The 67,416-nt window shown below is 36.8% G+C and overlaps 3 protein-coding genes across 4 annotated transcripts; 2 read left to right on the forward strand and 1 right to left on the reverse strand.

Annotated features, from left to right (window-relative positions):
- The first annotated feature begins 25,782 nt into the window (after positions 1-25,782).
- Positions 25,783-26,662, forward strand: LOC110940323 (ethylene-responsive transcription factor ERF038). The gene has a single exon (XM_022181879.2). The coding sequence runs from the start codon at positions 25,856-25,858 to the stop codon at positions 26,561-26,563; it is 708 nt and encodes a 235-aa protein (XP_022037571.1). The 5' UTR covers positions 25,783-25,855; the 3' UTR covers positions 26,564-26,662.
- A 4,271-nt stretch (positions 26,663-30,933) lies between these two features.
- LOC110940322 (E3 ubiquitin-protein ligase BRE1-like 1) lies at positions 30,934-43,781 on the reverse strand. 2 transcript variants are annotated; one of them, XM_022181877.2, is made up of 19 exons: positions 43,111-43,781; positions 41,705-41,866; positions 41,529-41,616; positions 41,096-41,323; positions 40,848-41,009; positions 39,311-39,501; positions 39,139-39,222; positions 38,319-38,438; positions 38,052-38,238; positions 37,811-37,971; positions 37,652-37,723; positions 37,490-37,566; positions 37,114-37,308; positions 36,937-37,009; positions 36,761-36,847; positions 36,207-36,344; positions 35,922-36,124; positions 34,890-35,055; positions 30,934-31,313 (listed from the first exon to the last, which is right to left on the reverse strand). In XM_022181877.2, the coding sequence occupies exons 1-19, from the start codon at positions 43,225-43,227 to the stop codon at positions 31,182-31,184; spliced, it is 2,643 nt and encodes an 880-aa protein (XP_022037569.1). In that variant the 5' UTR covers positions 43,228-43,781; the 3' UTR covers positions 30,934-31,181. The 2 variants fall into 2 exon arrangements, with proteins under 2 accessions (XP_022037569.1, XP_022037570.1); XM_022181878.2 differs by having other exon boundaries at positions 41,096-41,320; positions 43,111-43,583.
- On the forward strand, positions 43,405-50,031 carry LOC110942921 (leucine-rich repeat extensin-like protein 5). The gene is made up of 3 exons (XM_022184683.1): positions 43,405-43,472; positions 48,819-49,349; positions 49,404-50,031. Exons 1-3 carry the CDS (start codon positions 43,405-43,407, stop codon positions 50,029-50,031), a joined length of 1,227 nt encoding a protein of 408 aa, XP_022040375.1.
- Positions 50,032-67,416: the final 17,385 nt, after the last annotated feature.

Below are 67,416 nucleotides of genomic sequence, written 5' to 3' on the forward strand. Positions count from 1 at the left end.
GACAAACTTGATGCACAAAGCACAATTAGCACACTAAACGGATGACCCAGAAAATATGCTGACAATGCCAACGCCTAGACATACAATGTTTTTTGAGGCCAGTGTGAGCCAGAGATAGAATACTACACTAGTAGGGAGTGTAGGGAGGTGAGGACCATAAAACTGCGTCACTAGGTGATAGTTATAGTGCCGGGAAGTGCCTAAAACATACATTAAATGTAGAATTCTGCACTTAATAAACAAAATTCAGCATTTAATAATGCTAGTAAAGTGCAAAAACTTGGCAAAATAGTCCTAGACACTTTCCAAAGTGTCGGAAATTAAATGTGTCACTAAAAGTAATATAAAAGACACTTTATGGATTAATTTAACACTTTAACGGACAACACCCAACCGAACAACCGGACTTTACCCGGAACACAAAAATATTGCCAAACACATTATTTTTATTTTTCTGAGCTAGTTAGGGTCCCCGAACACCCTAACATACTTTATAAATAACAACACACCTTAACACACTAACTTAACACTTGAAACTTAACTAGATTAGTAACCATACATTTGAAAACCAACCCCATACCCCCCCCCCCATTGGGCGACGGCCACAAAGGGGTGACCCACCCCTTTGATTTCTTGATTAAAATAATAGATCATGTTGGATGATTAGGAGCATGATACACAATGGTTAAAGAAGTAATGGAGCTTATAAGTAATAACCCTTAGTCCACCACCATCTCTCATCACAACACACTTTCAAACAACTCTCTCCTCCCTCTTCCTTCTCCTTATTCGGCCGCCACCATACCACCACCTTCAAGTCCATTCCAAGCAATCTCCATACTCTCAAAGGTGTAAATGATCCTACAAGTAAGCTTGGTGTATTCGGAAGCTCAAGGACCGCTCTCGTTTTCTTTTATCCATCACTTTTACACTCTAGAACTCCCCTAGCCTTGTGCTAGTAGTAAGTTCCTTAGATCTTCATCTTCTTCATATTTTTTATGGTTAATAGTTAAAATAATGGTGAAATCTTAAGAACTCTAAAGAACATAAACTAACTAGTGATGAAGTATGGTTAAAGTAATGATGAAATCATGTTATTCTTATGTTGTTATGTTTGTTGATTGTTGTTTACTAGTAAAAATGTTATGGTTCATCATATGGACTTGCTAGATCATGTTTAAAGACATGAATTAGCAAGATGTGAAAGTTAAAGATGTGTAGGATGATGAAATCATCCACACATGAACTATGAACTTGAATAAATACATGTTTTCTTGAAAAATAAACATCAAAATGAGTTATAATCTTATAGATCTAAAGATCTATGAGTGGTTTTTCGAAAGAACCAAGTGAAAGGTATAAGTTTCGTTAAAACTTGGATCTTACATAAATTAATCGTATTTTTAGTGGATAAACAAGTGTAGAAACACTTGTGTAACAAGAAAATTTCACAAAGAAATATTTTTAGAAATTATGACTAGAAGTTGTGAAAATACAAACTCTTTAAACATAAAGTTTTTAAAGAACCAATCACATTTTTAAAGGTAACAAGACTTACTAAGTATGCTAGTAAGTCACTACATGTTTTTATAAATTTTTCAAGTTCACAAGTTTAGAGTTCATGCTTATTTTTGTCAAGTTTGGTAATTAGAAATTGTATGATGATGATTAATAATTGTTTGAATGATTTTACAAAAGAAAATGATATGCTAGTAAGCATGGACGCCTCCATTTACAAAGGAAACTCTGGCGAAATTTTTCTAGAATTTCAACACTTAGAAATATTCTTCTAACAAGTGTTTACAAATATATTTTTAACTTGGTTTTTAAAATAAACTTCGCCATGATTTTTATTACAAAAATACTAAGTGCCGGAGGTTGATTTTTCGTAAATAAAATTTGTTAAATATATATTTAGAATATATATTTTATACTAAAACGCTTGTGCGATTGTTTGTTATTCTGTGCACTAGATATATTATTCTTAGGGTAAAAATAATATAACTTATAACGCCATGATATTATGACTCTGAAATTAATACCAAGATTCTCACGAAATAAATATTTAAGTTACGCAAGTATTATTGCGATACGAAACGCTAAAACGTAACTTATGTATATTTCAGAAAAATACTCTTATACGTATATTTTGGTAAAGTATTATTTTGGAAAAATCTATGGAATAAAATATAATATTTTTGGGAAAAAAATATATATCTTGGATTAAGATGTTTTAGACAAATAATTCAAATATATTTTTCTAAGTGGGACTTAAAATATATTTTTCAGAATTACAAATGGGCATGTAAAAATACCCCCATCCTTGGGAAGGAAATACACATACAAAATAATTAAGAAGTGTGAATACGAAATAGTTGCCTAACTATTTTTCCTAAAAAAAAAACACTAAATCCTAAGCCAAGGCACGGCCCATCCGTCTAACAGGCATTAGTACGTGTAGGTCGTCGCGTAGCAGACCGAGTTGGATTGACGACTATTTCAGGATACGCACTTCTGTGAGTTCATGTCCCCCTTTTCTCTTTACTGTTTTCAGTTTTATACTTCGGGGGTGAAATACATGTGACAACTATTACAAACTTTTACTTACATGGTATGGTTAGCGTAGGGAGGGTTTATACTACTAGATCATGTGAGGGGTGGGTACAACACTTAAGGCCATTAATCCTCGTTGTTAGGACCGAGGGACACAAGAGTGATAGATCTATTTGGGTGTAGCAAGCCCACACCCGTGAGGCCGGGGCGGCCCATAGAGGTGACTGTGTCTTACCGCCAAAGCCCGGTAACAAATCCGCTAGGTTTGAGTTTTCCTGCACTTTCTCACACATACCAGTGGCTTTATAACCCATTGGTGATCTCTTTTTCCTTATTGCTACATACCAGGGACTTTTATTCATACATGAAAGGTTTATACATACTCACTTTTACATGAACTCGCTCAACTTTTTGTTGATTTTTCAAACTGCATGTATTTCAGGAAATTAGTGGATCTGGCAAGGTATGCAATCACGTCAAGCTGCGTAGGGAATAATGATGTCATCCAGGTTTAGGAGGTGTGACCCTTGCCTGGACGGGTTACAAGTCTTAAACCGTATTTCTAGTCAAGTCTTTTGTCGTGTCGTATGAACATGTTTTTAATTATGTCATGGTTGTATGTTGTTTCATGTGTCAACTTTTAAAACAATGTTGTTGTGGTAACTTTTAAAACTTAATGAATGGATGACTATCATGTGTTTTATTTTCATATAGCATTGTTGTGATTGTGCTATGGTATTAAGAAGTCACACCAAATAAACCCACGCTTCTGCAAAAGCCAGGGTGTGACACGAGGTTATATCTTGTGGTCACTTTGTTTAAGTAGTTGTATGATAGGTAGTTTATATGCCTTAGGAAAATGACCAAAATGTCTTTTTTACGCATAAATTCATTTTAAGCATATGTAACCTAAATTTTCACATCTAAACTGATTAGGTAACATTATTAGACATGTTAAGGCATATAATACTTGTCATAGGACTAGTTAGGCGGTCCGAACGTGTTTTACGCGAACGACGCGTTAAAGTAGCGTAAGCTACCTAAACGGGTCCTAATGGGTCGTAAGACTTAGGTTAGGTTTCAATTTAGTATGTAGGCTTTGTTAAACCATATCATATGAGTTCCCACACTCATTTGGTTTACGAAACCTCATCCTATCCGATCTCCCGATTTAGGTCCGGTTTATTAATGTAGTTACCTATATTAGGTGCCGTTTGATTCCGTTATCCCTCTAGCTTTGCTTGGTTGTTATTCAAGACTTCTAAGCATCCTCAAGTGAGTACATAGTCCCCTCTTTTACTGTTTTCAATGTTTTGGGGTGAAGCATGTGTACCTAATTGTTATATTCTTGATTTCAAAAGTATAATTGATTATACATATTAGTACTTATCTTTTGATAAACTGAATGATTATTTATGGTTTAAAATCTAATTTTTCCAAAGATTATAAAATTAAATTGTTGGATAGTACTTATTTTATGTTCACCAGACCGGTTGGTAGTATGATATAGTGCTATAGGATTTGACACCCCATTCCTGTTGTCATGGAATGTCAGAAACCGATATTTTATCCAAATAGGGATTGCCTTCGTGGTATTTCTATAGTCTCCTAGGTGTATTTTGATGCACTAGGTTTGGTTGAATTCTTAAATCACATTTTTATTGTATATTTTGTTATACTCCCAAAAGTATAGTTTGATATGCTCTCATGTGTGATATTGTACAAAACCAACATATATTTTGTTAACTACTAAAACATAGTTAAATATGTTATTTATAAAACCAATTAATAGTTTAATATGTTATTTTATAAAACCAAAACATAGTTTAATATGTTATTTATAAAACCAAAGCATAGTTTAATATGTTATTTATAAGACCAAAGCATAGTTTAATATGTTATTAATAAAACCAAAGTATACTTTTGATATACTACTGAAAATTATTATTTTGACGACTAAAGTATATTTAATATACTACTTTAACGATTTTGGAATTGAAATATATTTTAATATATTACTTATTCGACTTTCTTAAAACCAAAGTATATATATATATATATATATATATATTACAAACCTTTTTATCAAAATATTGTTTTACAAACAATATATTTTACTTGGTTATTTATTTACCTATGTATTATTCTGTTATATCATCTGATTTCTTATAAATTTTAGTATGATTTATAAAAGAAAGTATTTTAAGGTTCATGACTATTTTGGATTAATTATTTTTTTTAAACTTATAAGTCATGAATCCTATTATAATAAAACCTATGTATCTCACAGGCATTTTTATACTGACGTGCCTATTTTTACACATGTTTCAGGTGCTGTTATGTGATGGTTGTTAATGTATGCTATACATAGGATGGACTCGTGCCTTAGCGACTTTAAAACTTGAAAGATAATATTTGTATTTATCTGATTTGTAATAAAACAATGAGTTCAATAATTCAATAAAACGAAATTATTTAATCCATTGTTGTGAAACAATGATTCTGTTACGACACTCCTTGATGTTTCCGCCACGATTTGTTGTTTTACGTGGTCGGGGTGTGACATTGATAGTGATTGGCACCTATGCTTTATGATTGTTGACCCGTTAATGAATTAATTCGAGTAACTCAAATTGAAACGTGTAGTAACTCTGAGTCTTGCATTTGTTGAAACCGGGTGTGAACCTTGTTACTCCTTATCGTCTTATTATTCAAAGTTTCTTGCAATCGTTAATTTTTCATCATTAAGTAATTTAATCAATTTCGTTATCTAGTTCACAAACTTCTCAATTAAATAAAACCATAAAAAACCATTTAGCAAGCTTCATAAATTGTGACCTTTTTTTGATTTTAATCAAGTCCATTTGCAAACCACATACTCTTCGTGGTTCGACCCATTGCTACCACTAGCTATTTGTTAAGGGTAATTAGGGCTTATAAATAATATCTTTGACCGGAGCGCGACACTCTAATCAGGCTTACGCCTTCAAGGTTTTCAAAATCTCGTCAAAGTTTGGGTCTTTATAATGTGAACACGTGCAATCTGGAAGGGTGGGTGCCTGTACCTCGAGTTTTCTGTCTAAAGCTAGAGTGTTCGTACAAATCCGTAGTATCAGACCAGTCACTCTTACCTGGGAACTCTTGGGGTGAGTGTCCACTTATAGGCTAAAGCATGTCTTCGCGTTACATTAATATGACCCATTTACTTTGATTAGTCACAATGTCTTTTGTTTGTTTTAGGTAACGAACAAATGATCACAATCTTCATGCTTTGTCGATATTCTTTCAAGCATTCAATTTTGACTATCCAATATCATCTCACTCGTTTCCTTTCATGTTTCTTTGCTCTTTTAGAATGCCTCCTCGACGTGATCAAGCTCAGGATGCCGCTATGGCAGCCTTAATTGCTCAGCAAATATCCCAAACCTGATAACCCAGTTAAATCAAGCAAACAATAACAATAATAACAATGCACCCGCTCTGTGAAACTATAAACAGTTCAACTCAGCTAAGCCACTTACATTTACTGGGTCTGAAGGAGCTACTGGGCTCCTACAATGGTTTGAGAGTCTTGAAAGCACGTTTCGTCATGTACAATGCCCAAATGAGCGAAAGGTTGAGTTTGCACCGAGTGTATTCCAGAAAAGAGCACTCACATGGTGGAACGGTGTGATGAGGGATAGGGGTGCCGATGTGGCAATGGCACAAACCTGGGAAGAGCTTCGAGCTCTAATGATGAAGGAATTCTGTCCTCGTCATGAACTCAAGGCACTGGAAAGGGAATTCGACGATCTTAAACAAGACAGCGGTGAACATCGAGCCTACACAGATCATTATGAGGAATTGAGTCTATTATGTCCTACTATGGTTACACCTTTAGATAAGGCGATTGAAAAATACATTGATGGCCTCGCTGAACCAGTTCAGGACATTGTTACAGGTAGTAACCCTACCACAGTTAGGCAGGCTATTGAATTATCTGCTACCCTGACTGAATCTCAGATCAGGAAGGGTAAACTTTTTCGAAAAGGCGACCAGAAACCATCAGACAAGTCTGCACAAGAAAAACCAAAGGATAAACAGACTGAGTCCTCCAAGAAGTCAAAGAAGCATAAGGCTTCACAGAACTTCGCTGTAGTTGCTCAGAATAATCAAGTTGCTCCCAACCAACAAGCACAGCCTCGTGCTAGGAAAACCTATGTTGGCACTGCACCTTTGTGCAACAAATGCAACCGTCATCATCTGGATCAAACACCGTGTCACAAATGTACTCACTGTGGGCGATTGAGACATTTGGTCAATACATGCCGTCTTGCTATCCAAAACCAAACTGTTGCAAATCATGTTGCTGCTCAAGCACCATATCCACCTGGATCGTGCTACAACTGTGGTGATCTTAATCACTATCGAAACAATTGCCCAAGACTTGTTAATGCAAATCCAGCACGTGGACGAGCATTTAACATAAACGAGGCAAATGCAAATGACAATGCAGCAGTGATCAATTAAACTTTCGTATTTTCTTTGTTATTATCTATGACACTTGAAACAAATCAGTTGGTATATAAATAAATTTGTTGTTTCAATTTTATTTACAAAACTAATGCGATTGCGTGTATGTGTGGCATACCTTTACGATACCGACACGAAGGAACTATATTCCTTGTAATCAAACTACCCTTGTAGTTTCATCCATAATCGCCCACGATCACCACACAAATCCTAAGTACTTGTTTCTTTTAAGAAACAAAGTACAAGGTACAAGTTACAAACTCTTAAACTGATACTCGAAGTACCATTTCGAATCCTTGATTGGATATCTAAAGGTACTTTCATAAGACCTTAATTGGTCTCGTGTTATATGTCTATGTGCATGACAATACCTTCTGACTTTTCATAACAATATACAAGAACATTTTTGCTTCGTGTGTTGACTTAACATGCCTAGCGCATTGATTTCAAGGATCCTTTTTGCTTCATATGTTGACTTAGCATATCCAGCACCTTGATTTCATGAACCCTTCACTTCGTATGTTGACCTAGCATACCTAGTACATGGATTTCAAAACATTTTCACCACACAAATTCAAAATCCTTATAGGATCTTCCTATCTTCATAGCTAGATCCTTCTGGATGTTTAAAGCGCAAAATCAAAGTTCTTAATTGGATTCTTTGTGTGCTTTAATACATATGTTACGATTCTATAAGACAAAACCAAATCCTTATAAGATCTTTCTATCTTCATAGTTAGATTCTTGAGGATGTTTAAAGTACTAATTGAAGTCCTTGATTGGATTCCTGGTGTACTTTAAATGCATATATACAAGTTAATGAACGAACTAATAACCAAGTTGACGATTATGTGATTATGTGTTTATGTGTGATTCTAATGCTCGCTATCCAAATCCTTGTAGAATCATTCGTATTTTCATATGTTAGATTCTCAGAGGGATACCCAAAGTACTATCTTAAATCCTTAAGGGGCTTTTCTATGCAAATAGTCAGACCCTTAGATTCCAAAGTGCTATTTCAAAATGATTATTTGATTCAAATCTAAAGAGACCCTTTAGTGGTCTATTTAAAGAGATCGTACGTTGATCTAGTTAAAAATATCCTTTAGTGGTCTAGTCAAGTCATTACATGTTTGTTCAATTGATTTTTTCCCCTACACATTATAAATGAACTGTGCGGACTGTGCAAGGAATTACGTAATTATGGATGCATACATAATTATGGAATTCAGTGCACAGAAACCACATCAAGTTTTTTTATGTGTTAAGACCTATAGTGATAAGTATAACGAAAGGGGAACAATGTAAAAAGGGCATGGTGGATACGCCACTGGTACTTCCTATATATAAGTGTTCCTTATTACATTGCGAGCGTAGAATTATTTAAGTTACTAGAAGTCCTGGACCTTGACCAATGTTGTTTTATATTACACTCTTCGACTCCCATTTCGAACGCACACACAAGTTTCCTATAATAGTCTTCATAGGAAACATTCCCCTATCCGTTGTTCGACACTCCGAAGTTCACACGCTCTTCATGGTTTGTTACAACAAGGACATCGCCTAGATACTAACATGGCGCTCTTGAGCATCGGTATAATCATACATCTATTATTTGGGGTGAAGTTTAAATCTTCAGATCTGAACTCATCCTTATAAATGACAGACGAGTACAATTAACAAATTCGCTGGAAATCCAAACGTGGCCTAGAGTTTTACTTAGGGAACGGAGGATTAGTCCGAAAGCGAAACAGTCACATCTGCTTTCACAAGTTTACTCTAAAATTAAATTTCGGGACGAAATTTCCTAAAGTAGGGGAGACTGTGACATTTGTGCCTTTACAACCGTCATACAAATACGAATCCAATGAAATCTTGTGTTTCACTCTCAGGATTTGTACAATTGCACATGGCATTACACATATCAAATCTCGTATGATTTCGAACTCTCAAGAAGCTTTTCTGGAAGTTTTACGCAAACTGTTACATAAACGTAATCAGTTTAACACGACAAACACTCCGGAACAGTGACACAAGCTTAACATACCTTAAATAACCCTTACATAACTTAGAAATAAGTTTTGAAGGGTTTGGTATGTCAAAAACAAGTTTATTCGATCACAAGGACTATTTGCGTCAAACTGCAAAAGTCTGCCGAATTGTATAGAAACGAACACTCCAGAATAAGAACATAAGCTAAAACTACCCTAAATGCTCCTAATATAGCTTAGAAATAAGTTTTGAGGGGATCGGTATGCGAAAATACGCTTGTTTGATCACAGGGACTAAAAGCGTCAAAACTACGAAAGTATGCATTTACGTGCATATCTTGCGTTCTGACCATATCCGGACATCCAAAAATTTTTGTAATCACTAAAATATTGTATTTTAGTGATTGGAATGCAAAAATACCTTTCGTTTCGCAATTTAAGTCGTTTTCGCGTCTGTTACGATTTCCGTCGTAATTAACCGAAAAACGCAACCGTACAGCCAAACGAACCGACATCCATGATAATTTTGAGCATAATACAAGTTAAATATACTTTAACTTCATCATGGATCTTGAAAATGGGTTTGACGGGTGTTAGAAGTGCCAAAATGCGACGAAACAAGTCCAGGGGCCAAATCTGCCATTTTTCAAAGTTTCCGCCCCTGCCAGGGCCTTACGGACCGAAAGAGGTGCCCCCATACGGTCCTTAAGGAGGTTCCAGACAGCAAAAAATCCATAATCTTCAAACCCAGTTGTTGCAACCTGTTTTAATCCTAGTTTCTTGATCTTGTGGGCTGGTTTGTGTGTTTATCAAGTCCCCCAATCAGTGGTTAACAAGTGTAGGGTCAAGATCATGCCTTGATCAACTCAATTACACATGTAATGATCTTAAAGGCACTTGATTTCCTATAAATAGCAAGAGTTTCAACACTTCAAACTTGCTCATTTGGTTCTTCTTCTTATACCTGCTCTCTTGAGGCTACCACACTTGGTTGGAGGCCTCAAATCTGAGTTTTCTTAGTCTTCTTTCCAAGCTTGGACTCTTGTAAGTGTTCTTTCATGCTTGGTTATTTATTTCAGTAAGAAAGTCAGCTTTGACCGTGATTTGGTCAAGACAAAGTTCGTTTGAACTTTGCAACGTGAGCGTAATCAGGATGGTTATAGTCCCTTGCGACTATACCTGCTGATTACCACGTTGATTAGTCGAAGTGACGAGTCAAAGTTTCGGTCAAAATGCACGATTATGTGCATTTTGCGACGAAACTATTTTCGGGTATCAAAACACTTTGTTTTGATATCAAATCAGTTTTCTAACTTAGTTAAACATGTTTAACTCGTCACTTTTAGTCTAGTGCTTATATAAGGTCGTAAGTCAAGTGGTCTTGACATCCGCTTAGACTTTCGAACCCGACCCGCTTGGTCGATCATTAGGATCCGACCAAGCATATTTTGTGACCATAGTTGTATAGGGAATAACCTTCCGAGGTTATACCTTATGGTCACTTAGTTTAATTAGCTGTATGATAGGTAGTTTATATGCCTTAGGAAAATGACCAAAATGCCCTTTTATGCATAATTTGAATTTAAGCATATGTAACTTAATTTTTGACACTTAAACTGATTATACAATGTTATTAAACATGTTAGGGCATATAATACTTGTCATAGGACTAGTTAGGCGATTCGAATGCGCTTTTGCGCAAATGACGTGTTAAAGTATCGTAGACTACCTTAACGGGCCATAGCAGGTCGTAAGCACTTAGTATAGGTTTCAAATCAGAATGTAGGCTTTGTTAAACCATATTATATGAGTTCCAACACTCATTTGGTTTACAAGACCTCATTCTACCCGATCTCCCGATTTAGGTCCCGATTATTAACATAGTGATCCGATACTAGGTGCCACTTGATTCCTTGATTTCCCGAGCTTTGTTAGGACACTTAATCAAGGATACTTGCAATCTCAAGTGAGTACATAGTCCCATCTTTTACCATTTTCAAATGTTTTGGGGTGATTCATATGTGCCTATACACTATTTTCATGATTTCAAGCTATATGTTTTCACATGCATAGTACATATTCTTTGACGAATTGAACTATTATCTATGGCTTAAATACTGATTTTCAAAGTTTGTGAGACTAATTGTTGGTTCATATATTTATTTATACATTCATTAACAATGATTAAGCCGATTGGTAGTACGATATAGCGCTATAGGACTAGACACACCATTCCTGTTGTATGGAATGTCAGAAACCAAAGTTTCAACCAAATAGATTTGCCTTTGTGGTATTTCTATAGTCTCCAAAGTGTAGTTTGATACACTAGGTTTGAATGTATTGTCGAATCACGATCTATGGTATACTTCGGTATACTACTAAGGCATATTTCGATATGTTGCCAACGTGATATTATGTTAACCAATGTATAGATTGCAAATGTTTTCCAATTAAGCCATAAAACTTATCTTATGTTGTTTCCAAAACCAAAGCATAGTTTGATATGTTATTTGTTTACCAAAGTATAGTTTGATATACTACTAAATCACGATTAAGGTATATTTCGATATACTACTAAAGCATATTTTGATATGCTACCAACGTGATACTGTTTTACTAAAGTATAGTTTGATACACTACTAAATCACAATTTAAGTATATTTTGATATACTTCCAAAGCATGGTTTGATATGCTCCCAATGTGATATTGTTTACCAAAACATAGTTTGATATGCTATTTACAAAACCAAAGTATAGTTTGATATACTACCGACTTTGTTATTTCACAAACTAAAGTATATTTTGATATACTACCAAAGCATAGTTGATATGCTATTTTCAAACCAAAGCATAGTTTGATATGCTACTTTCAAACCAAAGTATAATTTGATATACTACCGATGCTTCCATTCTTAAACCAAAGTATACTTGTGATATACTACCAAATCTATTATTTCAGTAACCAAAGTATATTTTGATATACTATTTATTTAACTATTTCAAAACTAAAGTATATTTTGATATACTACTTATCCGATTATTTCAAAACCAAAGTATATTTTTGCATATAATACAAACCTTTTTATCAAAGCAATGTGTTTAGAAACCAAACAATTTACAAGGATTCATGGCTATTTTTTTGTAAACATAAAACCTTTTCTTGTGTTATCCAAAACCATGAATCTAATTCACAAAACCTATGTTACTCACAGGCATTTTTATGCTAACGTTTTATTTTCACATATGTTTCAGGTGCTACTATGTGATGATTGTTGACGCATGCTACACATAGGATGGATTCGTGCCTTAGTGACTTTAAATCTTGAAAGACGATTATTTGTATTTATCTAGTTTGTATTAAAACAATGAGTCCATTAATGGAATAAAACAAAACTTCAATCACTATGTTTTGTGAAACAATGATTCTGTTACGACACTCTCCGACGTTTCCGCCGCGGTTTGTTTTTTACGCGATCGAGGTGTGACACTTTATTTCCGAGCACCCCAGACAAACTTGACCTACATGGCTTGTCCAAATTTTTCTTCTTTATTCGCCAGATGCCACCTGCTCCAAATATTATGCGGATGGTATAAGTTACAACTTTAAGTTACAAATAACATAAATAGTAAATATGTTTATTTGTTAATCAAAACCAACTTTGGTACATACAAAAAAAACTCAAAAAAAATGGTTCATATGCCTATTTGTTATCTTGTCAAAATTTAGTTGCACTATTAACTCAATTATCTTCATCATAACCATAACCATAACCATAACTGATGACGGGGGTAGCCCGAGACCAAATAAAATGACCAAGTATGAAAACACCTAGAAGGTTAAAAGGTTCAACGCTTGAAAAAGCTGAGGAGATGGAGTAAAGTAACACGGGAACAGTGAACAAGTCACATCCCCAAACAGTCTCACCAACCACAGCCGTAAAAGCAATGCAGGTCCACAGAACGCACGCTATTACCCGGGGGTCATAAGGCTTCAACCCCCGAAAGGGTAAGCCCCTCACTGCAAGCTAGTTCACTAGTCAAATGAATACTCCTTTGGGACATGTCTTTGCCTATAAAATGACACTTCATTCATTAACAAAGACATCTCAGATCAGATTTGTTCTCTCAAACTCTGGTCCTTCACATCGTACATTCACTTCACTTAAAGTGTCCCTCTTTCACGTTGACATTACTCTTATTCTTTCTGTTCCTCAATCCTTTTCTGAATAATATTTCAGAGTTGGATCTTCAAACAAGAAAAATAAACTAGTGAACCTCCTTCCACGTCTTGCAAACGTGGGGGGACCCCACGACCTGCGTTAGGTGAGGTTAAACCCTTTAACCTTTCTGCCTAACCACCCTTGCTACTATCCTCGGTCTATATTTTGTTGTCTCAACAAGTTGGCGCCCACCGTGGGGCTACGCCGCTATTTCTCCTCAAAAGACCTAGTAGTGTAGCTCTTCTCTCTCAAAGTTGTCATGTCTGAAAGTGGATCCCCAGGTGAAGTGAACCAGATACCAAACACTTCAACTCCGGGCAGTAGTCAAGCCCATGTGGCTATCCCAACTTCTTTTTCAACTCCGGGGAGCACACCCGAGTTTCTTACCTTTAACACTCCAACTCCTTCCAGATCTGGAGTTCCTTCCCCTAACGTCGGTATCACAGATACCCCCACACATATTGAACTCACCCCCGAGGGAGTTGCTAATAATTTTCTTGAATTGAGGACCCTCCTCAACCAGTATGTAAACAAGGAAAAAGACAAGGGAGTGAGGATTCGTCTAGACTACGACGAACCTAAACCAACACTGTCTCCTGGACCTCCCATTCCACCTTTTGCAACCAGGAATGAGGCTGGCCCCAGTAACCCTTCAAACCCCGTTCCGTATTTATCCACCATGACAAACCCTACAGCATATCCCCTCTTTTCATCCCAACCAGTTACAAGTGGTGCTCCTCTGGGCCATGAGCTGACTTTGGATCAGCTCCTCCATTCCCCAGTATCAAGCTTTCCAGCTTCAACCTCCACTTCTTGGGAACAAGCCCTGTCAGTGCTTCCATTGGCACGGAGTGCTGTAATGAGCACCCCCTTTGGAGTTAGCTGTCCGATCACATCCGGAGGCCTCCAAGGCTTCAACCCTATGTCCCAGATAATGACCCAGATGATGGCCAGTTTCTCGTGGCAACACTTTATCAATCAAGTGCTAGCCACTCAAGGGAACAACAATGGCAATAACAATATGGGTACAAGGGTCGAAGAAGACTTGGCTAAACCCTACAAGCCGAGTAACCTTTCATGCTTCTCACAGCAAATAGCCGATTATGATTTTCAAACAAAGATCAAGATGTCGTCCCACATCAGAACGTACGATGGGTCTGAAGACCCAGAGGACCATCTTCAGATCTTTACCGGTGCAGCAAGGATAGAAAAATGGTCAAACGCTGAATGTTGTTTAATGTTCATGCAAACCCTTATCGGATCTGCCAGGATCTGGTTCAACGATTTACCTGCTCGAAGCATTCGAAGCTTTGACGACCTTAGCAAGGGTTTTTTGGCCAACTTCTCCCAGCAAAGAAGATATGTCAAAGAGGCAACCGTTATTTTTCAAATAAAACAGCGAGACAATGAAAGCCTTCGTGAGTTTATTGAACGATACAAGAAGGAAGGTCTAACCTACATAGGGGCAGATGAAAAAATGAGGGTAGCAGGTTTCATGAACGCTATCACCTCAAAATACCTCACAAGAGATTTCAACAAGTCCCTGCCTAAGACCTTGGAGGAGGCCGTTGAAAGAGCAGAAGCCCACATTCGGGGAGAGGAAGCAGTTGACATCAAGGAACAGAGGAAGAGAGGGTCTAGCTGGAGAAGTAATAGCCCAGTCAGAAAAAGAGGGAATTACAATTCCTATGACAGACGGCAAAAGGGTTCAGACCCTCGAAGGTCTGAAGGCCGGAACCCTCCAACCAGGGAAAAAGGCATGAGTTTCACACCCCTCACAAAGACCCCTCAAGAAATCCTGGCAACCGAAGAAGTCAAACAGAACTTTAGACCTCCCAGGCCTCTCCCCAAAAGTAGAAAAAATGAGAACTCCACGCAGTTCTGCGAATTTCATGAAGAAAAGGGTCATCACACCAATAACTGCTTCCAACTAAAGAAAAGAATTGAAGAGGCTGTTAAGTCAGGTGAAATCGCCCATTTGGTAAAAGGGGTTCGAGACAAGATGGCTGAAGGCAAGGGAAAGGAAGTCAATATGGTAAACTCTGATGAAAAGGTTCCTTATAAGAGGCAGCGGTTGGAAGCTTGGGAGCTTCAATGTGTTTGCTTTCCCCCAGCTGAAAAAGGCCCCCTTTCAAGCCCTCTCGTCGTAGAAGCTACCATTGGAACGTTGGAAACACATAGGGCATACATAGACACTGGGGCAGCCACTGAGATCATGTTCGAGAAATTTTTCAACCGCTTAAGCAATGAAGAACGTTCAAGGCTTCAACCCTCTGGAACCTCCATAAAAGGTATCGCCGATATACCTCTCAAGCCTTTGGGACAACTGACACTAGATGTTTGCTTCAGTGAAGGTCAGAAGAAGAGAATCCAGCCACTTACCTTCGTAGTCCTCAACATGCCTTCGAACTATGATGTGATCATAGGAAGGCCAGGGCAATGTGCCTTCTTTATGGCAGTGTCCGTTGGGCATGGCACGGCAAAATTCCCAACCGAAAGGGGGGTAGCAACCCTTCAACCCTCCCAAGAGTCCTACATGATCGAAGGAGAAAGTCCCAGAAGCGAAGAAGACAAGCAAAGGCTTATCATAAATCCTAAGTACCCTGAACAAAGAATAAGGGTCAACCCAAACCTCTCACAAGAAACTCTCTCCTATTTGGAAAAGTTGTTAACACATTACAGCGATGTCTTCGCTTGGTGTCCGGAAGATATGACAGGAATCCCTCGAAGCATTGCTGAACATGAGTTGAGGATACCTCCTGATGTCAAACCTGTTGTACAAAAGAAAAGAAGCTTAGCACCAGAAAGAAGCTTGGCTGCTTGTCAGGAGGTTGAGAAGCTCGTCTCAGCTGGCATTCTCCGAGAAGTCAAGTACCAATCATGGGTTGCAAACCCGGTCATGGTCAAAAAACCTGATAACTCCTGGAGAATGTGCATAGACTTCAAGGATCTTAACAAAGCTTGTCCTAAGGACTGCTACCCACTACCAGAAATTGACCTCAAGGTCGACTCGCTCACCGGTTACCCTTTCAAATGCTTTCTTGATGCTTACAAAGGGTATCACCAAATACTCATGAAAGAAGAAGATGAAGAAAAGACGGCATTCCACACTGATAAAGGAATCTTCTGTTACAAGAAGATTCCTTTTGGGCTAAAGAATGCCGGTGCAACCTACCAACGTCTGGTAGACAAAGCTTTTGCAAGCCAAATTGGCAAAAACATGGAAGCCTATGTTGATGACTTGGTAATCAAAAGCAAGACGGAGAATCAAATGCTTGACGACATCCAAGAAACTTTCAAAAATCTCAGAAAGGTTAACATGAAACTTAACCCTGAAAAGTGCTCGTTTGGGTTCGAAGAAGGAAAATTCCTGGGTCACATCGTCGGAAAACAAAGCATCAAAGTCAACCCAAATAAAGTAAAGGCTGTCCTTGAAGCCAAGCCACCAAAAACCAAAAAAGAGGTTGAAAGCTTAAACGGGAAACTTGCTGCCCTGAAGCGTTTCACCTCCAAGCTGGCTGAAAGGTCCCTACCCTTCTACAAAACACTTAAAAATTGTTCTGATAAGAAGGGTTTCAAATGGACCAACGAGGCCGAAGAAGCATTCAACCAGATGAAACAACACCTGTCCTCCTTGCCAGACATTGCAGCCCCAGAAACGGGAGAATTGATATCAGTTTATCTATTAGTTGCTGAAGAAGCCATAAGTGCAGTCCTCACAATCGAACGAAACACGGCTCAGGTACCCATTTACTTCTTCAGCAAAACTTTAAAATTAGCTGAAACTAAATATCCTCCCCTCGAAAAACTTGCCTTAGCCCTGGTTCAAACAGCTAGAAGGCTTAGGAGGTATTTCCAAGCACATCCCATACAAGTGGTCACTGACCAACCTGTCAAAAATGTGCTCGAAAAACCTGAGAACTCAGGCAGACTAGCAAAATGGGCAGTGGAACTAGGTGAGCATAACATCACCTACGTCCCACGAAAAGCCATTAAAGCCCAAGTTCTGGCCGACTTCCTTGTGGAAATCCCAAGCCAAACAATTGACGAAGTAAACACCACAACCACTGAACCCTCCAACCCTGAGGCCTGGAAGCTATTCACCGATGGGGCTTCAAGCGTTGAAGGGTCAGGGGCTGGGTTAGTTCTAATCAACCCTGAAGGGTTAGAATTCACATATGCTCTCCGTTTTGATTTTCAGACCACCAATAATGAGGCTGAATACGAGGCACTGATTGCCGGCTTAAGACTGGCCAAAGAAATGAAAGTTCAAAAGCTTGAAGTGTTCACAGATTCATTACTAGTCTCAAGCCAAGTCAACGATAGCTACGTTGCTAAAGAACCCAATATGAGAAGATATAAAGAAAAATCCAAGGAACTGATGAACACCTTCCAAGCATGCAGCATCAAGCAAAGTCCAAGGTCCCAAAACAAAAGGGCTGATGCTTTAAGTAAACTAGCATCCCTCACCTTCGCCCACCTCACCAAAAAGGTGTTGGTTGAAGTGTTGAAGACTCCATCGATTGATGAATTGGAGGTCCAAGATGTAGTCACCGAGGAAGATCCAAACTGGATGACTCCCATCAAAAAATTCCTTCAAAATGGTGAACTACCCAATGATCAAGTAGAAGCCAAAAGGGTTAAAATCAAAGCAAGACAATATGTGTTACAAGGAGAAACCCTCTACAGAAAGGGTTACCTTGCCCCCTTGTAAAGATGTGTTGGTCCCGAGCAAAGTAAGTATTTGATCAAAGAAATTCACGAAGGTGTATGTGGAGCTCATTTCGGAGCTAGGTCGGTGGTTGCAAAACTCATGAACCTTGGATATTTCTGGCCCTCAATGCATCGTGACACCACTGAGCAATTGAAGAAATGTGATGCTTGTCAAATCCATGCTCCAATCCCAAAAAGTCCCAAACATGATCTTGTTCCAATAACCTCGGCATGGCCATTCCATAAGTGGGGAATGGACATTGTTGGTCCATTTCCTCCAAGCAAAAGAGGAGTAAAATTCTTGCTAGTAGCAATAGACTATTTCACCAAATGGCCCGAGGTTAAACCCCTTGCAAAGATCACAGGGAAACAGGTTATCGACTTCGTTTGGGAAAACATCATTTGTCGCTATGGGCTACCAGGAGTGATTGTCACCGACAATGGGAAGCAATTTGCAGAAAAGCCTTTCAGCCTTTGGTGTAAAGAGTACAGAATCAACCAGATCTTCAGCTCAGTGGCTTATCCACAATCAAATGGTCAGGTTGAAAGGGCTAATCGAAGCATAGTGGAAGGCATCAAGACAAGATTAGGAAGATACGAAAGCAATTGGCTCAAAGAATTGCCTAGTGTCCTATGGGCAATTAGAACAACCGAAAAAACAAGCCACAAGAAAACACCTTATAGCCTGGTATTTGGATTCGAGGCTGTAATCCTTGCTGAAATAGGAGTTGTAACCCAACGAATCGTCAACATGGATCCCGAAACAAATCAACAAGAGACCATGTTGAATTTACAACTCCTAGAGGAAGCTCGAGATCAAGCTGCAATCCAAGAAGCCAAATACAAGCAAAAAATGGAAGCCTACTACAACAAGAAGGTTAAGAATGAACGATTTAAGCCAGGAGACTTAGTCCTCAGAAACAATGAAGCTAGCAAAAAGGAAAATCAAGGAAAGTTGGGCCCAAAATGGGAAGGTCCATACACCATCCTCGAAACACACAAGGGTGGATCCTACAAGCTAGCAGATTCAGAAGGCAAAAGGCTTCCAAGACATTGGAACGGCAAAACCCTGAGAAGATTCCATGTTTAGACAGAAAAGTTTGGTTTGTATCAAAATGTACCTCGAACAACACTATGAAAACCTTTTGTAAAAAAGCAAGTATTGCTTAAATGAATGAAGTTGTTTTATCAAACTTGTCTTTCTATCCTAATATCAGGTTGAGAACCTAGCAAAAAACTCCATGGCAAGGGCCATGTAAGGGGATGAGCTCCCAGGCCACATCGCTCAATAGGTTCAAGGGCTGAATGAACCTATATAAGGGGTGAGTTCCTAAATCAATACAACTCCATGAGACTCATTGAGTGAAAATAAAATTGTCTCATAGACAGGTCCGAACAGCCTACGCCAATCGTTCCTTAAGCCTTAGAAACATAACCAACAAACAGGCTTACGAAGTAAAACAAATCACAAAGAAATGATAAAGAGGATAGGTGTTATGTCTTTTTGTTAAAAATACCAAGGCTAAGTGTCTGCAGCACTGATCCCTTTAAGGTGAAAAAACATAAAGATAGCACAAATTCAACAAAGACAATGTTAAAAAGAAAAAATTATCCAAGGAAAAATACACGTAAAAATTCATCGGCAAAGCATACAAACCAAATCAAAAGCTATCAAGGCTTCAAGCCACCCACACGACAAGCTTGAAACGTTGAAGGCTCTAACCCAACTACGACTAGCCAAAAGGCTTGAAGGGTTAAAACCTACCAAACAAACTAAACAACGCAAGCAATATAATAACCATCATACCATAGCAAAGAAAGTCATGAAAGACTTTCAAATAAAAGTTAAAGCAAGTTCTAGTAACTTACAAGTTAAACTACTATTCAAATGGCCATACAGGCCCAACACACCACCAACAGGAACCTTAAGGGTTCCTGGAAACCTAATATTGTTCAAAATAACATTACAAACCATAAAGTGTTTTGCTAAGAAAGCTACGAATAATCATCAGATGGCAGAAGGCTTGGAGACACCAGAACCTTCACCTTTAACCTTCTTGGCTTTCTTGGACTTCTTAGCCTTAGCACCATCATCACCACCAACCGCTGAGGTCTCTAAACCAACATCCTTCGAAACATCCGGCAGACTCGAGAGGGTATCATCACTATCTCCGGAATAAGATCTTTTCTTTGAAAGGGAGCCCAAGACCTCAGTGCAAACCTTTTCATTTAGACCCTCCGGTTTCAAATCCTATAAAACAAACAAAGGCTTACCAAAGCAAGAGGAAACCTGATGAACATAAGGATAGGTTAGCCTCTCCATCTGTTCAACTGAGCTTTTGAAAACATCAGAAGCATCGGGACGAAATAAGGGAGACTTTTCCAGAGCATGCCCAGCTTCATGCAACTTGTAACCAGCAATGAGACCTTGGTGTTTTCCCAAGTTTAGCAACTTTGTATACACATCACCAAGAGCAGAATTAAACTCGGTAGAATGAAGCAGGTAAGTGACAACCTGTTGAAAGCCCTACTCAATCAACCACTGGTTATCACTAGTTGCACGAGAAACTGAAGCCTTCAGGCTCTCCTTCTCTTCATCAAAGGCTTTCTGGGCAACAGACAAAGCCTCCCTGTCTGCCTTTAGCTTCAACCGATCAGCCTCAAAGCTCTTCTTAACATCGACCATCTCAATCTCATGCTGCCTGGACAAGCTTTCAACCTTCTTCGACCAAGTTTCCTCCTTCTCAGCAAAGCTGCTTATCTCCTTTTTCATTGATGCCATCGAAGACTTCATCTTATCTTTCTTCTTGGAAAATTCTTCATACTCTCGCATCCTTTGGCGAAAACGAGCAACGCCCTGAGGAAGCATGGCAGCAAGGTTGCGAGTACTAAGAATCATCCGGGACAACATCACATCATCATCCATTTCAGAAATAGTCTTGTGAACTGAAGGAGGAGCAATATGACTCAAGGCCTCTTCACAAACAGCAGCATCTTTGAAGCTATCATCAACCTTTACCGACCAACATGGCACATAAACCGCATCAGGATCACCCCTTCAACGTCCATACTCGAAGAACCTTGAACAGGTGTGGCAGCAACCTTCCTGGCTGAACCCTTTTTGCCATGAACAACCAACTTCCTCTCCCTTTCAGAACCCGCCTCAACACCTTGATCCCCAGACTCTTCAACATCATCACTCAACTCCACTGGTTCAGTAGAAGTGGATTGAGGAGCAGCTTTCAGACGACGAGTAGATCGCCGGGTCGAAGTCTTGGGGGCAAGAGGTTTAGAAAAACCCTTAACGTTCGAGACACTAACATACCCAGCACCTTCAAACCTTTGTTCGGCACCTTTAACCACAACATTTTTATCAGGAACAACAGGAACATCCCCAAAAACCACATCCGAAGTGTCATCACTTTTGATGAAATCCAAGGCAGACATAACTGCAAGCAACAAGCAGACAGAACATGAGACAAAAATTAGAAAGATACAAGAAAGGAGAAAACAAAAATGCATACCCGTGCCATCTCTCATCAGAACCGGATCCCGGTCAGCTTTTTCCCACAACTTACTAACCCCTAACAAAACCAGCAAATGCTCAGGAAAGGGACGAACCCTCGCAGGGCATTCACGAATAGATTTCAGAAAAGCATCATTCAAATCAGATGCAAGGGGTTCCGGTTCATTGAGAACAGCATCCGGGTGTCGCCACACAGTTTTAAACGGAACAATAGTGTCGGAAACCCAGAAAAAACGATTCTTCCAAGTTCCAAGTGTGGTAACCATAGATTAAATAAGGCCGGAATCAACCTTAGATGCTTCAAAAGTAAACCAATCGCCATTTTTGGCCAAGCGGAAAAAACGACGAAATAGCAATAAGGAAGGATCATATCCGAGGGCACGGCACAAAACCTCGAAATGTAAAACCCTAGCCATGCCCTTCGGATGAATCTGACCAAAAGAGACCCGGTAATACTCTAACAAATTCAAAACAAACAGAGAAAATGGATAGCGAAGGTTTGAAAACTCAAAGTGACGATAATAAAGGGCGATGAAACCAGTTGGGCATTTATCAATCGAAGCATCACACGCAGGAGCAGTAGGTGTAAACTCAATCCCAATGCCATATTCCTTACAAAATAACTATACTTCCTCTTGGGTTAACCAGGAAAAGGATTTTGCTAAATCCTTAAGGGCACCCATTTTTGCAAAGAAACTATGAAAAAGTAAAGAAAAAGAAACCAACACTAACCTTGAAAGAAAAGGGGAAGACTTGCAAAGAATACTTGGATGGAATAATGAAACGACAAATAAGAAAAATATAAACAAGTTAATATAGGGGCAAAAATGTAAACAATACACCCTGCAAAACCGCCACCCTAGGAACTGCTACACGTCAATCAAATCAGTTGTCAGATTTTTGAAATTCAAACATTAATTGCCGACAACCTTCCAATCCTTCAAACTTTGAACCCTTGAAACCTTCAGGGAATAAAACAGATGCTTAAAAAAGTCAGAAGTCTTTGATCTACTCCCAAAAACCTCTGACTTTGGGGGCTGATGACGGGGGTAGCCCGAGACCAAATAAAATGACCAAGTATGAAAACACCTAGAAGGTTAAAAGGTTCAACGCTTGAAAAAGCTGAGGAGATGGAGTAAAGTAACACGGGAATAGCGAACAAGTCACATCCCCAAGCAGTCTCACCAACCACAGCCGTAAAAGCAATGCAGGTCCACAGAATGCACGCTATTACCCGGGGGTCAAAAGGCTTCAACCCCCGAAAGGGTAAGCCCCTCACTGCAAGCTGGTTCACTAGTCAAATGAATACTCCTTTGGGACATGTCTTTGCCTATAAAATGACACTTCATTCATTAACAAAGACATCTCAGATCAGATTTGTTCTCTCAAACTCTGGTCCTTCACATCGTACATTCACTTCACTTAAAGTGTCCCTCTTTCACGTTGACATTACTCTTATTCTTTCTGTTCCTCAATCCTTTTCTGAATAATATTTCAGAGTTGGATCTTCAAACAAGAAAAATAAACTAGTGAACCTCCTTCCACGTCTTGCAAACGTGGGGGGACCCCACGACCTGCGTTAGGTGAGGTTAAACCCTTTAACCTTTCTGCCTAACCACCCTTGCTACTATCCTCGGTCTATATTTTGTTGTCTCAACAATAACCATAATCATATGATACTTAAGACCTAAATCGTCACCATCAAGATTTTCGCGATCATAATCACATAATATACATGTAATTTTTTGTTTCACATAATGCAATTTGTAACCGCTTAACTTTCACTTTTTTTTTTTTTTGAAAAGTAAATTTCATTAACAAAACGCCAAACCTCAAACCGAGGCGGCACCAAACACACAAACAATTACATAATTACAAATTTACACCAATCATCCCAAGAAACCCTCAACAATCTCGCTTTACTATTTAAACATAAAAAAAACAACGGACTTTATCTCACTTAGAATACCTCCAACGCTAACCGGCTTGTTAATGAACTTCGCTTCGTTTCTGGCTCTCCACAGGCTCCAACACGCAATTCTGATAACCCCTTTAACCACTTCTTTTTTCACTATCTCTATGACACACCGCATACAAATTTTGCTTTCACATAATGCAATTAATGATTTTTCTATGAATTATGAGTATCAACATACTTTGTTTTATTTAAAACTTGATTTTGACACATATAGCAAGTAAATCAAATAAGCGTCATCAAAGAGATGTTTATGACCTTAGAAAGAACCGTCACGAATTTAAAAGATTTTGATCATAATCTTGTAGGAGAAAAAGAATTAAAGAAAAATCTATAAATTCAACAATAATCAATAAATTACATAAAAGCGTATTTACTTTATTAGTGGTTCTTGGTTCTTCTATTTTCTATCTAATCTCGATTCTATCTTTAATATGCTTATTATTAAAGTAAAGCTATACTGATAAGAAAATACCTACACACACATTGTTCCCTTCTTTAAAACCAATGTTTTTATTGTGCCGCAAAAAGGTCCTGTAAAACCAATCATGAACTTAAATAATTTATCTTAATGTTTTTATAACCAGACCTCTCATTGAACTTCGTTTTACCGATTCATTGGTTGAATTAGTTAAAAAAAACAGATAACGTTATAATACATATAAGGAGGACAAAAAAGACAATTTTACATAATTTAAAAGTTTAAATAAACTTTTAAAACATCAGATACAATCCTTTAAAACATATTGTTGACTTTTAAAACATCAGCCACTGCCGACCACCAATGACATTATAACCTACATGCTTAAGTGAAGACGGTTCAAAAATGCTTAACGAGATTGATTTTACAATCGTTTCATGATTCGACCTTTTATTATGCCACAAAAAGGTCCCTGTAAAACCAATCATGAACTTAAATAATTTATCTTAATGTCTTTATAACCAGACCTCTCATTGAACTTCGTTTTACCGATTCACTGGTTGAATTAGTTAAAAAAAAACAGATGACGTTATAACACATATAAGGAGGACAAAAAAAGACAATTTTACATAATTTAAAAGTTTAAATAAACTTTTAAAACATCAGATACAATCCTTTAAAACATATTGTTGACTTTGAAAACATCAGCCACTGCCGACCACCAATGACATTATAACCTACATGCTTAAGTGAAGACGGTTCAAAAATACTTAACGAGATTGATTTTACAACTGTTTCATGATTCGACCTTTTATTGTGCCACAAAAGCTCCCAGTAAAACCAATCATGAACTTAAATAATTTATCTCAATGTCTTTATAACCAGACCTCTCATTGAACTTCGTTTTACCGATTCACTGGTTGAATTAGTTAAAAAGAACAGATGACGTTATAATACATATAAGGAGGACAAAAAGACAATTTTACGTAATTTAAAAGTTTAAATAAACTTATAAAACATCAGATACAATCATTTAAAACATATTGTTGACTTTTAAAACATCAGCCACTGCCGACCACCAATGACATTATAACCAACATGCTTACGTGAAGACGGTTCAAAAATACTTAACGAGATTGATTTTACAACCGTTTCATGATTCGACCTTTTACCGTGCCACAAAAAGGTCCATGTAAAACCAATGATGAACTTAAATAATTTATCTCAATGTCTTTATAACCATACATCTCATTGAACTTCGTTTTACTGATTCACTGGTTGAATTAGTTAAAAAAAAAAAAACAGATGACATTATAATACATATAAGGAGGATAAAAAAGACAATTTTACATAATTTAAAAGTTTAAATAAACTTTTAAAACATCAGATACAATCCTTTAAAACATATTGTTGACTTTTAAAACATCAGTCACTGCCGACCACCAATGACATTATAACCTACATGCTTAAGTAAAGACGGTTCAAAAATACTTAACGAGATTGATTTTACATTCGACCTGTCTGGTTCAATCTGAATTTGAGAACGCTAGTTTACCTAAATTTGTCTCAACATGTAACATTTGTACAAGTGTACAACATAAGTTAAAAGATCATAGGTTCATATTTATAAATAAGCATCAAATTTCATAAAAAAGAAATATAAATAAAATATGTTGGACCTACCACTACTGATAATAATGTCAAAAGATAAAAAGATGCAGAAAACCACATGAAAAGTTCATGGTGGATTGCCATCTGTGTAGGTGGTGGTAGCCATGATATTTATTGACATAAATATATAAGACAAAATGTGAATATATATAAAACCATTCATGCCACACTACCCCTCAACCCCCCCCCCCCCACCCCCACCCCACCCCACCCTTTTCTTTCTATTTTTATGTATCATTTGGGTGCTAACTCTAGTTTATAGAACATACCAACATGGAGAATTCAACTCAAAGCAACCAATTTTCATCTTGTACCTCCTCCTCCTCCTCTACCACCACCGCGACAACCGGACTTGTAACATGTGCCTTGAATGAGTGCAAGTTTAGAACAAACTCGACGAGAGTTCGAAAAAGAAACAATGACACTGGGGGTGGTGGTGGTGAGGATGGTGAAAATCACCCGACTTATCATGGTGTAAGAAAAAGAAGTTGGGGCAAATGGGTGTCCGAAATTCGCGAGCCACGTAAAAAATCAAGGATATGGCTTGGGACATATCCAACAGCCGAAATGGCGGCTCGAGCCCATGATGTAGCCGCGCTAGCCATAAAAGGCGGCTCGGCTAAGCTCAATTTTCCTAAAGTAGCACATTTACTTCCTCAGCCAGCCACAAGATCACCCAAAGACATCCAAGCCGCCGCCGCAAAGGCAGCCGCCATGACATTTGACAATGGAGCCGAGCCAGATAGCCACCACTATGGAGCCGAGCCAGATAGCCACCACTATGGAGCCGAGCCAGAAAGCCAAGATACAATGGCTTATGATGACGATGACGATACATTTTTCAACTTGCCGGATATTTCCCACCGCTACACTGACCGGAGTGGCGGTTTCTTTACGGCTTCATCTTGGCAACTGGTAGCCGGTGTTGATAACGGCTTTAGCCTTGGAGCCGAGGAGCCGTTTCATTGGGAGATATACTAGCTAGCTTATGATTTAAAAAAAAATAAACTATATGTGTAAATTGCTATAATATACACACACCTTTTGGATTTATCACATATATCGTATATTATTGTTGTATGTTTTGAGTATATCATATATTCATTTATTTTGGGACTTATTTTTATAGAGGTCTTGTTTTTTTCTCTAAGTAATTGATTTTCTATGTGCAATGTACGAAACGGGTGAATAATTACACGATAAATGTAACTAATAATCATTCGTAGTTATACACATACAAACACGGCCTATAACATAGGCACGGCCTATATACATAATTAGGCAACATTATTTGCATAATCACGCAACATTTACGTGTAACATAACAAACTTTAGAAAGAGTAATTTCAAAATAAAATATAACGATATTGTATCTAAATTAAAGATAATGAAATGTTCGGTTTTTTTTATAATTTCTTTAAAATAATTATGTCAATAAAAGTTATGTGAACAAATAAAAATTCAGCACTTTTAATTTTTCCTTTTTAGCCTCTTTTTCCAGCTTTTTATGATTTTACACCACCTTCCATCTGGTTATTCATTATACATGTTAATTTGAATTCGTGATGAATAGTGTTTTCAATTTTTTAAATATTCTTTATAAGTTTTTTAATAAAAGATTATTTATCATTTAGTTTATTTTTTAGTAACTTGCTTATGTTGGTTTTTTTTTTAATCTAACTCAGTAACTATACTTTTTAAACATTGTCATATAAATTTTCATGAAAATGGATATCGTGCCACTATCATACCAAATAGAATCGAAACCGACGATGTATAGTATTTACATATTTTTATTCAAAACAACGTATTTTTTTTTTTGTATTGTATATTATACGAGTGCTGATAACAGTATTAAAAAAATGTATTTTTTTATTGTAAATTGTACATGTCTCGATATGTAACGAATCTAATCGATTTCGACCAAATAAAATCGGTACCGATTTGGCGATATCGAAATATCAAAAACCGGTATTCGTTTATAAGGTTTTTGATTGATGTAAAAGATGCTACAATATCGCGACTTTATTTCTTTAGTTTTCTCTTTCAGTTACTATAGCGAATATCGGTATCGAAACGACTTACTCAACCAAACTGATACTAACTGAGTTACCGCCGCATAGCGCGGGGGAAAACCAACTAGTTTGTTATTAGTTAAATTTACTTCTTTTGTTTCATATCAAAATTTTACTTCGTATCACATGTGTGTGATTACAACTCAATGTATATCTTTTTGCTGTTAGTATGCTACGTATTTACGTATACCTTAAACAAAATTATTCCGTTGCTTAATAAATCTATTTATTCATAGACAAAATGATAATGCATTATATTCATATGAAAACACACGAGATAGTTTCTAAGTTTTTATCTAAATTTATTTTTATATATTATTTATTTATTTATATTTGTATGTGAAATATCTTAGTTTATTTATACTATTCACATGTAAGGTAGCAATTGTTCACATATAACATATTTGGTTTGGTCACATGCGAATCCACTAATTTGAAGACTTTTGAATAACATGCAATGTTTGTTCTCGTTGTTCATGAGGTGCACGACATTTCCCTACCTTTTAGATATTTTACAAACCTAATTACTTGCATCTTTACTTCAAGTGACAAGGTTTTTAATAGGATGTAAACGAAGCGATCGAACACGAATGGGCTATATTCCTTTTCATTTGTTGATTTTAATAGAATAAATAAATGAAAAAAACAAGGAGAAACCAATTTATAAGTAAAAAAATATCAACATTTTAAAACATAAACATCAATATTCAAATTGAAGTTTGAATAACCACAATTGACATTTTTATTTTTAAAAACTACGTCAACTATCAAAAAAATAAGCTTGTAGAAAAGTACAAGCATTTAAATTTCAAAATGAAACCAGTTCAACAATTCATCATCATTCTTACAATCTTACATCATATTGATCAACAGCTCATATATCGAAACTTTATTTCACCAACTAATAAAAAGGTTTATAAATTAATGTATACGCATATACATACATGTACAAAACTTGTATTCAGGTTCTTCAATTGAATGAAAAAAAATTGTTGTTTCTCATTTATTTAGGGTATTAATATTCACACACTCTTTCCCTCTTCCTCTCTATAAACATAGATAGATATATAATAGAAAATGGTATAAAAATAAGATCTTAAGGTGTGGAAATAGAATGAAATGGAGTAGTCACTCAATTCGTGTACAACCATAGTTTCCATAAAATGCAAGAACTTTCGATATCCCCTTGTGTGGTCGGCATAAGATTTGGGACCATATCCCTTCACGTATTGTAGACATTATTTTCTTTAATATCATAAATAAACGATGTACGTGATATTACGTCACACTACACTTGCTAAGAGCATTCACATCCATCCCACCATATTTTCACCCTAAATTACACTAGGGATGAGCAAATCAGACCCGGTACCGGTACCGAACCGGTACCGGTACCGAATTTACCAAACCGGGTACTTTTTCGGTACCGATTCGGTACCGACTTTTGACATTTTCGGTACCGGTTTTTACCCTCAAATACCGGTACCGTACCGGTACCAAACCGGGTATATTCGGTACCGGTACCCACTTTTGGGGATTTTCGATACCGGTTCTTTCGGTACCGGACGGTACCCAGCTCATCCCTAAATTACACTAAAAAACACTACATTTTCTCTCTCCTTTTCAATTAAATAATATTTTTTATACCTTTACCATTATCTTTTCTCTCTCCTCCACGCACAACCACTTTCAAAATATATTAAAAAATTACAGGGGGTGAACGGTGTCCCCCCAAATATATAGATGAACTGTAACATTTTCTCTCTTCTCCACTGACAACCACTGTTTATATTTTAAAAACACTACACACAAAATTTGATGCCATGGATGTGAATGTTGTAACCAAACCATTTTATCATCTTTCCTTTTAAGTTAACGTATATATATTTAACAACTTTTTTCCTTGCTAATTATACATAAAGGGGTAAAAGTCATTCATTCAAACATTCAAGTGTTTAAATATCAGTGCAAGATGATGTAAACGCCAACTTAAGTGAAGTGTGTGGATCATCCTAATGCGTTGTGCTTAAGACAGGTTTAGGTATTAGAGCATTTACATCCATTCTATCATTTTTTTACCCTAAATTACACTAAAAAACACTACATCTTCTCTCTCCTTTTCAATTAAATAATATTCTTTTATACCTTTATCATTACCTTTTCTCTCTCCTACACTCACAACCACTTTCAAAATATATTAAAAAATTATAGGGGGTGAACAGTGTCCCCCCAAATATACAGATGAACAGTAACATTTTCTCTCTCCTCCACTCACAACCACTTTTTATACTCTTTGTATTATAAAAACTACACTCACAGATTTTAATGGGTTGAATGTGAATGCTCTTACATACTCGATCCAGTACCTTATCACACACATAACTACAAATAAATCATCTGATGAAAAACATAAAGGATCGATCGTGTGTAGTGTATAAACATCTTAAGGATTTATTAGTAGTCTATTTACCTTAGCTAATTGCATTTTTTTTTCTTACTCTCGTTTCCTTTAAAACCTAATCTTTATCACCTAAACCATAATCATCGAATTGCAAATCCAGTATAGTTTATTTTTGTATTCAAAAACCGTTGAAACCAATTGAACCGTCAAAATCAAAACAAGTTGCACAACTTGAGATTTAAAAAGTCGCTTGACGGTTTGGTCCAGTTTAAACTTGGAACGTGTCATGTAAATTGAACAAGCTGTTGATTTTTATTTATATATTGTTTTTATTTTCGGAACACATCGTGTAATCATAAGCAGTCTTCACAGCTTAAAACTAAACAGGTTTCAACCCCCCAAACCAAACCAAACCGAATCCTGTAAAAACAAAATAGGTTTCAAAACATGATTTTAAGTGTATTGATTATTTTCACAAGTCAATAACATGTTAGACCATGTGTAGTGGTAATGCCCCTACCCTTTGGCGTTTTGCGCCATGTGGCAGCCCAGTCAGCAATGAAGCATTATGGGGCGTTTTCTAAAATGGGTATAGTGGAGATATGGGGCATTATGTTAAAAGAGGTGTAATAAAATTAAATAAAAAAAACCATCAAAAAATCTTATTGGACAAAGAAAAAGAAGATCAAGGGTGATTGGCCAAAAGTAATAAACCAAGGCGTTGAAAATAAAACGCCAAAACCAATTTTTTTTTTTAAAAAAAAAAAAACGCCCAGGGGGCCATATGTGGGCGTGGATTAGGCAAAAAACGCCTGAATCTCGCCCCACTACGGATGGTCTTACGGAACAAACAAATAAACCACCAAGGCAGGATGAAATCAAAAGTATTTGATTCAAGAAACCAGTAAATGATGATATTATTAGGTATCAAGTTGCTAGAAACATGAATTAAAAATCATACCAAACAACAAACTTTCACTACACTAAAATCTAAAACAAACTGCAAAACCAGAAACACTAAATCCATATTGATTTCTTCGGTATCGTTCCCGAGAAACATTTTTCATATTATACATCTGAAGCTGTGTTCAGTTGACTCACGCCATTGACCTGAAAACTCCAGTCAAATGTAAACAGGTTTGACATCATTAGCACCAAAACTTGCAGCACAAAGAGGGCACTTTCGATGCCGAGTTTCAATGATCTTCTGGACACATGCGTTGCAAAAAAGATGATAACATTTTGTGATGACTACCTGCCAAGATGAAATATTAGGATTATTAAGATGAGAGATTTTCACAAAAAATAGATGTAGAAAAAACAAGGCTTTAGGCTGGTCAATCGAAAACCTAGTTATTTTTGTGTTCGGTTTTGGGTCATTTTAGAAATTGTCACCCATAGTAGGAAAGTAAACTCTTTTTGAAAATACAGGTGCTTTATAAAAAAATGAACTAATGCAAAACATTTTTCTTTGGAGTAAACTGCAATTTGCTCCATGTGGTTTGGTGGCGCTTGCACAATGTCTCCATTGCTTCCATTTTTCGCAATATGCCTCCCCATGGTTTCAAATCATCACACTACGCCTCCCCCCATTAAACCACCGTTAGTTGAATGTTAGTTTAATGGGTATGACGGTAATTTCCCATCCATCTTGTACACCACTCATCAAGACCTCCCTTCTCTTATCCACATTGCATAATGCCTCCTCAACTTTACTCTTCTTCTTCATTACACCACACCAGGTCACCTGCTGCCATCACCAGCACGCACCGTCGCCATACCTGTTGCCATCACCACCACGCACCTGCTGCCTGCTCCCATCCCCCTCCGCCGCCATGCCCGAACCCACATTACCACCACGGTATGGTTCTACAGTTTCAATCCAATGACAGTGCAAACTCCGGCACTACATGGTAAACACCTTGATTTCTTTGATTTTACTTGTTTTGGGTTAGCATAGAACATCGCTTTTACTTGTTTCACGTTGATTGTAGCCAGAGTCGGGGTCCATGAGACCCAAAACCACCGCCTGCGGTGACGATGGTTCTTCGATACTTGAACAAATAGACGTTCAACTGGACGGTGGTTTTCCCGCCTCACCAAGACTAGAAGGGTTTATTGGTTTATTATGTATAAATATCGTATGTTTTTGGAAAAATTATTGAATGTTTAATGGTTTCATTATGTTTAGTTATCATAATAGTCTATGGTGTATAATTATCGTGTATGGTTCATTATGTAGCATGGTTGTATTGTATTAGGAACATTGCATTGTGTCATGGTTATATTGCATTGTGGCAAGGTTGTATTGCATTGTGTCACGGTTTTAGTCACATTGCATTCACAGTCCTTTATCCTAATTTTGTTATCCATAGTCACATTGTATTTAGGAACATTGCAGTCACAGTCCTTATGTTCAGCAGGTTCTGTGTTCAGTAGTCACAGTCACAGTCCTATGTGCATCAAATGAGTCATTATGTTGGGTCATTATATTAAGGTGTTATGGTTTTATTGCATTGGGTCATGTGTGTTGTGCATCAAATGGGTCATTATGTTGTTGCAGCAGGGTGTTATGGTTGTATTGCATTGTGGCATGTGTGTTGTGCATCAAATGGGTCATTGACATGTTGTTAGATGAAATGCAGCAGGTTGTGTTGTGTCATGGTTGTATCGTTAGATGAAACGCAGCAGGTTGTGGCATGGTTGTATTTCATTGTGTCATGCAGCAGGTTGTTATATGAAATGGGTCATGTTTGACATGTTAAAGTCAAACTGTAACGGATTGGTGACCGGTTTGACTTATTAAATCAAACAGCAATGTGATATAGGTTAGTTACTGCAATGTGACCATTTTAATGTGATATGGGTTTAAGTGATGTTTGACTTACTAAAGCCAAACAATTTCAATGTGTCTAATATGGGTTAGATGAAAACATAAAGGTGAATTTGGAGGGCAAACTATTTCAATGTGTGCGATACTAATAAAACCACTGGGAGGCATATTGCTATTGGAAAAGGGTAGTTTAGTCTTTTCATAGGTTTTTAAGATAAAACTAACGGTCCACTGACGGGAGGGGGGCATTGTGCAAAAAATGGAAGTAATGGAGGCATTGTGCAAGCGCTGCCAAACCACAGGGAGGCAAATTGCAGTTTACTCTTTTTTTTGTTTTATAGGGTTTTTATCCATTTGAAAGTTCGGTTTTTTTCAGTTCTTATTAAAGATATAACTAGTAATAAGCACCCCGCGTTGCAGCGGGGGGGCGTAAAACCGTGCCATGTTGTCGCATCAATGCCACACCACTGCCAACAACCACCAACACCAGAAAAGCTTGTAAAAATAAAATAAATAAAAAAGGGAAAAATAACACCAAATGAAAAGCAAGCGTAAAATCATTGAACCAAGCACGCCCGTTGTGACATGTTAATGTGAAGAAATTAGACGGAAACGTAAAACATAGAAAAGAATAACTAAGTCAATCTAGTACCCGAGCGTTGCGACGAATTGATAGATAGACGCGTTGCGACGCGCCTGTCAAACAGAAAAAATAGAAGAAAACACGTTGAACCCCACACGCACGTTGCGGGGTGTTAACTCTCAAAATTTAGAACAAAACGAAAACTTGCGAAAGATGAAAAGCATGGGGAACCAAAGTTGAAAGTAAAAAAGTGTTAGGGTTAAATTTCAAAAGATGAAAAGCTTGGGGTAAAGGTGAAAAATCAAAGAAGTTCAAAAAAAAACCCTAAGCATGGGATACAACACCATAAAGCACAAAAAAAGTTGTAAATTAGTAGTATGGAAATTTAGTTTGTCTCTAAAAATGGCACTATTAGTAGAAATATGCAGTTTTCTTCAAATTCTTCATCTATATTTAGATATAAACTTTACTGAAAACTGAGTTGTATCTAAAATAAAGTATTTTTTAGTCTCATTGTATCCAAAAAAGTGCATTATTCATAATTTTTAATAAAATATATGCTGAAACATTTCTAAATTTTGTTTCAACAGAACTCTATATTTAGATATATATTAACTATTACCCATTATTAGAGAAAAAATAAATTACATCTTAAATAAAACGACAAATAAAAATATTAACTATTACCCATTATTAGAGAAAAAATAAATTACATCTTAAATAAAATGACAAATAAGCAAAATAATACAAATAGTAAACTTTTTGCCATTTCAAATGCAGAGGGAACTTGAGGTTTATAACCCCATTTACTAGAGAACTGCATTAGTTTTAAAAAGAATAGACTGTGCCAGTAAAAAATTCCTATAGTGACAAGGTAATTTTCACACATGTTTTTCCAAAAGCTTAGACCATCAGTCATCATATAGGCCGGGTTAACGCGTAGGTCTATAGTTATAAATTTTTTATATGACTTATGAGATAACTCTGTTTTTGACCTATATGTCTATGGGGGTGTTTGGCTAAGGTTTTCAACACCTCCTTATAAGTTATAACTTATTGACTTTTACAAAAAAACTAATAAGGAGAAAAGGTGTTTGGCAAACTCATAAGCACTTTTCAAAATGAATTTTTGTATAGGGAGGAAAAGTTAGTAAGGAGTGACTTTTTGAAGCTGCTTATGGCTTATTGGCTTTTCCCACCCCTTTTAGTCATTTTACATGAATAAGCTAAGCCAAACACTTTTTAAAAAACAACTTATTGACTTATTGGCTTTTCCCACCCCATAAGCTAATCCAAACACTATTTTAAAAATTCCTTTTCAAAAAGTCATAGGTCAATAAGTCCTTTTAACAAAAAGTCCTTTTTGAGTTGAATAAGCTTAGCCAAACAAGCCATAGACATACAAATAAAATTACCTCTTTTGGCCTGTCAAGACAAACACTGCATTTGAGTATTTCCTTGTACTCTTTGAGCTCCTGTTGAAGCTTTTCAACAACTGATGACCCATCTAAGTCTGACGTTAGACGTAAATGCTTTCTCCTGGCAGCTTCTAACTCCTCTTCTACTCTCTTTTTTTCAAACCTATGGAACAATAACATGGAAAATTACTCAAGTACCCCTCGTGAAATGCATCGGAAAATCTTGTGGACTAACACAAATGTCGATAGTATTTTACTGTAATGATTAGTTGATTACTGATGGGCAATTGGGCATACAACTAAACATTAATTAAATACTTGGATTACACAAAAAGAAACAATAACTATCCATCGGGCAGGTCAAAATAAGCCGGGTTGGGTTGACCATACAGAAACAGTAACTATCAATTGGGCATGTCAAAATGGGTCGGATTAGTTTGCTGGAAAGCAACAAAAACCAGGGGTGAGCAGAAAACCGAAACAACCGAACCGTAACCGAAAAAAACCAAACCGAAAAAAAACCCGACAGTTCGGTATTCGGATTTTAAATTTTTCAGATAACCATTTTTTAACCGAAAAAAAACCCAACCGATAAGTTACAATAGTAGCCCCAGTCCATATATTTTTATGTTTAAGTTTAAGTTGTTCAAGTGTTCAACCCATGCTAGTAGGAATTATTAATTTTATTCTTGAATGTTAAGTATTATAATAAAAACATTAACATGTTTATTTATAATTGAAAAGATTTATCTATTGCCTACAAAAATAAACAAAATTTAATATAAAATTAAATGATCTTAAAAGTATTATAAAAAACGTCTTAATAAAAACTTTGGAGAAACATAAAAATAGATTAGAAGGTTAGGTTTATGTGAACAATATTAATTAAAAAGGTCAAGTGGGTTGACGTAAAAGAAACAACTATCGATTAGGCAGGTCATAACAGGTCAAGTTGGGTTGACCATACAGAAACACCTTCCTAGTAATTAGTATGCTGGGTATATTTACAAATATATATTTTTTTATTACCTCTCTTTATCTAACTCGATCTGCAAATCCATGAGACTAGCTCGACTTTTGTCGACCTTAATCTGTGATTCCTCCAAAGAATCCATTACCTGCTGGGATGCTCTTCTAGTATCATGCAGTCTCCTTTGAGTATTTTCTAAGGCAGTCGTCTTTTGAACCCTAGTTTCAGATAGCTTCTGAACTTGATCTGAACATAATCTCATCTATAAACCACAAATCTTGACTCAGTATCTTGACAAAAATGAACAGGTAGTTTAAAATGAGCGGTTCAAGCATCAAAAAGACCTGATCTCCGATTCTCTCGGCTTTTGTTTCACAGAAATTGATCAATGCATTGCCCTGTTGAATCTTCCTTTCCACAGTTTGTTTATCCAGGAGAAGAGAATCATGCAGCTGTCTTGCACGCACTCCCTCCAAAACAAGCTGAAACAAGATGGTAGTGTTTAATTAGTAATACTTTAATGACTTAATCGATTACTATTTAGAGTACAGTACACGGATGGTCCCTGTGGTACCAAAATTTGGATTTGGTCCCTAGCTTTTCAAAAAATACGTGGTTGGTCCTTGTGGTTTGCACTTTGTAACGCATTTAGTCCCCAGCCAACAAATCTAAAGGTTTTAGCACGTCTAAGTTAGGGACTAAATGCGTTACAAAGTGCAAACCACAGGGACCATCCATGTACTTTTGGAAAAAAGCTGGGGAATAAGTGCGTTACAAAGTGCAAACCACAGGGACCATCTGTATACTTTTGAAAAACTAGGGACCAAATCCAAAATTTTGGTAAACCACAGGGACCATTCACGACTTTACTCTACTATTTAAGTGGAAAAGCAATTACCTTAATGTTATAGTCATCTCTCTCGGTTATTTGCTGCAAAAGCTGTTGATTATGAGTTTGGACATCATCATATGCCTGGCCAATTGTCTGCAAAAAGATACCAACATTATTATCATTTATCATTTATTTTTGCGAATATACATAAAGAAATACATTAACTAACTAATTATACTAACCTCAATCTCAGAAAGGTAGGCCTCGTTTTCCTGATGCTTGGACTCGAGGACATCTGTGAGTCTACATTTTTCCCTGAAAATAGCGCACAAGAATGTAAAAAGCCAGCAATTACAAGATACATATTACATTATTACTAGAATGTAAAATACATCAATAATGAAACAAAAAAGAATTACTTTTTGGATATTTCCCATTTCTGTCTGAGATCAGCAATCTTTGCTTCTGCAGCAGCTAACATTTGCTGTGATGCTGCCTCTGCTTCAATCGCTGCTTTGACTCGCGTTTCCAAGTTATGCTCATCAAGTGAATAATTTAGGTTTTGAACGTGAGCCCAAGCCTTGCACTCGGAGTTCCTAGCCTCAAGTAAGTCCCTATTATTACCAAAAACCGTCGTTAAATTATTTTAGTACTTTATATATTTCATAATTCATATTAAAGAATATTGAAAAGATCCGTACAGCAGAAGTTAACAAGAACAGACACCAATATTTTCAAAATTATTACAAAATGTAAGACTCGTATATCAAAAAATGATCTCTAGATTTGCTCAACCTAGAATATATCGTCTCCCGTCTGTACACGTCCAAAACAACCTTCAACTCCAAGTCACTCTCCTCCAAGTCATGTATCTATATCAAACTTAACAGAATCAGACGAAAAAACAGAAGTATTTCAAAATAATGCAAAACAATTTAAGAAGATGAATAAACATACAGTTGCATGCAGTTTCTGTATTTCAGCAGATTGTGCAACCGATCTGGCAGATAACGCTTCCAACTCGCGCGTCTGTGTGATGCAACCAAAACAAAAGTTAAAAAGCTGCTGCTATATCTACTTAAGAACAAAAGAATCCACATCATCAGGCACACCCACCTTCCTATCGAGGATGGCGGTAAGAGATTGAACATCAGCACGCAACGATTGAACATCTGAAGAATCCTCTTTGTGTTTTCTTAGTTGAGTTTGCATACTTCCCATATCTTGGGGGAATGATGATACAAAAGTTCTGAACTTTGTAATGATTTCTTTCCTACCTGAAACAAACACGCAAGATGTTTTGCTTGTAGCATGCTATACATACATATATATACACATATTGCTTAACTCTATATACCAGGTTCTCTTGATGCGGCTTCCAACTTAGATTCAATCATTTTTTTTCTATCAACTTGTTTCTGTATCTCCATTTGCAGATCCCTAATTCTAGAATCAGAAACAGCAGAAGATTGACGTAAAACATCGCCGATATCATTCTTCATGTTGAATTCTTTCTCCCGCCACCCAAGGTTATCTTTCTCAACCTAAATATATTGAAATTCGTATTTAGCATGGTCCATAGAAAATAAGGCAAAACACTAATGTAACTACCGATATATACAACCTGCAATTTCTGGTATTGAGATTGATACTGGGTTATATCTGCTCTTGCCTTCGCTATCTTATCTTTCACCAAGACAAAAGCTTCGGAGGAGATAATACCCTTCACATTCTTCAAGGTACTCTGTCATATAGGTATAAAGAATCAAGAACCCAAGTGCCATAAACCAGGGGTGAGCAGAAAACCGAAAAAACTGAACCTCACAAAAAACCGGAAAAAAACGAACTAAAGATTACGGTCCGGTTACGGTTTTGCATTTAATGGAAACCTAAAAAAACCGAACCAAATAACCTAAAAATTCATTTTTTAAATGTTTGTTATATATTGATTTAGGAATTATTAGTTTTATTCTTGAATGTTCCGTATTTATAATAAAATCATTAACATTTTATTTATCTTTGAAATGATTTATCCATTGCCTACAAGAAATAACAAATTTAACATAAAAATTAAAGGATTTTCAAAGTATTATAAAAGAAAATGTCTTAATAAAAACTTTGGAGAAACATAAAAATAGATTAGAAGTCAGGTTTATGTGAACGATATTAATTTAAAAGGTTAAACATAGTAACTTAAATATAAACATCTAAGAAATATTATTAAATCTTGAATTAAACTTTTTATTTTTGAATCTTACGTGATTTTGTTACAAAAGTCAGAAAAAAAACGAAAAACCGAACCAAACCGTTGGTAAAACCGGATAAACCAAAACCAAAAAACAGAAACCGAACAGTTTTCAATAACCGAAAACAGAACCGTGCACACCCCTTCCATAAAATGATAAACTATTAAAATGCCATACGATCAAAACCCATAAACCAACCTGCAAGCTGGATAATTGCTTTAAGATTTCCGTTCTTTCTTCGTGCAAGTGTTTAAGTTCTAGTTGTCGGGATGAAGCTTGATCCTGCTCAAGGAGTTAAACCACTTTATCTTAGTATTACCTTACAGTGTAACTAAGAATGCAAAAAATGAAAAAAGGACAAATAATCCACCTGTAATTCCTTCAATAACGACTCCATATCATGTAGATCCTTTTCTTTTTCTCTTGCCCTATCATTAGCAACACGTTTATTTCCAAGAAGTACAGGAAAAATGCCTCCTTTTGCTGCATCTGTCTCTGCTTTCAGGGCAGCCAAGTTCTTATTGCTTTCTTCCAATTCCACCATCGAACACTCCAGCTCACCTTCAAAAAAACATCGAAATATCAACTTCAATGACAAATACATGTTTTTGTACTGAATGAATAAACTATTGAGGGAAAACCTCGATATATAGAAAACAAACCCAACTAAGACCTAGAAACAAGTTACAGGCCTACGAGCCATATACTACAACAACATAATAAGTTAGTTAATAACCAACACTCCCCCTTAAGTTGGAGCACTGATGTTAATTTTGCTCCACTTGTTACAACTATAACTTAAAGCACAATCGAAAATAAAACTAGGACAGCAGGAAACATGATCAGCAGCAGGATTCTTGTAAGAACAAGACAGTAGACAGGCAGCGAGAACAGGATTCTCGTAAGAACAAGAGGATGAGGATGTTTAGTCAAATGGTTTTCCTTGTTGACGCTTGCAAGACCTTTTTGAACAAAAAGGTTCCACGAGCTCCAATCACCAAAGTCAAGTTTGACAGAGATGCGTAAAACATAAGCATAATTGATTATACCTGGAACAATATTAGTCTCAGTCTTCTTCTCGCCTCCCATTGAAACAAAGAATCCGAACAGACAGCAACAGAACCAAAAATACGAACCAAAAAGGTGCAGACCTAAAAAAAACTTTCCGGACCAGAAAATTAACACCACATGAGCGTACGGACAAGAATCCCGACAGATGAACAGAGCTCGCGTGAACAGTACGCGCGGAACAGTACCCCTAATGAACAGTACTAGCGTGCCCCGATGAATAGTACGCAATTTAGAAGCAGAAACTAGAAGTGGCAGCTAGGGTTTGTACCGAGAGCCTTAGCTCTGATGCCATGTAAATGGAATTAATATTATTACTGAATGAATAATAGGATATGTAATAATATTAATTCCATTTACATGTATCACAATAGGATATGTAAGACGATATGAATGGATCTGCCGGGTTGGGTAGCGTGGAAGGGGTTCTGGTTGGAACGGGTTGTTTGTTAGTAGTTTAGTACAGATCTGTTTTGTCCATTTCTTTTATTTTTTTTCACTTATGTGTTAATTATAATTTCAAAAACAGTATTTTTACAATAATAATCTATATTTCAATCATAAACAAATTTAGGTAAAAAAAAAATTGCCAGGCCTTTTTTGAGATAAAACACAACCCAAATCGACTTTATTCGTAAGTAATGTGTCAGAATTTCCCTTGCTTAGATGCCAAAGAATTACATAACAAGTTCCAAATAGACTGCAGATTTAGCATATAAACTAACACCCAACTAACTAATACACTAGAGCAAGCCTTTAAGGGGTGAAACTTAAAATTAGTGGTGTCCTCATTATAAGAAATAAATTGACCAAAAAAATTTGAGAAAACGGAAAGTTACCCCTCAATTGTCTAAGCTCAGACTTGTTCTTAGCATCAGTATCAAGGTGAAACTGCATCTGCTTTGCCATAGATCTATGCATTAAATGCATATCACTTATTGATGATCTCATATTCTTCACTTCCTTCTGTAACTCAATAGAAGAGTTAGGCCTGCATGACCCTACACAAACAGCAATATTTGTGAATAATAACTCAGCAGGCAGCACATGACTCACAATCACAAATCAGTGAAATTAGTCTCAGAACCTTCTGGAACTTTTTTCAAAGCTTCAGCATACAGTCCATCCTTCAAATTCCATAGACTATCAATGGAGTGAACAATATTGCTTAAAGTATTTTGAACTTTGTTGCCGGCAGAGTTCCGACATTCTTGTAGCTGACTTGGGGTATCATTATTCGTATAGCTACTCTCGGTTGCACCTTTTTCAAGAAGTCGGTGCAAAAAGACATCCTCTGGAGGTAACGATGCTTCTTCTGGCAATAAAATTATACACTCAACCCATTAACACATTTCGGTTAAAGCCAAAACATTTAAGGAGTGAAATAAATATCTACCAAAACGTACATTTTCAGATTTTTATATGAAAATGAAATAGAAATATTAAAGTCATGCATTCTCTACGTCATACAAAATAAGAAACTAGATAAACTGAAAGGGAAAGAGTTCAACAATTCATACCTCCTGCAGCCGCATGATGTTTATTGTCATGATCACTACTCACCAAATCCTTTGTGCGAATAGAGCATGACGCTACTTTATCAACGAGCTATAGCAAAGTCGATTAATATTTCATCAGATAATGGATGTTTATGTATATGTGTGAGATGTAACAAGAATTAAGTTTAATTAACTACCTCGTCCCATGACTTGTCAACTACTGCTAAAGTTTTGGTGTATGGTGATTGTTTCTCCCTCAGTTGACGAAATTTGTTCTCTAGAGCAACACATTCAACCTTTTGTGATTCTAACTTCTGAAGAAGCTTTTGGTTTTGAAATTTGAGTACAACAGTGTCAAGCTGTGTGCCAAAGATGAAAAATTACTCCAAAGTGAAGTAGAACAAACAAATGTAAACATAATCAACGTACAAGCAAGTGGTGGAATCGTAACAATTTCAAGATAAGTTTGTAACATTGTCTGCCTGGAATCAGGGCTAGATTTCATTGATGATATATAACACCAAGGATCCCACTATTAATGGTACAAAGAAAGTCTAATCCAGCCATGCAACATCAACTAGACTTTAATCATTGTCAGTCGACGAGTAACACTAAGTTATTGTGGAACAAACGTATCTATAGACAATGCCTTTAATAGAGTACAAAGTACGTCTAGTAGCATCTCCTCTTGCTAATTTTATACTTATACGTAAGGTGACTCGCAATGTTTTTTATTAGGAAGCAGGAACGGCCTGTCATAATGGCTTTGTTGAGGTCATACATGTTGCATTCGCAATGATCTAGCAAACTGTGTGGTGCACTCCTGCTTAGCTGGTGTATTAATTAAAAAATAAATTAATGCATAACTAGTCCCTCGGTGTGGCTATAAATGGCTCCGGTATGCATTAACAAACCCGAATCAACTACTTAGGGTTTGATAAGGTGCATAGTAAAGATCTATTTCTACCAAAGTAACGTCACTTTTGTTGAAAAAGGTTAATAAATGTTACATAATGTAGGAAGTGCGGTTAATTGCCGTGTGGAGGGGCTAAAATAAATTAAGTAAAATATTACCCGAAGATATTCTTTAACCTCAGGTGTCAAATCCTGAACGTGGTCTCTAAAACACGGAAACATAATTACTTTGATCCACTTAATGACCTATTAGTTAATCCACACACTATATATTGAATCCAAACTCGACTTAAAAACAATAAGCTAACATCAATCTCTATATACCAGCAGATATCACAAGACTGGAAACTAATCCCATGCATACATAACCATACATCATTTCACCTCGACGCGTTCAACAAAAGTACCTTTCGAACACTCTGCCTGAATCGTATTCAGGCATAATGTAGCAAACAAATTCCAGATATGAAAAACTTATGCATAAAAATAACATTTTCAAATTTTCAATTAACAATCAGATATTATCAATCATCACATAATTCAACTAGTTCCACCACACAAGAACATAAAACAAACTCAATAATCAGATCTACCAGTCATATAACCTCCACAAATCCACAAAACAACCCAATCAATTCAACATAAACCCTAGAAAACACAAACTTGTTCAAAATCAAGGATCAGATACCTTTTTATCCTCAGACGTCGGCACAAACGGATGCTTCTTAGCGGCAGTAGCAGCAGCAGTAGGAGATGATATCGAACTGAATTGACGTTTGCGGTCAGCTTCACCAGTTCCCCCCATCACATAAAAAATCTAAACCTATATGACATCATGCGATAACAAAACCTAATTTGCTCTTAATTGACAACGAATTTGTAAAATTGAATCAAATTGAACTGTATGTATACATGCGATGATCGAAAAAACCCTAATTAAGTTTGCAAAATCGATACGTATTCGTTCGGTTTTGCTGGATATATGAACCCTAAGAAGGTTGATGGTGTATCGGAGGCGGTTTATAGGGATTATGCATATTATGTTGTGAGGTTTCTCTCTCTGTATCTGTCGCTCGGTCGCTACTTTCTCTCTCTAGGATAGATACAGAGTTGTGTGTACGTATATGTGCGTCTCCAGGAAGGTGGTTCTACTTCTTGTTTAGATTGTATGGATGACAAAAGGGGGCAAATGAACTAGGGCATTTGCACGTGCCATTGCCATGGGTAATTGTTAGTTCAAAGCTCGGATACCGGGTAGCGCTGTTCACGAGCTGAACTGAATTGAACTGAACCGAACGAACCGATAACCGAACGAGCATTGTCCAAGCATTAATCTTCTGAATTCGCCTCAAGCGAGTGATGAGCGATTTTGTTAGCCCTGGTTTAAATTTACAGAAAGATAATGAAAATGTTGGGTTTTAAGAATTATGTTTTCATAAGCAACCACATTTTATAGAATAAAAGTGCTTATAAAATGATAATGTTGTGGTCACTAAAGATGTTGAGAACTTGAGATTATGACCGACGAGCCGATGACTAAACTACAGAGAACGATGACGCATCAGAGCGAGAGACGATCGACTTACAATGAGATTGGGATACAATGAGACGAAGAGTAGATTGTTCAGGTCAAAGACTATTGTTTAGCGACTTAAGGCTTTACTTTTATGGCTTGTGTGGTTTATGGAACGTTTATGACGGAGTTGGAATGTTTGAAAAGAATTGGAATTTAACGGAATTAGAATTAATTCCAATACTATTTTATGATGTATTTGGTTTGTTAAATTGTGAAAGGAAACTGAATGTAATAAAACACCATTTATAAAATTACCCTTTTATTTCTCATCCCAACCCTTCTACCTGGATAAGTAGATTCCATTTTCCATTGGAAATAATTGGTGAATGATAGAGAAAATGGCATTTTGGTAATAATGAAACAATCCTTTGAGAAATTTATAATTACTTCGTTAATAGGAAGGATCGTAAAATTCCTTTGATTGATGAAATTTGGTGAAATGTTTTCAAATTCCAATTACTTTAAAAACCAACCAAACATAATTTTTGATGGAAAGTTTTCAAATTCCAATTTCATTTCCCATGGATTCCATGAACCAAACGACCCTTCAGATTTTGGGTTAAAGTTTTTATTCGGTTGTTTATGGTAGTAAGTATAGATATAATTGTATATTTGTATACGATGACGCAAAATCCAATAGAGTGGTATATATAAACTATAAATATAATCCATATTTGTGTATATACATATAATAATTTAAATCCGATTCGAGCCAAACCGAGCCGAGCAGACCCTTGCTCATGCTCGGTTTGTTTACAAACTGAACCAAACCACACTTTCAAACATTGACGGATCTAGAAAATCATTATAGAGGTAACGTTTCAAAAAAAAGGGTAACGAAATCGTAAAAACGTCAAAGTTTTCCCAAATTTATACTACCGCCGGAGCGTCAAGGGGTAACGAAGGTTACCCCTTCTTGAAGGGTAGATCCGCCCCTGCTTTCAAAAGTTGACGAAGATGAAATCACGATATAACTGTAAAGATTACTGCATGACACATTATGTGATAAATATGACATAGTTAGGTAATCTGTTGGTGCATACGTCTGTCGACTTCGTTTCGCACGAAATTACACTTAGGTAATTTCGTACGAAATCAAGCTGTAATTCCGCACGAAATCAGATTTCGCATGAAATCTAATTTCGCTTGTGGTATTCCATGCGAAATTAGCTACTCTATATATAGCTGAGGTGCCTTGTCATTTGTAACTTTCCGGCTTGAGTACCGAACTGCTGCCGAAGTGTCGTCTTGCTGTAAAACTTTGTCAAATCAATCAAGAGACAGTTTAAAGTGTATTTCCAGCTGAATTGACCTCGATACGTTTGTTTCCGCCTCTCGTATCGAGCAAAAACTCTTCTGATCGACTCGTTCGGGTCAGAAAACGATCCTACAAGTGGTATCAGAGCACAGGAGGAGGAGTTCTACCGATTTCAGCTTGATTTCATCAGATTTTCTAACTTCTACACCTTCTTTTCTAAATTGAACAAGTTTTAACGGTTAAAATGGTTTAAATTTCACACATTACATGCGAAACTGTGTTTTAACAAAGCCTTGAGAAAATTGGACCTAATCGAGCTAAAACCTGATCAATTTGACAAAAGTTTGACCGAAATGATGACATCAGCATAATTTCGCATGGAATAGCATCTTAATTTTGCACGAAATTACTTTTGGTGTTTGATTTCGTTTGAAATTGGAGTTAATTTCGTACGGAATAAGTATTTCGTACGGAATTCGTACGAAATTAGTATTTCGTTCCAAATTTGCTTGATTTCGTTTGAATCCAAGTTAATTTCGTACGAAATTATATTTCGTTTGGTTATTTCGCATCAAATCACATTTTCGTTTGAAATTACTGATTTCGTGTGAGTTACTATTTCGTTTGAAATTTCTAATTTCGTTTGAATTGGTATTCCGTTTCAAGTTTGCAGGTAATTTCGCTTGAGGAATTTCGCGTGAAAGTGTTTGATTTTGAAACTTGTTATCTAATCATGGAAGAGGAATTTTATAACATGTTTGCTATATCCCCGACTACTCCGGCCGCCATTGCTCAAAGCATGAATATGGAAAATGAGACTGGAACTTTGCAAAAACCCCCGAAGCTAATGGGAATTGAGGAGTATTATGGTTGGAAAGACCGATTTGAGAATTGGGTTCAAGCTAACCATTTGAGATCTTGGGAATGTATTGAGAAGAAATATGTTAAACCACGTACGGATTTGCAAGTTATCAAAACCATTTCTGAACCGAATGACAAAGAGAGAGACATGTACAAAGAAGAAAAAATGATGATATGTAACACCACGTAAAAACGTGTCCAATTATACATAGACACGTGTCCTAAACTCTGATTATGCAAAAGATTGAGTTTAAGGGACTAAAGTTGACAACGAGTGAAAATATGCAAACGAAAGGACTAAAAGTGTCAACATGCCAAACTTGGGCCTCTGAATGACCACACGTGAAGAAAATATTCTTAAAAGGGTGATCGATTGGATATAAGAAGCCGTTTGTGAAAATAATCAAGAGATTATAAATTACAAGGCTTGAAAGTGTCAATATGTCAATTCTGACCTCTGGGTGACCTTTTAACGAAACCGAGGCTTCGAAATATTCAAATATGCTCCCGAGAATATGTGGTAAAAATTTCACGTAATTCCGAGATCGTTAAGCATGTTTTTCAAACTTTGGGTTAAAAGCGTCAACTTGATGAAACTTGCTTTCATGAAGAAATTTAACGAACCCAAGCCTAAAGAAGTTAGTTTATTTATCATGGAGCCTTAATATACTGACTACAAGGGCCTCATATGTCAACAACGAAGTTAAAAAGGATTAAAAACGTTCAGGGACTGAATCTGCCAACAAGGAAACTTGTTTTGCCAGTTACCAGGCGGCCCGCGTAAGCCTTCTCTATGGCTTACGCGGCCCGCGAGAGAGTGCCAGTAACGGAAAACTGCTGCCAGGTGCGGGTTAAGGATGTCCACCGCCTTATCCTTGTTTGTAACGACCTCAGAAGCCTTATGTCGGTTTATTTGATTTACTAGGACACCTGGAGTGATCCTAGGGCCCCCAAATCCACCTGGAAGTAATCCTTGAGCATCCGAATTAGTATATATAGGAGCTTAGTTCTTGAGTTTTAAACACACTTGCAACAAATTCACTAAGGGACTTGCTCTGGAGCTCTCATCAGTAACAAGTGGATAATCAAGTGTAGAAAAGATTGCTAGGACCATTAGTAAGCTTCTAATTACTTATTTACTTTAATTACAATAAAGTCAAACTTTTTATAAAATCAGTTTGACTTTCATTTTAATTACATGTGGATTAACCACTGATTAAATTGAAAGTGGTTATGAAACCACATTAGTATAGGTGATTAACCCTTAAAAGGGTGTCTCCTAATTATCTCGTTTGACTGATTAAATGTCGGGTCAAAGTAGTTTGACAAAAAGTCAAACTGGACTGAAATTGCAAATTTGATTAAAATTAATAAACCAGAGGGTCTAAATTATATTTTAACATTCTAATGACTTGGTAATTGATATTTAATCATGTTTTATCAGTCCTAATCCGACAATTAATAGTCTAAGGGCAGTTTATAACCGAAAGTCACAAAAGCTTGACTTTTGCTTTGACTTTCAGTTCCGACCCATTCAAGCTTAATTCTTCCATGTTTTAAGCTTCCATTAGGACCATATTACATTGTAGTATAACCCTCTGAAGTTATATTGCATGGTGCCTAATCGTTTGTAATATATGCTCTTGATCGTAATTATGCTCATTAGTGCCTAAAACGCCCTTTTTGCATAAAACCGAGATTTTTAGCAATGTGAATGAACTAAAACCTTTGCTACTGATATTTAGACATGTCCCGAAAATTTGAAATCAGTTTGAAGTCTAGAATGGGAGTTATGTTCAATAGCGTAATTGAGGAACTTTTTAGTACTTAAAAGGCGTAATTAGCATAAAGCCTATCTAAACCCGATTTTTGACACCAAACTTTTTACCTACTGATGTTAAATAATATTTTGGGATTTTTGAAGATTTTTAATTATTTTTAGGCTGAGCATAACATAGGATTATAGCTACTCATGTAAAGCCTATCTAAACCCGATTTTTGAAGATTTTTAATTACCTACTCATGTCCGGCTTCCAAACCGGCCCCACATGTATGACAAATATGTAAAGCTGTATACAAGATCTTAATAAAGATTGTTCCAAGTTATAAATGATTTGTGCCTTGTACACCTAAATCAATTTTCTTAAATATTTTCAAAACGAGTCGGTTAAATTGTATTTACCAGTGTAAACTGACGTATTTTCCTAAAGATTGATTTACAGGTACTTCCCGAAATAGGCTGGAGCTATAGGGTGTTATAGAGGATCTTGCAAATCCAATAGATACCCGAAGTCTGTAGTTTTTGTTTCTTTGTACTTTATGATCCGCCTGTGGATCTTATTACATTCCAGTCTGTATTATTCATGTACTCGAACAACGACAAACAGTATGGTTTGTAATAGTTTATTTACCCAGCCTTCTGTTGTGTTATATTATTGTGTGTGTTGACAATGATGATATCAACTACGTCACGATACTCCCCGTCGGGCCCACCGGTAATATGTGGAATATTGGGGTGTGACAGGTTGGTATCAGAGCCAACATTGAGTGAATTAAACATTAACCTTTTGTGTTTAATCTCAATGACACAATAAGCACATTCCTTAGACTCTCGAGTCTAGGCAAATGACCTAGGATGCATCTTTACTTTTCCTTTGCTGTTATTATGTTTTGTTTTATTTTTGTTTTCTTGTTTCAACAGGAAATTTACCAACATGCCTCCAAGAGTAAGAGGACGAGGCAAGGGTCCCATGCGTGGAGGACCCTCATCAGCTGGACCATCACACAGACGCACTCCATCGACGTCCCTATCCTCCTCCAACTCTCACGATATGTGGGGTCAACCTTACGAGCCGGCAAGACACTCAGTCTCGCTAAGCTCTTCGCCTTCTTTTCATCCGTCTTTCGGGCCGTTTGCTCCAAACGAGCCCGAACACTCTCACCACTCTCAACAATCTCACCATTCGCATGAGTCTTACCCATCTCATAACTCTTTGCTTTCCCATTCGTTTCATCATTCTGACTCCCCCTACTCCCAGGGACAGTTCAACCCAGCCGATTATGTTAACGATTTTCTTGGCTACAACCCATTGGGCCCTGAGGACCATTTCTCTCAGGAGATGGAAATGGATGACGACCCCGATCCGGAGATGCAAACAGGAACCCCGGGCCACCCAATCAGCATATCGAGTGGATCCCCATTTCAGGGATCACCATACCATGGGCCCGACTCGTTCTAGGAGAAAATGGCTACATAAGAGTGGTTCTTTACCCCATCTTACCATAGCTTTCCAGCCCAACCACCTTTGGAAGAACCTCAACTCCAAGCTGTCTCACCACCACCACTCCCGCTAGAGGAGCCACCGCAGCCACCTCCCGAGCCTCCGAGGCGAAGGAGGAACGCACGCATGTCCGTAAGAGGAGGACCCCGTCTCAGTTCTCCTCATGGTTCGAGTTCCTATCCCCCTATTCCAGAGGACCCCCAGATGGGTGGGCCCTCAAACGCGGCACCGGAGGCTAATCCTCCGCAAGCTTCTTATGCACCACCTCAGCCGCCTGTGGGTTTTGATAACCCAATCCTGACGTACCCAGTTCCTTTCGGGTATAATCCTTATGAGAACCCATCAGGGTACCCCTCGGACTATGTATCTCAAGACTCGTACCTTACGGTTGCGCAGTATCACCACCTCTATCCTTCTACTTACCCTCCTATGCATCCAGCTGGATACCTGGTTCAGGGTTACCAGTACCCGCCGTACCAGCCACCTCCTCCCCAGCAGCTACAGCAACAACAACAAACTCAAGAAATTCTAGAGAGGCTAGATAAGGTTGAGAACAAGGCTAGGAAGAACAAGGAAAGGCATACTAGTTTCATGAAAGGCCTTGCGAACCTTATCAAGGGGAAGAAGAAGTAGAGGATTGTTTTATTTTCTTGGTTGTTGTAATCGTGTCCCTGCGTGGACATTTGTTTAGTTTTTGTATCAAGTCCCTGCGTGGACTTATTTTCCTTTCTGTATGCCCCTGCGCGGGTAGTTTGTCTTTTCCTAAATCCCGTTTAGGGCAGTTGTATTTGTTTCTCTTAATAAAGTTTCAACTTTGGTTTTTAATTGTGTATTTTATTACACCCTGTTATCTCTTTTCAATTTATAATTGATCTGCCAAAGAAATTCTTAGAGGTATAATCTAGCCAAAGTATTAATTGGCTATGATGGTACAACCTTTTTAAGATAGCAAATCTCTGTTAACATCTGAAAACATGTTAACATTCCGAGCTGTGCAGTACGAGAAACCACACAAGCTTCCAAAAGGTACTTGGATCTTCCCAAGTCACATAAAGCCAAAATGATCAATGCGAATCATGGCTAGTAAACATCAATATGATGTATACACCAAGACATCCATTTGAGATGCATGCTTTTAAGCAAAGGTGTAAAAATGACAATGAAAGTGCAATCTATAAACTTCTTGTCAAAAAGGCGATAAACTTCGTTCAAACCTTAAAAGATCACTGATCTTTAAGATCGTTAGTTAGATCTTAACTTGTTCTTGTGACAAGCTTTCTAAGCTATTTTAATGTCCTTCGAAACGAGTTTAATGATAAATAAAAATGTCTTTTATGACATTGGCAGTTGTGAAAATTCTATTTTTCCCTTGCCTAATAATGTAAAGAATCGTGTGTTCTACTAACTGTTAGTTATAACATGAAATGGTCTAAATGGTTTAATAATACCATGACAATTGGATCATCAATGCGATGTATCTATACATAATTTAAATATTATTATTGTTTATTATAGCATCCAGAAATGGTTGGCTCAGACGAAGCAAACAGTCATCCAGCAGAAGGCAACACCAGAATCAATATTACTGGTGCCGAACTTCAAGCTCTAATCACCGCGGCAGTTTCTCAAGCGGTAGAGGCTAAGTTTAAAGAGCCGAGTGTTGTTCGGTCTCAAACTCTTTCGAAAACCCATTCTCAGCCACATACTCACAAGAAAAGTGAGTCCCTGTACTCGTCTAACCAGGGTAGTGTACCCAAAAAGCAGGTAGTTCTTGAGCCTACCCCTAGGCACGCCAAGGGTTGTACCTACAAGTATTTTGTATCCTGTAAGCCAATAGACTTTACAGGAGAAAAAAGGGCGATAGACTGTATGAAGTGGTTAGATGAGATGGAAACGGTGATAGATATTAGCGGTTGCGCTAAAGAGGATGTGGTTATGTTTGTCTCCCAATCTTTTAAGGGCGATGCCCTTACATGGTGGAAAGCGCTTGTACAATCCACTGGGAAAGTGCATTTGTATAATCTCTCATGGGAGAAGTTTGTTGATCTGGTTAAGGACACTTATTGTCCTCAGCATGAAGTAGAGTGCATAGAGACCGATTTTCTTACCCTCATGATGAAGGATCTAGACTGTAGATCCTATGTGACTAGTTTCAATTCCATGTCGAGACTTGTACCGTATCTAGTCACACCTGAGCCCAAGTGCATTGCGCGTTTTATTGGTGGTCTGGCCCCTGAAGTTAAGGGGAATGTTAAGGCTTCAAAGCCGACCACCTATAGGTCCACTGTGGATCTATCTTTATCCCTCGCCTTGGATATTGTGAGGAGTAGGGCGAAGAAGACTTCTGAAGAAGGGAAGAGGAAGAGAGAGGATGATCAGTCCTCTCAGTAGAACAAGAAGGGAAAAGGGAACTCTGGTTCCAAGAAAGGGCAAACAGGTGATAAGCCCAGGTGCAAAACTTGCCACAAAAGGCATTTTGGCAAGTGCAACCGAGACCCACAGGCTAAACCGTGTGGAATCTGCAAGAAAAAGGGGCACAAATCTGTGGAGTGCCGGAATATTAAGGATGCAACTTGTTACGGTTGCAATGAAAAGGGGCACATCAAGGCCAATTGCCCCAAGAATGCGAAGAAGCCTGAGGAGGCTAAGAGGAACAATGCCAGGGTGTTTCAGATGCAGGCACGGGAAGCGGTGACCGATGATAATGTCATAACAGGTACCTTCCTCATCAATAATATTTATGCTAGAGTCTTATTTGATTCCGGTGCTGATAAGTCTTTTGTAGATCATAAGTTTTGTAAGTTGTTGAATTTACCTATTATGACTCTAGACATAAAATATAAGGTAGAACTCGCTGATGGTACCTTAGAATCAGCTTCAACCCTTCTTGATTGATGTTCCATATCCATTAAGAACCATTCTATCCCGCTGTCCCTCCTGCCAATGAAATTGGCTGGTTTTGATATAGTTTTAGGCATGGATTGGTTGTCGCATAACCAAGCCCAAATTGCCTGTGATAAAAAGCTTATCATTATCAAAACCCCCTCCGGTGAATCAGTCACTATCCAAGTAGACACACAGTACGGGTTGCCCAACAATGTGTCTATTCTCAAAGTATCTCAGTGCTTGAAAAATGGATGTGTCATTTACATGGCACAAGTGACTATCAATGACCCGAAGCCGAAGATTGAAGATATTCCAATCATTTCAGAGTATCCAGATGTCTTTCCTGGCGAATTACCTGGATTACCTCCTGAGAGGCAAGTAGAATTCAGGATAGACATCGTCCCTGGATCTGCGCCTATTGCACGAGCTCCGTATCGTCTAGCGCCTACCGAAATGAAAGAGCTCAGAACTCAACTGGATGATTTGTTGGAAAAAGGTTTCATTCAGCCCAGCTCTTCGCCTTGGGGAGCTCCAATCTTGTTTGTGAAAAAGAAGGACGGATCAATGCGCCTATGCATTGATTATCGTGAACTGAATAAGGTAACGATCAAGAATCGTTATCCTTTACCCAGGATCGATGACTTGTTTGATCAACTCCAAGGAGCGAGTTATTTCTCAAAGATTGATTTGAGATCTGGGTATCATCAACTCAAGGTTCAAACTGAAGATGTTCCGAAAACAGCATTGAGAACGAGGTATGGACATTTCGAGTTCTTAGTGATGCATTTTGGGCTCACTAATGCACCTGCAGCATTCATGGATCTCATGAATAGAGTCTGCAAGCCGTATTTGGATAAGTTTGTCATTGTCTTTATAGACGACATACTTATTTACTCCCATAGCCAAGTGGAACATGAAAAGCACCTTCGATGTATCTTAGGACTACTTCGACAAGAGAAGTTGTATGCCAAATTCTCCAAGTGTGAATTTTGGCTGCGTAAGGTCCAGTTCCTTGGACATGTTGTCAGTGAACAAGGTATCCAAGTAGATCCTGCCAAAGTGGAAGCTGTTATGAATTGGGAAATACCTAAGACACCTACAGAAATTCTCAGCTTTCTGGGTTTAGCAGGATATTATCGAAGGTTCATTGAGAACTTCTCAAGAATAGCTGCATCATTAACCTCTTTGACCCGTAAGAATGTAAAGTTTGACTAGGGTCCAAAGCAGCAGGAATCTTTTGAGATCCTGAAGCAAATGTTGAGCAATGCTCCGGTACTGTCTCTACCGGATGGAGTTGAAGATTTTGTTGTTTACTGCGATGCTTCACACACCAGCATGGGGTGTGTACTTATGCAGTGGGGCAATGTAATTGCCTACGCATCGCGACAGTTAAAGGTGCATGAAAAGAACTACACCACCCATGATTTAGAATTGGGCGTTGTAGTATTCGCACTAAAGTTGTGGAGACATTATTTATATGGAACTAAATGTGTGATCTATTCGGATCACAAAAGTCTCCAACATCTGTTCAGTCAAAAAGAGCTCAATATGAGACAACGCCGTTCGATGGAAACCTTAAATGATTATGATTGCGAGATTCGCTACCATCCAGGTAAGGCAAATGTGGTTGCGGATGCTCTAAGCATAAGGAAAGAGTTAAACCGATTAGAATCAATGCCAAGAGCATTGAGTTGAAGAATAATTTGAATGAAAGGCTGTTGGCTGCACAAAAAGATGCTGTATTGGAAGTTAATCTTCCAAATGAAAAGTTAGGTGTAACTGCTGAACAGTTAACACCTGGAAAGGATGGAATTCTTAGAATGAACGGTAGAATTTGGGTTCCTATTCAAGGAGGACTTCGGGATGTGATCCTTCAGGAAGCCCACAATTCTAAATATTCGGTTCACCCGGGAGGTGACAAGATGTATAAAGACTTAAAGGAAAATTATTGGTGGATAGGTTTAAAGAAATCTATTGCCACCCATGTAGCTAAGTGCCTGACATGTGCCCAGATTAAGGCTGAACATCAAAAGTCGTCAGGTCTTCTACAACAACCGGAACTTCCCACTTGGAAATGGGAAATGGTAACCATGGATTTTATAACCAAGTTACCTAAAACAAGGCACGAAAATGACACTATATGGGTTATAGTTGATAGACTGATGAAGTCAGCTCATTTCTTACCCATCAAGGAGACTCATAGCTCCGATAAGTTAGCCCAGTTGTATGTTGATAAGATTGTAGCTCTTCATGGAGTACCAGTGGCTATTATCTCTGATAGAGATGCTAGATACACCTCTCATTTTTGGAAAAGTTTCCAACAATCTTTGGGCACACGTTTAAATTTTAGTACAGCTTACCATCCTCAGACTGATGGTCAGAGTGAGCGTACTATTCAAACTTTGGAAGACATGCTTCGTGCATGTGTTATTGATTTGGGTGGTAGTTGGGATGACCACCTGCCATTGACTGAGTTCTCCTATAACAATAGTTATCATACCAGCATTCAGGCTGCGCCTTTTGAGGCATTATATGGTAGGAAATGCAGAACGCATGTCTGTTGGGCAGAAGTGGGAGAAGCTCAGATATCAGGACCTGATATAGTCCTTGAGACTACGGACAAGATTGTCCAGATTCGTGATCGCCTAAAAGCTGCCAGGGACAGGCAGAAAAGTTATGCTGATAAGAGGCGGAACCTCTAAAGTTTGAAGTAGGTGATAAAGTTCTATTAAAAGTGTCACCCTGGAAAGGTGTGATGCGTTTTGGTAAAAAGGGGAAGTTGAGCCCTAGATATATTGGACCATTCGAGATCATCGAATGTGTCGGCAGTGTAGCTTATAAGCTAAACTTGCCAGAGGAGTTGAGTGGAATTCATTACGTGTTCCACGTTTGTAATCTCAAGAAATGCCTAGCCGATGAATCTCTAGCTATGTCTCACAAAGACGTGCAAGTTGATAAAAGCCTGAGGTTCATTGAGAGACCTATATCGATCGAGGATCGACAAGTCAAAAAGCTCCGAAGGAAGTATGTACCTATAGTAAAGGTTAAATGGGATGCTCGTAGAGGTCCCGAGTATACGTGGGAAGTTGAGTCCACTATGAGACAGAAGTACCCTCACTTATTCCAGTAAATCTCGGGGTCGAGATTTCTTTCAAGGGGGTGAGGATGTAACACCACGTAAAAACGTGTCCAATTATACATAGACACGTGTCCTAAACTCTGATTATGCAAAAGATTGAGTTTAAGGGACTAAAGTTGACAACGAGTGAAAATATGCAAACGAAAGGACTAAAAGTGTCAACACGCCAAACTTGGGCCTCTGAATGACCACACGTGAAGAAAATATTCTTAAATGGGTGATCGATTGGATATAAGAAGCCGTTTGTGAAAATAATCAAGAGATTATAAATTACAAGGGTTGAAAGTGTCAATATGTCAATTCTGACCTCTGAATGACCTTTTAACGAAACCGAGGCTTCGAAATATTCAAATATGCTCCCGAGAATATGTGGTAAAAATTTCACCTAATTCCGAGATCGTTAAGCATGTTTTTCAAACTTTGGGTTAAAAGCGTCAACTTGATGAAACTTGCTTTCATGAAGAAATTTAACGAACCCAAGCCTAACGAAGTTAGTTTATTTATCATGGAGCCTTAATATACTGACTACAAGGGCCTCATATGTCAACAACGAAGTTAAAAAGGATTAAAAACGTTCAGGGACTGAATCTGCCAACAAGGAAACTTGTTTTGCCAGTTAAGCCGGTCCAGGCGGCCCGCGTAAGCCTTCTCTATGGCTTACGCGGCCCGCGAGAGAGTGCCAGTAACGGAAAACTGCTGCCAGGTGCGGGTTAAGGATGTCCACCGCCTTATCCTTGTTTGTAACGACCTCAGAAGCCTTATGTCGGTTTATTTGATTTACTAGGACACCTGGAGTGATCCTAGGGCCCCCAAATCCACCTGGAAGTAATCCTTGAGCATCCAAATTAGTATATATAGGAGCTTAGTTCTTGAGTTTTAAACACACTTGCAACAAATTCACTAAGGGACTTGCTCTGGAGCTCTCATCAGTAACAAGTGGATAATAGAAAAGATTGCTAGGACCATTAGTAAGCTTCTAATTACTTATTTAGTTTAATTACAATAAAGTCAAACTTTATATAAAATCAGTTTGACTTTCATTTTAATTACATGTGGATTAACCACTGATTAAATTGAAAGTGGTTATGAAACCACATTAGTATAGGTGATTAACCCTTAAAAGGGTGTCTCCTAATTATCTCGTTTGACTGATTAAATGTCGGGTCAAAGTAGTTTGACAAAAAGTCAAACTGGACTGAAATTGCAAATTTGATTAAAATTAATAAACCAGAGGGTCTAAATTATATTTTAACATTCTAATGACTTGGTAATTGATATTTAATCATGTTTTATCAGTCCTAATCCGACAATTAATAGTCTAAGGGCAGTTTATAACCGAAAGTCACAAAAGCTTGACTTTTGCTTTGACTTTCAGTTCCGACCCATTCAAGCTTAATTCTTCCATGTTTTAAGCTTCCATTAGGACCATATTACATTGTAGTATAACCCTCTGAAGTTATATTGCATGGTGCCTAATCGTTTGTAATATATGCTCTTGATCGTAATTATGCTCATTAGTGCCTAAAACGCCCTTTTTGCATAAAACCGAGATTTTTAGTAATGTGAATGAACTAAAACCTTTGCTACTGATATTTAGACATGTCCCGAAAATTTGAAATCAGTTTGAAGTCTAGAATGGGAGTTATGCTCAATAGCGTAATTAAGGAACTTTTTAGTACTTAAAAGGCGTAATTAGCATAAAGCCTATCTAAACCCGATTTTTGACACCAAACTTTTTACCTACTGATGTTAAATAATATTTTGGGATTTTTGAAGATTTTTAATTATTTTTAGGCTGAGCATAACATAGGATTATAGCTTAATTTCGGTAATTGCCGGCTTTACCCTTTTCATCCATAAAATGAGTTTTACATAACATTTTAATGCCAAACTTTTTGCTACTGATTTTATTTGATAAATATAATATTTTGAACTTTATAAACTGACCAAAATCTCAGATTTTCTATTTTTACCATAATAGCCCTTTAAATCGCATTTTAAGCGTTTTTAACACTTAGTATGGGTTAAAACTAGATTTGACATATAAAACTCATTACTTACTGATGTTTTAAACTAATTTATACAATATTACAGTAAGTTAAAGTTTTAAACTCAGAAACCTATTTTAACCTTTTAAAGCCTATGTAAAATTACCAAATTGCCCCTTCGGTGCATAGTTGGTTATAAAAGGTATATTTTTCATATATTAAGTATCCTACTGATGTAATTCATTAAAGTACATGTTTTTACTAATATAATCAGACCTGGAACTCAGTTTCATAAATAAACTCTTTTATGGGCATTAAAATTACCAAAATACCCTTATGGGACTTATTTTGGTTTAAATTGATTTTTAGGCATAAATGTTAATATATTACTGATATATTAACATATTTTGAGCATAATAATGATTAAGACCTGTATATAATCTATTCGGTTACCCGTTACGCATTTACGCGTTCGGATCGGTTTACGTGACTAGTTTACGTAAAATAGCCGAAACGGGCTTAACCTTATCATTAAATCCTCATTTTCCAGAATGTGTTTAGTTTACCCATATTATACAAGTATCCAAGCTTGTCGGGTCTAAATCACATTCTATCCCGGTCTCCGCTTAATCTAGCGTTTAGATCCGCAAGGTTTCCTTCTAGCTAGCCGGTCTAAGTCCTTGACTTAATTAAAGACCCGTTAGCATCCTAATAGGCTAATTAAACCTTCTATACAGATTAATAGCTTCCGGTAAAAAGTGCTTTTCAAGAACCTTAGGAATTTACTGCTACCACCAGGTAAATACTTTTAACTTATTTTCCCTATACGGGATTGGGATACGGTATATTAATACCGCTTGGTCGGGTATGGGATTATTTTGTCGGATTGTGATTTAATAAATCCGCATAACCCGTTTTAATTTGTATTATTTCATAACCTAAACATTTGGGGGTTAACGATCGTGTCCTGGATATCCTCGGCTCATTTAAGTTGTTAATGGCCACGACCTATGCACGGGGTGCAGGCATGCACCTGACAGATGCAAATGCTAAATATTAAATTACCCACAAGTTGGGGATAACTCCTTTGTGGGTTCTATAAGTGGTGAGTCAGTGAATCATGTCCGGCTTCCAAACCGGCCCCACATGTATGACAAATATGTAAAGCTATATACAAGATCTTAATAAAGATTGTCCCAAGTTATAAATGATTTGTGCCTTGTACACCTAAATCAATTTTCTTAAATATTTTCAAAACGAGTCGGTTAAATTGTATTTACCAGTGTAAACTGACGTATTTTCCTAAAGATTGATTTACAGGTACTTCCCAAAACAGGCTGGAGCTATAGGGTGTTATAGAGGATCTTGCAAATCCAATAGATACCCGAAGTCTGTAGTTTTTGTTTCTTTGTACTTTATGATCCGCCTGTGGATCTTATTACATTCCAGTCTGTATTATTCATGTACTCGAACATCGACAGACAGTATGGTTTATAATAGTTTATTTACCCAGCCTTCTGCTGTGCTATATTATTGTGTGTGTTGACAATGATGATATCAACTATGTCACGATACTCCCCGACGGGCCCACCGGTAATACGTGGAATATTGGGGTGGGACATGATAACTCTACTTCAGCAGGCTATAAAAGAAGATATCTTTATTTTACTTCAACATGATGGTACTTCACGATCAATCTGGGATGCACTTAAGACTAAGTTTGAGGGTAGTGAGAAGATGATCAGAATTAAGAAAGCATTGCTTAAGAAAGAATTTGATTTGTTCAAAAGTTTATCGGGTGAATCGTCAAAGAAGCTGATTGAAAGATATTGTCACTTAGTGCGATCTATGTCTTTGTTAGAAATTGTCAAAGATCAAGATGAATGGGTTGATAAGTTAGCTGATGCTTTACCTCAGAATGAATGGGGTACATATTTGATGATCTTGAAAAACACGGGAGAATATGACAAGTTGACTATTTCCAAGTTCATTGAAAAGATTGAGGGTCAAGATCTTGAACAACAAAAGATTGCAAGGATGAATAGTCCAAGTGGTCAACAAGATGTCAAAATGTATTACAAAGGAAGTGCTCAAGATGTTGAAATGAGCCCGAAAATCCAAACTGATTTCAGTGCAGAAAACTCATCTGGATCAACCAATCAGAATTCAAACAGCAGCAGTGGATTTTCTTCATACCCAAGTGTTAATCCGAAGAGTTCAACTTCAAGTTATCAGTCTCAAAGCTCAAAAAGTGGTAATGGTTGTGTGATACAGTGCAACATTGCATTGAATCTTCCGAATGGTCAAAGTTTTTCTGAAGAAGTTGCTAAAGATCACATGGCATTGCTTGCTACAGTGTTAGAATCCTACGAGGGATTGGTTGCAGGAAGGATCGGAAATCCTATTCTGACAAAAGAGGATTACGATCAAATAGACGCGGAAGAGATGGAGCTTACCGACATCAAATGGTGTTTAGCGAGTGTTTTGAGAAGAGCTGAAAAATTCAAGATGATTACAGGAAGAAATGATTTCTTGGATGCAAATGTTTCTACCTTAGGTTTTGATAAATCTAAAGTTACTTGTTTTCGATGCAGGGAGAAAGGACATTTTAAGAGAGAATGCAAAAATCAAGAGGCAAGTGAAGCAAAGAATCCGTTTGGAAAAGATGATTACTATCGGAAAGCCATATATCAACAAGTTGCTCATCAACCGCATCAACAAAAAGAACCACAAACTGCACATGCTAAAATGATCGAAGATGCAAATAAGAAAGCTTATTATGGTATCATTGATCAAGATGATGAAAAAGTTGCAGAAGGCTTTAGCTGGGACAAATACATCCCACCTGATTCAAAAGTTGTAGCTCTCATTGCACAAGTCATTCAAGAGCCTGATTTGCTAACGGAATGGATGAAAGTGTTTGACAGTAATGAGACAAGTCAAGAAGAATAGTCTGTTTCTTCAGATGATAGTTCAGAAAAGACAATAATTTTTGATCAATCACCAACTGATGACAATAGTAATGATGAGAAGAATCAAGATGAAGAATCTAGTTCTTCAGATGATAGTTCAGAAAAGACAATGGTTTTTTATCAATCACCAACTGGTGACAGTGGTGATGATGAGGAAGAAATGCATATTAATATTGCAAAAACTCATTTATCTCCTGAAAGTTTTCAATTAATTTTTGCAGATCGTTTGGAAAAGCTGAAGACGAAACGAGCAGCAAAAGAAAAGAGAATGATGAAATGTGAAAGTGTTGATCAGGAAAAGAATTCTGAACAAAATGAGAAAGTTAAAGTTGCTGAGCAGGTAGTTGAAACTGAAAAAGTAGTTGAAGTTGAGAAAGTAGTTGAAATTGAAAAGATTATCGAAGTTGAAAAGATTGTCGAAGTCATTAAACCGTGTCTAAAATGCTTGGAATCTTGCAAACAGTGTGAAGAGAAAGATGAAAAGTTGAATGAGTTTGACAAGATGAACGAAAAGTTATTGTTTGATCTCAATTACGTGAAAGAATCATATGACGTGTTGAACAGAACAGCAACTGGTTTACAAAAGACAAATTCTGAAAGAGAAGATGCATTGACAATGATGAATGCTGTGATGATGTCAAAGCAAAAAGCTATAAATTTTTACATTAAAGAAAGTGCATAGTGGAAGCAGGAGTTGGAAACAGAAAAGATAGAAAATGAAAGAATCAGACGGTTGTTACAAAGTTATTCTGGTTCTGATTATTTGATTGATCGAATTTATCCAACTGTTGCAGGTCTTGAAGCTTTTCAAGATGAGAAGCCGAAAAAGAAGGACACTGGTAAGAAACAAAGTGTCAGTTACAATAAGTGTCCGCCTCCTATCTGGGAAGGGTATTCTCCCAGAAAACCAAATGAGGAGCAAGTCCAAAAGGCTGTCAATATAAAGCTAAAATCTGAAACAACTGATGAATTACCAGAAAATATTGACGTCACGTTCACATCATCTGACACTGATCATGAGTCTGAGTTAATAAAAAGGGTGGTCGATCAGGTGTTGGATAAAGATGAGGAGTCGGAGTCAAAGTCCGAGTTTGAAAGTTCGGGATCATCATCGGTTGAAAGTCCAAAGTCATCGGTCAAAAGGGTTTACAATAAAGAATTCCTATTATCAAAATCTAATTTGAATGATGAACTGTTCAAGGTTGCTTATACTTTTAATGATTCAGACAAATTATATTCTGATGAGGAATTTCCAATAAGAGGTGTTAAACAAGAAATGATTAAAAGGGTTTTCATATTAACAGAAATTAATCTTTCTAAAATAAAAAATGAAAATCTTTCTGAAAGAACCTAAATCTTACACCTCAAGAGTTCAACAACGTTTAAACAAGAAAAAGGGTTATAGTTATGGTTCTAGTTGTCAAAAGAAACCAAACCATAACGGTAATTTCAAAAAGAAAGGACTTGGTTTTATTCCACCCGAAAATCATAAAAATGAGAAAATTTCTAAGACAAAAACTGTTTTTGTTTCAGGAACAAGTTCGGAGGAAGAAGTAAAGAGTTCATTCTGGAAGCAATCGAACAAAGAATTTCTTGTAAAAAGACAAGAAGGAATGAAGAATGGAACTTATCAAAGGAAGGAAACAAGAACCTGTTTTCGATGTCAAGAAATTGGTCACATAGCCTGGAACTGTCCATTGGCTACCAAAATTAAACAGGAAGTTGTTTCTAAACTGAAAGAAAAAGTTGTTGATAAAACTGAACCACCAACTGAAAAATTGAAAGTTTTCGAAAACTCAACATATGAAGTTGGTGAATGTTCAAACAGGTTTTACAAGAGAAGGGTGAATCTTGACAATCAAAAGTGGATTATTAAGAAATCAGATGTGAAAATTGGCTATGAATCTGATTCCACAAAATCAGAGGAGCCACAAGTTGATTTAAAAGATGAAAAATCAGTGCTGCCAATGGATGATGTCAATTTTCCACCATTGCGGGCTGAAAATTTTAAACAAAAAGTTGGTAAGGTGGAGATCTCGAATCAATTCTATTCCGAAAAGAAAGAATTTGATGTCGAGAAGGCGTTCAATGGTAATGTAAAAAAGATTTTTGGAAAAATGGTCGATGGGAAGGCCAAAGGGGTTAAAGAGTTTTATGAAACAAAGAAAGCAACTTACACCCCAAGTGAAGCTGAGGAAGTCACATCCAAGTTCAGTCAGGCTTGGATGGAAGTTTTTCATAAGTAAAATCCTGACTTGCCGGAACTCCCAGGTTGGTAATTGGGGAGTAGGAATCGGCATCTTTCTTAAGAAATTCACAGGTTGGTAACTGTGATATTTCGATCTTCAAGTGGTTAATCAGGGACATTAAGTTGTACTTGATTTACTACAAGTGGAATTTTCTTGAAATTGTCATATCTTATCTTTACAAGTGGTATAGTTGCTTGAACAAAGTGATGAATGAATCTCCAACCTACAAGTGATAAAATCAACAAAACTTTTTTTCCAGAAAAAACATTTTGATTAAAACAAACTTAAGTGTTTTGAAATCATAATGGGAAAATAGTTTGTTGTAAGGGAGAGTTCTGATTATTTATGCCGAGTGGATGGCGAATTGATGCAATTCACAACAGTTGTCACTTTATCTGTATAGTTTGTTTTCAAAATTTTCTTTAAATTGTTTTGAATTTTAGGGGGAGTAAGAAATTTCAGAAAATCCAAAAATATTAGAAAATTTGAAAAAGCCAAAAACATGATAAAATGAAAAATGAGTTTTGTTGTGAAAAAGAGGAAATGATAGTACATCAGTGGACTATCACAGCATGCTAAAGATTTAGAAAGACAAATGTGATAAACGGTCTCACTGTGGATGTGTCAGTAGGTTTTTGCACATTCGGTAGATTGTTTTCGAGATATAAACCTAAAAGTCTATACTTACTTATCTCGCGGGGAACATCTCTCGGATATATGGGTAACCCCCGAAATCTTGCTTGAAAGATTTTCTATTTCTGACATACTAGGTCTTTGTGCGTGGTAATACCTGGGGTATTATACTTGAACTTATGATTTTGCAGAAGCAATAGCCTAGTTCTCGTATAATACTTTACATAAAGCTTTAAACTTAAAGCCAGCCCTCAGTACAAAAATGATGAAACATTGCAAAATACTAATCATGTGTTGTTGAAGAAAAGATCCCCAAACGGGACATACCTAAAGACGAGCTGTCATCTCTTTGTCTGAACGGAAGTTCTAACCTGAGCTCTCACGGTCTCGCATTTACCCATCTACAGATATCATTAGTGTACATTCACCTGTAAGACTGAATATAGAAATCTGGATACGGGAGTATATTCTGAGGTGGGACATGCGAATAAGTTTAAGTGCTTAAAAGATTAATCTCGTATCTCGAAACAGTTGAACTTTGTGTGAAAATTTAAGTGGACCAGAATACTGAGAATCTAAGTGAATTGTTTAGAACTTAAAATGTTTAAAGCTTAACGGTGTTGGTGATTTGTCTCAAAACTGATATGATCCTCTTACACAAACTCACAAAAATATTGTTTGTAAATATTTCTTTACAGCATTTCATTAAATCAAAAATTCAAAAAGATTTTAGTGTGTTTTAGCATAAAACTTTTGAAAAAAAATCAAAAAGATTTTCGACAACTGATGTTGAAAAGCTGATTTTCACCAAGTCTTAAACATGATGAAAATTTTGTGAGGGGGAGTTTGTGTATTTTATGAAAAGATTTTGAATGTTTTGCCTACAAGTGGTGATAAGAAGTTTTTAAATGTTAAATCATTCTATTCCTACAAGTGGTGAATAAATTTGTCAATTTTTAAATTTGTGAAATTTATTGTGAGGTAGAGATGTGTGCAGGATAACCAGGTTCCGATATCTGAGGAGAGAGCCAGGAGTTGATTCTGATCCTATGAAAGCCAGACCACGATCCCGAGCATGAGTCAAGGGGGAGTTTGTTAACAAAAGAGAATTAGAGTGATAAAGAGCCAGGTCGAGATCCTGGGGATGAAAGAAGAGGAGACTGAAGATGTTTTACACTGTCAGATACTTCAGAAAGAGCAGAAAGACTGATAAAGATTGAAGATTGAAGACTCGACACTGAAGACTCGTCAACATCCGAGGGGGAGTCTGTTGGTGCATACGTCTGTCGACTTCGTCTTGTATCGAGTCTTGTATTTGTATAGTTAGTTCAGGGCACGTAGTTCGAGAAAACTGTTATATATGGGTGTGGAGGTAATTTCGCACGAAATTACACTTAGGTAATTTCGTACGAAATCAAGATGTAATTCCGCACGAAATCAGATTTCGCATGAAATCTAATTTCGCTTATGGTATTCCGTGCGAAATTAGCTACTCTATATATAGCTGAGGTGCCTTGTCATTTGTAACTTTCCGGCTTGAGTACCGAACTGCTGCCGAAGTGTCGTCTTGCTGTAAAACTTTTTCAAATCAATCAAGAGACAGTTTAAAGTGTATTTCCAGCTGAATTGACCTCGATACGTTTGTTTCCGCCTCTCGTATCGAGCAAAAACTCTTATGATCGACTCGTTCGGGTCAGAAAACGATCCTACATAATCAAACCTTGATGCATGGATGGTTAACTGAAATTTATAGTGTATTAGGATTTAGGATGTTTTAAAGTATGTTTAAACCTTCGCTTGAATTAACGGTGTATTAGGATTTAGGAATTTAGGATGTTTTAAAGTATGTTTAAATCTTCGTTTGAATTAACACTTGTTTTGTGTTATACTATCATAAACAATTAGGTTTGATGGCGTGACTCAATTTTTTTTATAAAACTCCACAACACATTTACTAAAGTGGCGGGCTAACCTGGATGAGAATGGCATAACTTAGTACACTATAGTCTTTATTATTTATTGTGTTCACGATATTATGAACTCATATAGCCTCACTCATTGATGCGCATATCTCTATGAGTGTGTCATTGCGATTTAGTTAGAACCTACTCTAGTAATAAATTTTTAGATACATGTATTAACTAGAAAATATACCGTGCTATGCAGCGGGATACCACTTCTATAACGGAGCGTTACGACGGGTTATATTCGAAAAAATTAAATGTAGAAGAGGCGCACTTAACAACAATATATTCGGAAAGCTATGTTGTTATTAAAGTGTACGCTAGGAAAAACGAATACAAGAAATCTAAAGGTAGGGATGAGCTCGGTTCCAGTACCGAAAGTACTAGTATCGTAAACGCACAAAAAGTGGGTAACGATTTGGTACCGAAAAAAATCAGTACAGGAAATTCAGTATCGATACCAAGTATTAAATGTTCATCCCTATTTAATAGTAAAGTACGTATATTGTGTATATATTTATATACAATTGATTAATAATAATATACATAAATATACTAACGACATTAATATTTATAATCTAATTCTAATAAAAAAAAACTCCAACTAATGCCATATGGCATTTTCTTATTTAAAATTCTAACTAATGTCACATGGCATTTTCTTCTTTAAATCATTAATAATATTATTTAATTAGTATTTAATTCTAATTAATGATTATTAATAATATTATGCGATTAATATTAATTAAAATTCAAGATTAATTAATGATTAAATAAATACTTAAAGATTTTATTAAAATAATACTTCTACTTTATTCTAAAGGCGGTTATTTATAATTTTAAAATCTATGATTTTAATACTTTTTAAATGAGTTTTTTCACATAATCTATAATTTTCATATGTCACATATTAGTTGTGGTTTCCAATTTATTCTTGTATTTCACAATAATTTATATTTAAGGTGAATATTATGAACTACTCAGGTCAATCACATATTTGCAAATAGGATTTTGTTTATTTTTTTAATGGGAAATGTTGGAATCTCATTTATCCTTCCTTTTCAGGTTATAAAGGGTTCATTTCAAACGGGTATTTTTTTATGGGTCAAAAGGATTTGAGTAATGTTAGGCCAATGTTTCAACACCTTTTATGCACTCTCTTTTTTATATACATTTTGTAATGTTTGATGTATTGTTTATGAGTAGCGAAAACATATTATCAAAAGTATGATATAAAATTTCCTTTTAATAAAACGATTAAGAACATTTTAAGCATTCAAATACTTTTGACACATTTGATCATTTTACTTTTTTTTTAAATGGAACATGTTACTCAGTTGAATATTTCGACAAAATACGACTCTAACTGATTGTTTCCACTATCATATGTAAAAATGTAATTTCAGTCCTTTGACGTATTTAAATATGTATATATATACAATCCGTGTAATACGCGGGTTTATAAACTAATAATAAGTATAATATAATGTATGAATGCAAATCTACTTGACATGAACTTTAAAAAAAATTGAAAGTCAAATACACACATATTTGATTACAACACATGTAAGAAAAAGCTATCATTGTGTGAGAGAGTAAAAGACTATTAAATGAAGGGCCGTCATACAATGGAAAACATGAAGAAAAAAAATCAATAGCTAGTTGGCACTGTTCATCCAAGATGATAAATGTTGTTGATATGATATGATATTATATGATATGATATGGTATGATATGGTATAATATAATATAATAATATAATATAATATAATATAATTTATATCTATACTATATAATAAAAGAAACCATTTGAGTGACAATTGTCATTATATTAGGCCAATATCAGGACATGTCTTTTGGATAATTATTGTTTTAGTTTAATCTCTTCTAATGAATTATATATAACCCTCATACTAAATATTATTTAGTTTGATATCTTATGGATAACTATTATTTAGTTTAATCTCTTATAATTAGTTATAGATAACTTTCCTACTAAATATTATTAATTTAAGATATTTTTAAATAACCAAATTATTTATCACCAAAACTGAAGGGGTATGGTCCCAAAAAGCCGCGCGAACCTTCCTACAGGTCGCCCGCGAGACCATACTCCTTACTCAGCAAGACGTTCAATCCCAGGCTTGCGCGGGTTACTTCAAGAAGGATTAACCTCGCGCGAGGTCT

This window comes from Helianthus annuus, chromosome 17, assembly GCF_002127325.2.
Source record: "Helianthus annuus cultivar XRQ/B chromosome 17, HanXRQr2.0-SUNRISE, whole genome shotgun sequence".
In the NCBI taxonomy this organism is placed as follows: domain Eukaryota; kingdom Viridiplantae; phylum Streptophyta; class Magnoliopsida; order Asterales; family Asteraceae; genus Helianthus; species Helianthus annuus.

Coding starts and splice junctions, on each gene's coding strand:
- LOC110940323 (XM_022181879.2), top strand. CDS start 25,856: ATGGAGAATTCAACTCAAAGCAACCAATTTTCATCTTGTACCTCCTCC.
- LOC110942921 (XM_022184683.1), top strand. CDS start 43,405: ATGAACCCTAAGAAGGTTGATGGTGTATCGGAGGCGGTTTATAGGGAT. Junction 43,473..48,818: donor TATGCATATTATGTTGTGAG/GTTTCTCTCTCT, acceptor TTGTTTCAACAG/GAAATTTACCAACATGCCTC. Junction 49,350..49,403: donor CCATACCATGGGCCCGACTC/GTTCTAGGAGAA, acceptor ATCTTACCATAG/CTTTCCAGCCCAACCACCTT.
- LOC110940322 (XM_022181877.2), bottom strand. CDS start 43,227: ATGGGGGGAACTGGTGAAGCTGACCGCAAACGTCAATTCAGTTCGATA. Junction 38,439..39,138: donor AGCAATTATCCAGCTTGCAG/GTTGGTTTATGG, acceptor CCTATATGACAG/AGTACCTTGAAGAATGTGAA. Junction 35,056..35,921: donor ATCGAGTTAGATAAAGAGAG/GTAATAAAAAAA, acceptor ATTGTTCCATAG/GTTTGAAAAAAAGAGAGTAG.